General features: G+C 42.0%; 1 protein-coding gene across 1 annotated transcript; it reads left to right on the top strand.

Moving 5' to 3' along the window:
* Window positions 1-23287: 23287 nt before the first annotated feature.
* On the top strand, window positions 23288-53973 carry wnt9b (wingless-type MMTV integration site family, member 9B). The gene is made up of 4 exons (XM_068013168.1): window positions 23288-23435; window positions 23799-24052; window positions 40461-40726; window positions 47291-53973. Exons 1-4 carry the CDS (start codon window positions 23350-23352, stop codon window positions 47762-47764), a joined length of 1080 nt encoding a protein of 359 aa, XP_067869269.1. The 5' UTR covers window positions 23288-23349; the 3' UTR covers window positions 47765-53973.
* Window positions 53974-72089: the final 18116 nt, after the last annotated feature.

Here is a 72089-nt window from a genome sequence, read left to right as displayed (position 1 = left end):
CAGCCATCCTGGGAATAAGTCTGGTGAACCTCCATTGCATTCCCTCTATAGGAATAATATCCTTCCTAAGGTAAGTGGACCAATACTGCACACAGTACTCCAGGTGCAGTCTAACTAAGGCTATATACAATTGAAGCAAGACTTCACTATTCCTATACTCAAATCCTCTTGTGATGAAGGCTAACATACCATTAGGCTTCTTAATTGCTTGCTGCACCTGCATGTTAGCTTTCAGTGAGCTTGCTGCACCTGCATGTTAGCTTTCAGTGCCTTATTGACAAGGAACCTTTGTACATCTACACTTTCTAATCTCTTACCATTTAAGAACTACTCTGCACATCTATTCCTCCTACCAAAGTAGATAACTTCACATTTTCCACATTATATTCCATCTGCCATGTTCTTGCCCACTCACTAAGTCTACTCAAATCCCCTTGAAGCCGCTCACAACACACATTCCCATCTAGTTTTGTGTCATCCGCAAACTTGGAAATACTACATTTGGTCCCCACATCCAAATCATTGATATATATTGTGAACAGCTGGGGCCCAAGCACTGATCCCTGCGGTACCCCACTAGTCACAGCCTGCCAATGCGAGAATGACCTGTTTATTCCTATTCTCTGCTTTCTGCCTGTTAACCAGTCCTTAATCCATGCCAGTATATTACCTCCTATCCCATGTGCTTTAATTTTGCTAACCAACCTCCTGCGGGGGACTTTATCAAAAGCCTTCTGAAAATCCAAGTATACTATGCCCACCAACTCCCCTTTGTCAATTCTGTTAGTAGTATCCTCAAAAAACTCCAACACATTCGTCAAACATGATTTCCCATGCATAAATCCATGTTGACTGTGCCCAATCAGATCATTATTATCCAAGTGTCCATTTATCACATCCTTTAGACTAGATTCTGGCATTTTCCCAATAACTGATGTAAGGCTAACAGGTCTGTAATTCCCTGTTTTCTCTCTCCCTATCTTCTTAAATAGTTAACATTTACGACCTTCCAATCTGCAGGAACTGCTCCAGAATTTATAGAATTTTGGAAGTTGATCACCAATGCAACCACTATCTCCGTAGCTATCTTTTTCAACACTCTGGGATGTAGAATATCAGGTCCTGGGACTTATCAACCTTCAGCCCCATTGCAAAGGAAGATGGTTGTGGTTGTTGGAGGTCAATCATCTCAGCTCCAGGACATCACTGCAGGAGTTCCTCAGGGTAGTGTCCTAGGCCCAACCATCTTCAGCTGCTTCATCAATGAGCTTCCTTCAATCATAAGGTCAGAAGTGGGGATGTTCACTGATGATTGCACAATGTTCAGCACCATTCGTGACTCCTCAGATACTGAAGCAGTCCGTGTAGAAATTCAACAAGACCTGGACAATATTCCGGCTTGGGCTGATAAGTGGCAAGTAACATTTGCGCCACACAAGTACCAGGCAATGACCAAATCCAACAAGAGAGAATCTAACCATCTCCCCTTGACATTCAATGGCATTACCATTGCTGAATCACCCACTATCAACATCCTAGGGGCTACCCTTGACCAGTGCGGTTAGCACCGCAGCCTCACAGCTCCAGCGACCCAGGTTCAGTTCTGGGTACTGCCTGTGTGGAGTTTGCAAGTTCTCCCTGTGTCTGCGTGGGTTTTCTCCGGGTGCTCCGGTTTCCTCCCACAAGCCAAAAGACTTGCAGGTTGGTAGGTAAATTGGCCATTATAAATTGCCCCTAGTACAGGTAGGTGGTAGGGAAATATAGGAACAGGTGGGGATGTGGTAAGAATATGGGATTAGTGAAGGATTAGTATAAATGGGTGGTTGGTGGTCGGCACAGACTCGGTGGGCCGAAGGGCCTGTTTCAGTGCTGTAACTCTAAACTAAACTAAGAAACTGAACTGGAGTAGCCATGTAAATACCGTGGCTACAAGAGCAGGTCAAAGGCTAGGAATCCTGCACCTCCTGACTCCCCAAAGCCTGTCCACCAGCTACAAGGCACAAGTCAGGAGTGTGATGGAATACTCTCCACTTGCCTGGATGGGTGCAGCTCCAGCAACACTCAAGAAGCTCGACACCATCCAGGACAAAGCAGCCCGCTTGATTGGCACCCCATTCACAAATATTCACTCCCTCCACCACTGACGCACAGTGGCAGCAGTGTGTACCATCTACAAGATGCACTGCAGCAACGCACCAAGGGTCCTTAGACAGCACCTTCCAAACCCGCGACCTCTACCAACTAGAAGGACAAGGGCAGCAAATGCATGGGAACACCATCACCTGCAAGTTCCCCTCCAAGTCTCACCATCCTGACTTGAAACTATGTCGCCGTTCCTTCACTGTCGCTGGGTCAAAATCCTGGAACTCCCTTCCTAACAGCACTGTGGGTGTACCTACCTCACATGGACTGCAATGGTTCATGAAGGCAGTTCACCACCACCTGCTCAAGGGCGATTAGGGATGAGCAATAAATGCTGGCTTAGCCAGCGACGCCCACATCCCATGAATAAAGAAAAAAAAATTCTCCAATGCAACAGCACAGTGGTGCCGTGGTTAGCACCGCAGCCTCACAGCTCCAGTAACCTGGGTTCGATTCTGGGTACTGCCTGTGTGGAGTTTGCAAGTTCTCCCTGTGACCATGTGGGTTTTCGTTGGGTGCTCTGGTTTCCTCCCACAGCCAAAGGTTTGCAGGTTGATAGGTAAATTGGCCATTGTAAATTGCCCCTAGTGTGCGGATGTGGTAGGAATATGGGATTAATGTAGGATTAGTATAAATGGGTGGTTGATGGTTGGCACAGACTTTGTGAGCTGAAGGGCCTGTTTTAGTGCTGTATCTCTAAAATGAAAATAAATAAACCTTCTTACTAATTTCTTTCAATTCCTCATTCCCCCTAGTCCCTTGGATCTCTAATTCTGGGAGATTTCATGTATCTTTCTCAGTGAAGACAGACACAAACGAATTATTTAGCTACTCTGCCATTTCTCTATTCCCCATTATAAATTTTCCTGATTTGTCTTAGCCAAACGTTTCCTTTTTACATACCAATAGAAGCTTTTACAGTCAGTTTTTATATTTTTTGCTAGCTTACAGTATCTCGCCCTCTTCTGGCTTCCTGGACCAGGATTGAAGGTGAGTGGGGAAGCCTGCTTAGATTGATCAGGTAAGTAATTAAGAAGTGGTTGAGACAGTTACTAAAGCAATTAAGACCTGTTTTAAGCCTGAATCCCAGATTTTCCAGCCAGGAGCCCAGTTTCCTGACCTGTCAGCAAATCACCAGGGTTACTGAGGTGAGTGCACAGCAGGAACAAGTGCTTCAGTGAAACTGTGGAGCTGGGAAGGCTTTGATCAGTTACGCTGAGGTGCTCTAGTCATGGCCATTGAGAGACCTCAAGGCTGCACATGTCAGCAGTGACCTGCCATGAGAGTCTGAGCCACCTGAGGCACTGGTGCTCAGACATATTGAGAGAGCTGATCCTGTAGGCCCTATGTTGGCACCCCCTTCCAGCTGGATCTCAGTGTCCATCTCATCTTCCCTGTGGAGGTGCATGCAGGTGAGGAGAAGGCATCTGGTGCTGCTGCTGGTGTTGCTCCTGCTGCTGCTGGAGAAATTACATGTGGTGTGGCCCTTGCTTTTGTCCCTCATCAGAGGTGCAAGGTGGAGCTGCATAAGCTGTTCCCATGCCATGGTGAAGGCTGGCAGCAGGGAAGTGCAACTGAAAGTGAGTCAAGTATCAGACAGGTGAAGTGTTGCAAGAAGCTGGCACTCACCTGTCAAGCAGTGAAAGCACTCTCTGAGAGAAGAGGTACTTTGAACAGCAGTGTCTCAACATGGCCTTCCCAGCATGTCAGTTTCACTGAAGAAGTTCTTCCTGCTGTGCACTCACCTTGATGAGCCTGGCAATTTGCTGGCAGGTCAGGAAACAAATCCCCTGGCTGGGAAATCCAGGATTCAGGCTTAAAACAGCTTTTAAATTGCTTTCTTAACTGCCTCAGCCACGTCTTAATTACTTATTCGACAGATCCAATCCTGGCCTTCAATCCTGGCCCCAGAAAAGCCGGAAGAGGATGGGGTGACATTTGGATCCCAACCCAACCCCCATTTCTGGGATTTTTCCACCCCACACACACTGGAACCTGCCTCCACCAGGCTGGGAAAATTCTGCCCGTTGTCCCTCCTAAGTATTATAGAAAAGCAGAGAGGTGGAAGGTAAACACATTTTAACAAGCACAGCACAATGCAACATACTTTAGCTCACAAATCCAAAACAATCAGTGCAAACCCAATGCCAGTACATACAGTCCTTCTCCCTTATTTCAATAATTTTGAAGAATCACTTGTTAGTATTCTTACAACTCTTGGGCTGGAGTTACTTCTTTATGAGAGACAGGTGTGTGTTTTGATTCCAGTTACCAGTGTACAGAAATGACTGTTGTGGTTTCCTTGTGTAAATTAAAAGTTTGGCACAAGTCCCAAGTCAGTAAGTCAAGCGCACATAATCTGAAAATAGAACTCTCCGCATCTCTTGACAATCACTGATTTGTTCTAATAAGGGAAGGGAAATGTTTAAATTTGAAGTGCTTATGACATCATGCATCCGTTTGTGGGGCCAAATTATAACTTGCATTAGATTGTGGAAACTGAATGGGCCAGATAGCAGAAGCGCAGAAAAGCATCTGAAAGCCTCCCAGATAAGGACTGTCGAGAACATTTTAATTACCATATCTCAATTATTTCTGACAGAACACTTATAAAAACCTTGTTGAATGATCTTTGATTTTGATCAGTTTACCAATCGTAACAATAAAATCTTCCTTGATTCACATATCACCCCTGTGCTCGCTGACCTACATTGGCTCCTGGTTAAGCAATGTCTCCATTCTAAAATTCTAATCCTTGTTTTCAAATCCTTCCATGGGATCACCTTCCCCCCTCCAAACACCCCCCCCCCCCCACCACACCCCTTCTCTTTAATCTTCTCCTGCCACATAACCCTCTGAAATATCTGTGCCCCTCCAATTCTGGCCTCCTGAGCATCCCCAATTTTAATCACGCCATCATTGGCTGATATGCATCCAGCTTCCTAAACTCTCCCTAAACCTTTCTGCCTCTCTATCTCTTTTCTCATCCTTTAAGACACTCCTTAAAACCTATCTTTTTGACCAAGGCTTTGGTCATCTGCCCTAACATCTCCTTATGTGGCTCGGTGTCAAATTTTGCTTTATGGTACTCCTGTGAAGGGCCTTGGGATGTTTTATTGTGTTAAATGTATTATATAAATACAAGTTGTTGTTGTTGGTGAGTTAATTACTTTGACCAGTTGAAATGAAATGGGGTTGAATTGTCGACAACAGTGTAAAAATATGAACAGTGGAATGGACAGTGAAGAGGAAGAATTGTTCTGGTCAGTCGGACAAAGGACAAAAATTGCTGCAATTTCGCTTCAGCCCATTTTGTTTGGCTGCTCAAGACCAACTTATACACCAATATGTTCAGACATTTTGCAAGATTTCCTCTGGTCAGTGTTTCTAGCCAAACCATAAGCACCTTTATTTGGGACACAGTTGGGGGCAATTTTAACTTTGGGCCATGATGTAAAATAAGCCGTATTGAATTAGTCGCCCATTATACAACCCGCCTGATTTTCCTTCCATTGAACTCAATTGAAGGGACGATTGGGCAGCGTGTATAATGGGCAGCCAATTCCATGTCACTCATTTTACACCACTGGCCACAGTTAAAGTTATTCCCAATATGGGGGTTAATTTTCCTCTTGGTACACCTATCGGATTGCTTGGTCGCAGTGAATATGGGAAATTCCGATGGGGATCAATGCATGCAGCAAGGCAGCCCATCTGATTTTCCAACCATTCATTTAAATAGATGGGAAAAAAAATATCCCAGGTGTGGTCCCTTATGAGTCTGTGCTTCTCTGTGCCTGATTTTCCTGTAGGCATTCACCCAGGTGTCCAATAACCCATGGAAAGTCCAACCCCATGCCACCATATATAGATCTACAATTGATGTTATAAATATATAAATAAATAGTCGTTTGGTAGTATAGAACTTGAGTATTGCTGAAAATAGAGACATTTTGTCAAAGCTTTTGGTCTTGCACACATCAGGCCAATTCGCAAGAATACCAATGTAAGGGAAACAACAAATTTATACTGTATGAGAAGAGAGTGCTGATTGGTTGTCAAGTGGACTCTGATTAGTAGAGTCATTGCCATGGAGAATGCAGCAGTTTATGGTGATGGACAGTTAACTGCCAAGCTTTGTTTGAAATTTAAACCAGGCAGCTTGACTCTGATTAGTCAAGGCATCACCCTGAGGAATGAACCAGCGAATGGCTGTCACTTATTTTGTTTAGTTGAAATTGGCACAATATGTATACATGTTCTTTTTGTCTGCAAAGAACAGGGCCCTGTGTATTAATATATGTAGCTTCCAGTACGCGCAAATGTGCCACACTGCGAGCCCGACTGACAATCTTAAATTGGTTGCCAGCATAATTCTTAGCACAGTGAGGATTATTTAGCAAGTGTTGTCCAATCGCGAAATCACATCAAATGTTGGACACTGTGTTTTGAGTTTTGCAAGCACGGGCTGGTTGGGTACGGCCTGTAGAGGCCTGCTACCCAACCCGAACCCAACGGGACCCGACGACATGTGTCGGGTTCGGGTCGGGTCGGGTCGGGCCCACCTTCAGGGTAAGGCTTTCGGGCTGGGGTTGGGTCGGGCCGAGTCCAGGTCGAGTCGGGTCGGGTTGGGCCGGTAAGTGCTCTGCTGGTAAGTATTGAAATGAAAAAACTCACCTGAGCTGGGAGTCCGGGATGAAACTGAGTCTGCGCAGTGAGCGAGTGACGTCACTATGACGTCATCGTGCATGGGCTGCAGTTTCTTGCAGGTTCGGTGTCAGAAAGGTAAGTAAACAGATGGTCGGGTCAGGTTCGGCTCGGTTCGGGTTGGGTCGAGTCGGGTCGGTTCGGGTCGGTTCGGGCTCGAGGCAAAATCGGAGGGACTTGGGCCAGGTCGGGCTCGGGTCCGCTGTGGTTCGGTTGGGTTCAAGTCAGGTTCTTTTTTCCCGACCTGAGCAGGCCTCTAACGGCCTGTATGTTGCCCATTGTGTACAGCAGAAGGGACATGTTGTTTGATACAATCCGCCAGTCTTTGGGACATACAACCTATATATCTAGCATCACACTGGCATTGAAATTCATATATCACATTACTCATTTGTGTGATAGGCAGGATGTCTTTTTGGCTTGACAGTAGCATCCTGTTAGTGGCGAACATCATACATGTTTCTACTGCATAGTAGTAGCATGAAACAGCTAGCTTCACCTGTTACTCAAGTTTCTGGGATGCATTTATTTTATATATGTTGTAGGTACTTTTCCATATATATAAACACAAATTAGTTATCTATCCATACGTACAAATGACGCACATTCACAGATGAATACTTACACGAAAAGATGAATTTTCAGACAGGCTTCTCCACTTATTCACTATAACTTGTGTGCAAGAGCTGTGGAAAGCCCAGAAAATTACAGAAACTTGTTTTTCTAGAGTTTTCACAGCTCTTCCACGGAGGTTATAGTGGATAATAAGGAGAATGTCTGCCGACCACCCCATTCCCAATAAAGCACTACTCCACAATGTATTTGCCATGCCACAGTGAAGAGGTCCATTGAAACAAGGCAGTAGCACTCATTGAGATCCCTTTTCTGCAGTATCAATTTCTCTAAAACCCTGCCTTTGAAAGCTGTACAAAAAACAGGAAAGACAAAGCACTATCATGAGGGGCCCAATGTATTATGATAAATGAAATAACTCAGCTTTAAGGAAATGCGTGTTTATTTAACTTGAAGCCCAGTCAAAACGATGGCCGGCAGCAGCTCTAGGATGAGATTGATATGCTGTGTATCAAACTACTCTTTGACAAATGTCTTTGATTTCTGTTACCATGTGCTATGAAAGAAAGAAACTTAACGAACACATTATCAATTAAGAGACACACAGCAAGTTAAACATTACTAGAGTCACTCAGCATTGGAGGATGAGCCCATTACGTGAGATTGACTGACCTAAGACATCCGTTGGACTGATTCCAGTTACTTCCTGATGTGGAAAGAGACTAGACAGGTAGTGAGCAGAACTGGTGTGCACCGGCTGAGCTTTGAGACATCTGGGTGGGAATGAAACATACTAAAGCTGAGATATTTTAAAAGCATTAAAAATGTTTTGAATTAATTTTAGTACCTACAAAACAACAACGTATTTATATAGTGCCTTTAACGTAGTAAAATGTCCCAAAGCGTCAAGGGACCATTATCAAACCACAAGGCAAGAATTGATCTGGTCACAATGCATATCAACAAGTGCATCTTATTTCAGCTTTTTGTTGTAAAGCTTAAATACATTGTTTTGGAAAATGATTACAATTTCATTACACATACAGAAAAGAGGAAATACTCACAAATGCATTTACTATGTTGCTACATACAGTGATCAGAGCACTCCCCCTGGGCTCCTCACAATTATGAAACACATGTGCCAATGTAGAAAACTGACCAGCAGCTTAAAAAAACTGTGACCTACTGAACATAATTGATGCACAAGAATCAAGTGAAACATATCTGCATGGACCCAGGCAATTTATCAACACCAGTCATTTGATGCAAGATCTACTAATCAAAAGCTGAGGTTTCCACAGGCAATTGAAGAGGAGCAGACAGCAGGAGACCTTCCACCCACAACCTCAAGACTTTTCTAAAACCTAGCTCAGTGGTTGCACTCACTTCTAAGTCAGAACGTTGTGAGTTCAAGCATCCAATCCAAAGACTTGAGCACATAATCTAGAGCGATACTCCAGTGCAAAACTGAGAAAGTACTGGAGCCAGTCCCATAAAACAGATTATTTGGTCATTTATCTCATTGCTGTTTCTGGGATCTTGTGTGCAAATTGGCTGCTGTGTTTCTCTATATTTCAGAATGACCTCAATTCAAAACTACTTAAATGGCTGTAAAAGTGCCTTGAGGTGTACTGAAGCTGTGAAAAGCACTTTGTAAATGCAATTTCTTTCTTTCTTTCCTGAAGTCTCCTCCATTATCTTAGAACCTGTTATGAATATTGGACAGACCAGGGTGTCTACACAGTTTTCTAACTGCATGAGACACCATGCCTTGGATTGTTTTCCTTCCAATGAATTGCATTCCAAAGTTTCTCTCAGGGAATTCTGTTACTTGTTCTAGATTAATATTAGTGATGTGGAAAATTCATTCATAATTATTTCATTTGCAAGATGGAGTGGCAAATGACTAATTCAGCTCAGTCACCATACATGCCTTTCATTAGTATTTGAAGATATTGTTCTCTTACAATTGGACATTTGTTCATTTTTCTTGTGAAAATAATAAAACTATTCAAATTTGCTGCACATATAATGATCATCTTTTCCATTTAAAATGGAGCTTTATTGTGCAGTCATTGTTCATTTCCAACATTGAAATTGAAATATTTTATCTATTGAGCTGGATTTTATAGAGGCCTTGATGTCGGGTTCTGTGGTGGGGGGCATGAAGATTGCCCCGGATGAGGTCTGCCATGGACCTCGACACCCACAGGGCCCATTCCAATATTGCCAGCGGCAGCGAGGCCTCATGGCGGCAATCCCACCCCCCCCAACCCCGCCACTTGACGATGGGGCACCCATTAACATATTTAAATCAATTAAAATAAATGAATTAATCAGATTTGCACGTCCGCCTTCCGATCTGCTGCGATCGTTGTGCCGCTGGCCGGCATTCCTGTGCCTTTGGATTCCCATCCGGTGAACTGAGGCGGAACACTGGTGGGGAGGGAGGAGCAGGTAAGTTTCTCAGTGCAGGATGGGTGGGGGAGGAGGGCCCAAGTAATACCATTGGTGCAGGGGATGGTGGGAAGGGTTATAGTGAAAAATATATGCACTTTGTGGGGGGAGGGGTGGGGGGGGGGAAGGTCAGGTGGATAAGCTAAGAGGGGAGAGGGCAAGTAATTAATTCAATGGTTATTGGGGAGGTGGGAGAGGGGCAAAATAAATTTACTTAATTTTTTAAAATCAATGTATCTTTAAATGTTGAAATTGAATAATAGAGTTCACTGCCCTTGAAAATGGCATCAGCACCTCTGCACAGGTAGCTGATGCCATTGCCGGGGATGGACAGCCCGCCTCCTCCATGTCATCAGAGGGCGTGGTCTGCCTCGGCTATTTAAATGATCGGTAATAAGGCAGCGTGCAGCCCGTGCGGGCGGGCTGCCATTGTTTTCGCCCACCACCAATTTCAGCGGCAGGAGTATAAATTTCAGTCCATTGTATTTTTTGCATTTGGGTAGAAAAATATAAATTGGCATTCCATATAAGGCAATTCTCTCCATATCTGTTAGTTGTTGCTCCTGTTACCCCAATGGCCTACCTTGGTGTTTTTCTTGAGGTCAAGGATTCTTTTCCAGATCTACACACAGACCGCGACTGTTAATATGTCCCAGTTTGTGTGGTCCCTGACCTCTTGGCCTGGGCCAATTCAACAAGCTATGATAATTATTACCTTTGTGGGTCCAAAACAATCACGTCTTTCTGTTCCCTGCAGAATCCCGCACCATTCTAAGGTTTGGTTAGCGAGCTGGGCTTTGTGCATTCCACAGCTGCCTTAACTGCCTTAGTCATTGTTTATACATCAACAACAACTACTTGTATTTATATAGCACCTTTGAGGTAATAAAACATCCCAAAGCACTTCACAGAGGCATCATAAACAAAATATGACACTAAGCCACATAAATAGATAATAGGACTGAAGATAGTAAGAAATGTTTTCCCTTAGTGGAGGCATCAATAACCAAGGGGCATAGATTTAAGGTAAGCGGCAGGGGGTTTAGAGGGGATTTGAGGAAAAAAATTTTCACCCAGAGGGTGGTTGGAATCTGGAACACACTGCCTGAAGGGGTGGTAGAGGCAGGAACCCTCACAACATTTAAGAAGTATTTAGATGAGCACTTGGAGCTACGGGCCAAGTGTTGGAAAATGGGATTAGAACAGATAGGCTTGATGGCCGACACGGACACAATGGGCCAAAGGGCCTGTTTGTTTCTGTGCTGTATAACTCTATGACTCTAAGATCAAAAGATTGGTCCAGGAGGTAAGTTTTAGGGAGTGTTGTAAAAGAGGAAAGCATGGGACAGAGGTGGAGAGGTTTAGAAAGGGAATTCCAAAGCTTAGGACTCAGGAAACTGAAGGCACAGCCACCAATGGTGGAGCAACTAAAATCAGGGATGCACAAGAGGCTGGAATTAGAGGCTCACAGATATGTCAGAGGGTTGTGGGGCTGGAGGACATTACAGAGGTGGGGAGGGGTGAGGCTGTGGAGAGATTTAAAAACAAGGATGAGAATTTTAAAATTGAGGTGTTGTTTAACTGGGAGCCAGTGTAGGTCAGCAAGGACTGGGCTGATGGGTGAACTACACTTGATGCGAGTTTTCGATTATCTTAAGTTTATGGAGAGTAGAATTAAGGAAGCCAGTTAGGAGTGTGTTAGAATAGTCCTCAGGAGGTAACAAAGGCATGGATCAGGGTATCAGCAGCAGAAGTGCTGAGGCAGGATAAAGGCCGGCTTGGGTCCGCAAATGAAACCCGACCCGAGCCCAACAGAACCACATCTGACCCCGACCCAGCCTGAGTCCTTCATATTTTCCCCGCCCAACCTGACCTCACTATCAGTTAACCTACCTTCCATTGTTCACTTTGTTGTTTATCTGCACAAGCTTAAAATCACTGTAACAAAACCACCTTTCAAGTCCAAAAAGTACATTAACATTGGAGCCACTTACTGGAGGTGGTGATAAAGGGTGTCCGACCTGACCTGACCCGACCTGAGCCTGAATGCTGGACCCGGAAGTCCGACCCGACCTGAACCCGACACACGTTGTCGGGTCCCGTTGGGTTTGGGTCGGGTAGCTGGCCTTGAAGGCAGTGGTGGAGACGGGCAATGTTATGAAGGTGGAAATAGGTGGTCTTAGTGCTGTTGCGGATATGTGGTTGAAAGCTCATCTCGAGGTCAAATATGACACTGAAGTTGCAAATAGTCTGGTTCAGCCTCAGACAGTTGCCCAAGTGAGGGATGGAATTGATGGCTAGGGAGAGGACATTGTGCCAGGGGCTGAAGGCTTCTGTCATCCCAGTATTTAATTGGAGGAAATTTCTGCTCATCCAGTACTGGATGTCGGTTAAGCAGTCTGACAATTTAGAGACAATGGAGGGATCACCGAATTAACATTGGGTGCTGGAGTTTCGAAAACGAATGTGACAATTTAAAGTTGTTGTCCATTTAAATGAAGGGTAGTGAGATGAGGGGGTGCACATTCATTTCGCGAAGTGGATCACACGCCCCCTTATTACCGATCATAGTTCTATTTTACTAAGTGGACCACTCCAGATTCATGGCATTCTGCTGAAGCAGGAGCTTTCGAGGAGTTCAGAGCATTGTCTCGACGAGCTGAGGTTTTTTTTGTAACTGTCCTGTACCATCAGGATACTCCCAGATATGGAACACGGACTGCTAACAGGTTTCCATGTACACTTAGTCTTCAGTACCTCGTCACTGGTCACACCACATTCAAAATACATGCTAAATATTACTTTTAAGGCTTACAGGAACTCATAAGTCGACATAAAGGTAGTTGTTTTCATAAAGGTTGTTGGTTGTTCCCTATGATCTTCTCGTGGCAGGTACTGAAATATACCTGTGTCGATTTCAGTGTAACGTTTCGTCAGTTACTTGGAGCTTTGTTGCAGTTGCGTTATCACCAGTAGATTGGAGCCAAGACAAAAGAATTCGAGTCCGGTATAGAGCTCCCGTACCCCAGCTCACCTGACACGATCCGCCTTTATTTCATCAATTGTCGTCAAGCCTGAAAGCATGAGATGGGATAAGATAAAGTGGAGGCGGCCGTATTCTGTGACCGCACAAGTTGTTGACTTGTTATGACTCACAGAGTAATTATTTAGTCGTTCTTATCTACTCCCTCATAACTATCCAATCATTTCTAATCTGTATTGCAATAAGGATTACTTGGAGTAAACTGAAACTTGAATTGTCTGCTTTCTACACGTCATGAGTCCGTGGGATTTGTACCTTTTATTGAACAAACTGCTGGGCATTGACGTGGTCTCGACCACTAGTTAAATAATCCAAGTGGATGGAGCTTGATCCTGTTTCTAACTAGTTATTGCAGTTGGGTGCAGTAAGTCTCACCTGCATTGATTTAGATTTATCCCCCAGTCCCCCTCAGAATCAGGACAGTCTTCCAATGCTTCTATTTTATATGCGAACATCCTGTGCCATTCGGGAGGATGTCCTTTCCAGTGGCTGTAGCAGCCAGTTACTTGTCCGTTTGGCCAATCGGATATCCTGATGGAGTATCATCACAGAGGGTAACAGATGGATTTATAGCGCAATAACGGAAATAGGTGTTTATATTTACACCGTGGCTTGATAAGAATGGCCTCCCCTCAACGCAATCGTCAGCCAAGGGTTGGCTGCCATACACTGGAATACATGTAATAGTGTATTTAACTGTGTTTACAGATGTACAATAAGCTAGTTAACACATTTTGCATTTTAACCATGTTAACATTTTTGGTTGAACACTGGTTGCTGATTAATTCGGCCTTTTTGCAGGACTATTTATCCTCCAATTTCCCCTTTCATCGAGAAGATGGCTCTCACTGGCTTCCCCTATCACAGGGATGTGAGCTCGCCCATCTGGCCTGTCAGAAGGATGGGTTTTAGGCAAAAGTAGGGCCCAGCCACGTGTGCAACAAGAGTCATTGGATAGCGATCAGGAGTGAGGTCCCTAATTGATTTTGATGCTGCGACCAATTACTATTGCCCGTATTGAGATCATGTACCTCAGGAAGACAACTGGGGAACATCCTGGTCTGGCTCGGTTACACATTATCAACTCAGCTATCGAAGAAGTATCTTAGGCATTGAGACGAACACAGTCCTTTATACAATAGCCACCCATTGTGAGCATCTTGCACACTCAGGCACGGCCCAAACAGATAAATAGCAAAGTTCTCTCTCATCACCCGCATCTCAATCTGTGAAGAGCATTCCCTACTGTCCCAGGGACGCTCCAAATATCGGCTAGCCGATCTGACAGTGTTACTTGCGGCCTAGCTAGGAGCAGTTTTATGCTGCAGCCTATGACAACTAAGATTTAATATGTATGCATAAAAATGTCACCCTCTATAAACTTGAGCTCATCCAAAACTCTTTGTTGCCTGTATCCTAACTCACCCCAAGTCTTATTCACACATCACCCCCTGTTGTCACTGACCTACATTGTCTCTCAGGCTGGCAACATTTCGATTTTAAAATTCTCATCTTTATTTTCAAATCGCTCCATTTTCACGCATCCCTAACTCTGTAACTTCCTTCAATCCTACAACCCTCTGAGGTCTCTTCTCTCCTCTATTTCTGGACTCTTGTGCATCCCTGATTTTCATTGGTCTCCCATTGGTGACTGTGCTTTCAGCTGTCTCGGGCCTAAACTCTGGAATTCCCCCTTTAAACATCTTCCTCTCTTTTAAGATTCTCCTTAAAGTCTACCTCTTTGATCAAGCTTTTGGCCACCTGTTCTAGTATCTCCTTATGTGGCTCAGTGTCAAATGTTGCTTGATAATCGCCCCTGTGAAACACCTTGAGACACTTTGCTACATTAATTAAGCTATATAAATGCAATTGTTGTTAGACATACACAATACGTATGCATCTCAATATATGATATTATAGTAACAGATACAAATAAGGAGTGCTTATTGTTTAAATAAAATGAAGTCACAGCCAGACACCTGTAACTTAATGTGACTGTATTGATATCCATCTTAAATCAAAAAATCTTACAGCTAATGTTACAGGCCTAATAGATCTGTAAATTTATACTGGTGGATAGAGCACTAAAATTGATTAAGTGAGGCACTATCACATGTGATTAAATAGTTGTTTGCTGTCGACAGTAGAGACTGGACAATAGAACAGTAGACTAACCTGTTCAGGTCATAAACTTAATATGAAAGCAAAATACTGCAGATGCTGGAAATCAGAAATAATGACACAAAATACTGGACATACTCAGCAGGTTAGGCAGCATTTGTGGAGAAAGAAACAGAATTAACATTTCAGGTTGACGACCTTTCATTGGAACTAGAAAAAGTTAGAGATGTAACAGGTTTAAAGCAAATACAGAGGCAGGGAAATAGGGAGGGAAGAATAAAAGAGAACGTCTGCGATAGGGTGGAAGGCAAAAGAGATTAAATGACAAAAGGGAAGACAGTGCAAGGTAAAAGAAGTGATTAGGGAGAAGTAAAGACACAATAGATGGGTCCAGCACAGCTGTAAATGCCGACAACAGAACCGTTACCAATATTTGCTGACCATAAAAATTGCAGCAGCTGTATGATTTGAAATTGTTGAACTCAATATTGTCTGAAAGTTTGTAAAGTGCCTAACCAAAAGATCAGGTGCTGTCTCTCAAGCTTCCATTGAACTTCCTTAGAACTGTATAGGAGTCCAAGGACAGATAAGTCCCTTTGGGGATGGGATGGAGAATTGAAATGGCTGGTGACCAGAAATGCTGAGTCATACTTGTGAACTGAATTGAAATATACAGCAAACCAATCACTCAACTGCATTTGGTCTCCCCAGTGTGCAGCAGACCACGTGAGCAGCGAATAGCGTATGCTAAATTGAAAGTAGGACAAGCAAATCGCTGTTTCATCAGAAAGGAATGTTTGGAGCTCTAAAGTGTGGGAAGGAGAGACGTGAAAGGGCAGATGTTGCATCTCCAACTCTAGCAATAGAAGGTGCCATGGGCAAGGGAGTAGATGTAGGGGATGATTGAAGAGTGGACCAAAGTGTCGCTGAGGGAATTGCCCTTTCAGAATGTTGAAAGGAGAAGGGAGGGGAGAGGATGATCTGCTTGGTTGTGGCTTCATGCTGGAGGAAGCGGAAATGGCTGAGGATGATCTATTGAATGTGGAGGCTGGTGGGGTCGAAGATGATAAAACTGTGATTCTGGGAGGGAGAAGAGGTGAGAGCAGAAATGTGGGAAATGGGACTGACACAGTCAGGGGCCCAGTCAACCACAGTGGAAGGGAATCCTCATTGAGGTCATAAACCCGTACAGTATATGTTCTAAATGCAGAGGAACAGATTTAGTCAAAGAGCATAATGATAGGAATGTTAAACACAATAGTTTGACTATAACTGGTAGCTATCGTCTTCGGAATAGCAAAGGCTATCCGGAATATGAAATAATCAGTTTAACGCATCGAGAAGCCTGTGGGGTATCATTGTAAAATTTTATACTTTTAGCTGTCGACTACAGTTCACAGTTTGTGTTATAGCCATATGAAGGAACCGCAGGAACGGGGTCAAATGTCTGGTTCGAATGGATTGCCGCAAAACTTTCGATTTATTTAAGGATAGTAAATTAGGAAAGGAGCTTTGCAAAAAGAAATATAATAGCTGGATGAACATTTTGCGTCACCAGCTACAATCATCTTCTGATTTATAAATACATTTCTGTTTTGTCCGGGAACCGCATCAGCCAACTCTATTTCAGGCAAATAACACAATTTCCTGTCAGTCCAATTGCTCTCTTTCGCACACTGTGCATCTTTCACTGTATCCTGCCCACATACAGTGCACGGTCCACCTTGCATTACCTGCTCTCGCCTACGTTATTCGTGTCCCAATGCTCAAGTTTAAAGCCAGACATTGAAAAATATGCTGTGAATGCAACTTCTCGCAAGAATAGCACGGATCCCAATATTAACTGAGATAGTTTTAGTGTGAAAGGAATTGAGGGAGCAGAATTCTTGAGGTCCATTCAGGAGAACTTTCTTGCCCAGTATTTAGCAAGTCCAACAATAGGGAGCACAGTTTCAGACTTCGTTTTAGGAAATGAAGATTCGCAGGTGGAAAGAGTGGCAGTGGGAGAGCATTTTGGCGGTAGTGATCATAATTCAGTCAGTTTTAACATAATTGTGGATAAGGACAGAGATAGACAGGAGTTTGGGTTCTCAATTGGGTCAAGGCCAATTTTACTAAACTGAGGAGTGATTTAGCAAAAGTGGACTGGAAACAGCTACTTGAAAGTAAATCAGTGTCAGAATAGTGGGAGGCATTCAAAGAGGAGATTCAAGGGGTTCAGAGTAAACATGTTCCCACAAAGAAAAAGGGTGAGGCAGCCAAATCTATAGCCCCATGGATGTCAAGGAGCTTACAGGTTAAAATAAGGCAGAAAAGAAATGCTTATGTCCAACACCGAGAACTCAATACTACAGAAAGTCAAGAAGAGTATAGAAAGGAGGGTGAAACCAAAAAGGAAATTAAGAAAGCAAAGAGAGGGCATGAAAGAATATTGGCAAGCAAAATCAAGGTGAACCCAAAGATGTTTTACCAATGCATTAAGAGTAAGAGGATAACTAAGGAGAGAGTAGGGCCCATAAAAGAACAAAAAGGTAACCTATGCATAGGAGCAGAAGATATTGGTACTGCTCTTAATGAATACTTTGTGTTTGTCTTCACAAAAAAGATGCAAATATTGTAGTTAAGGAGGAAGAATGTGAAGTATTGGATGTGATAAACATAGGCAGAGAGGAAGTATTAATGGGATTAACATCCTTGAAAGCTGATAAATCACCAGAGTCAGATGAAATGTATCCTAGGCTGTTAAAAGAAGCAAGAGAGGAAATAGCAGAGGGTCTGACCATCATTTTCCAGTCCTCACTGGATACAGGTGGGAGGATTGGAGAATTGCAAATGTTGTATCCCTGTTTAAAAAGGGAGCAAAGGATAGATCGAATACTTACAGGCCAGTCAGTCTAACCTGAGTAGTAAGCAAATTATTGGAATCTATTCTGACGGGCAAGATAAACTGTCACTTAGAAAGGCACAGGTGAATCAAAGATAGTCAGCAAGGATTTGTTAAGGGAAGATCTTGTTTGACCAACGTGATCGATTTTTATGAAGAAGTAACAAGGAAGATAGATGAGGGTAGTGCAATTGATGTGGTCTACATGGATTTTAATGAGGCTTTTGACAAGGTCCCATATGGCAGACTGGTTAAAAAAATAAAATCCCATGGGATCCAGGGAAATGCAGCAAGGTGGATACAAAATTGGCTCGGTGCCAGGAAACAAGGTGTAATTGTTGACAGCTGTTTTAGCGACTGGAGGGCTGTTTCCAGTGGCATTCTGCAGGGCTCAGTACTGGGTCCCCTGCTTTTTGTGGTGTATTTTAATGATTTGGACATAAATCTAGGGGGCATGATCAAGAAGTCTGCGGATGACACAAAGATTGGCCGTGTGGTAGATAGTGAGGAGGATAGTTGTAGGCTGCAGCAAGATATTGATGGTCTGGTCAAATGGGCAGAAAAGTGGCAAATGGAATTCAACCTGGAGAAGTGTGAGGCGATGCAATTGGGGAGGTTAAATGAGGCAAAGGAATATATGATTAATGGGAAAATACTGATAAGTGTAGAGGAAGTGAGGGACCTTGGAGTGAATGTGCACAGATCCCTGAAGGTAGCAGGACAGGTCAATAAGGTGATTAAGAAGGTATATGGAATCCTTTCCTTTATTAGCTGAGGTATAGAATATAAGAGCAGGGAGATTATGCTGGAACTGTATAACTCATTGGTTAGGCCACAACTTGAGTACTGTGTGCAATTCTGGTCACTTCATTACAGAAAGGATGTAATTGCACTAGAGAGGGTACAGAGGAGATTTGCGAGGATGTTGCCAGGACTGGAAAAAATCAACTATGAGGAAATATTGGAAAGGCTGGGGTTGTTCTGCTTGGAACAGAGAAGGCTGAGGGGAGATCTGATTGAAATGTACAAAATGTTGAGGGGCCTGGATAGAGTGGAGGTGAAGGATCTATTCACCTTAGCAGAGAGGTCAGTGAGGAGGAGGCATAGATTTAAAGTGATTGGTAGAAAAAATAAAAGGGAGATGAGGAAAAACTTTTTCACCCAGAGAGTGGTGATGGTCTGGAACTCACTGTCTGAAAGGGTAGTTGAGGCAGAGACCCTCAACTCATTCAAAAGGAGTCTGGATATGTAAGCTGCAGGGCTACGGACCAAATGATGGAAGGTGGGATTAGACTGGGTGGATCGTTTTTCGGCTGGCAATAGACACGATGAGCCAAGTGGTCTCCTTCTGTGCCTTAAACTTTCTATGATTCTATATGTCAAGAGCTCATTAATATGTTACCGTCATACGCTAATCGACTCGGGATCGCTTTGTATAATGCTACACATTTTGACGAATTGTTAGCAGTGAACATTCCTATTAATAACCTTGAGAGGATTGATTTTGATATTTCTTGAGAATGTTCGGTGAATTCACTTTGTCAGTTGAATTTCCCTCCGTGAATACGAAGAAATAGAAACTGGTGGGAGACCGGGTTAAATGACAAGTCGCGATATCGTATATCCGTTCAAAAAGTGTTTGCGATTTCGCTGCATAAAACTCGAGAGCAATTGTTCCCCTCACAGGTTAAAAGATGTACTAAGAGTTAACATATGTGTTTGTAGATGTGTGTTTTCCTATATTGTGTCTCCCAGCTGTACTGCAGAGATACTCCAATGTTCTAACCAACTTTATTCATCCGCTGCTCAAATGTCCTAAATTATGCTAATTGTTTATAAATAATAGCAATCAGGACATTAAATTAAGGGGAGAATTTCAGCTTCTGCGTCAAATGGGTGACGGTGGATCGGTCGCCGTTATATTCCACGCTTGACTTTTTTTCTTGAATGGGCGGATGATTCATTTTCCGCCTGTTTTCCGCCACCGCAAAATGAAGTGTTCCGCTCTTTCGGCGGACTGTATTAAACCCCTTGTCCAATTGTCCCGCACACTCTAACCCACTTCAATAGCAATATTGACATCCCCATGAAAGCACCGGATATAAAACAACTCAAAGCTTCAAATAACATCCAGAAACTGACTTATAAATGTTCAGTAATTGTCCAATTTTCAACATGCAGCATTCAAATCAGACGGGTCTTGCACGAATCCCAGCGCGAGAAAAAACTGCGTCTATGGAATAAAATCTACTTAATATAACAGGTTATTCAAAATAAAATGAAATAGTGTGTAAGTTATAATGTCTCAAATTGCATCCGCATGACAACATTATGTTATGCGGATTGGAAGGTTATGTTAGAACCAGTGGAAAGATTTTTGAAAAAAGGGTCCTTTCCTGTGCATTAACATTTCCATTTATATCATGGGATGCAGATTACAGTCTGACAGACACCATAGAGCATAAACTTTCTGAATAAAACTGTTTAACATTCCCACCATCATAACGCTGTAAAAACACAAAAGTAGGAAATATTTACTCAAAAAGCGATTCTTGAACCACCCCGCGTCCAAACTCCACACAATTCCTACCCGTGAGCAATTCCACTCGGTAACTTTTAGCTTCGCTAACCTGTGATTCGAGCGCACTAACGCAGACTAACCTCGCCAGTAGCAGAATCTCCTGGGTCACTGTGCTTTAGTGGGAATACTGGTCTGTCTTGGTTTAAAATATAACCAGTGGGGGAGATGTCTGCGAGCACACACGGTTCGGATTTAACTTGGTACCTGCGCTGATCCGCATTCGCCTCCTTTGTGGGATGTTGCTCTCGTTTAATTAATGCCCGCCGAATGCTTACTATATTCATGAAAGATTTTAACGATTTTCAACTTTTTGTCAATTCCGACGCACCATCGCTGAAATAAAATTTACAATTGAAGGTAGGATAGTTAGTTCCTTGTAAAGACTGAAGGATTTACTGCGGAACATTAATCTTCATGGAGAGGAGTTAACCGGGCAGAATATCCCGACCCTTAGCTCATTCCTCATGAATTCCATTTCCTATTAGTGGGAACAATGGGCACTGGCGCTACTGACATCCATCATTATATTTACAATATCATTCTACATCAGAGAATTTCATTATTTCACTTGCATAGACTGTATATTTATTTTTGGTGCACAAACGCCAATCATCATTTTCTAAATTAGCTAATGTAACTGGGAACGAATGCTTTGGGAACAGCGGGACATTGGAGAGATTCCCATTTTAATCTGGTTAATCGTTTTGCTCAATCAATCCGCGCTTCAAAATACTCCCGGAGTGCGAAAAGCGACGAGTTTCTGTCAGATGTGACGAGGCAGTATATAAATAAATGCAGATCGTTCTTTTCATTAGGGTTCTTAACTGAATGGGACACCAGAAAATTACCAGGAAAATGCTGGTATTGAAAATTGAATTTAGAGTGACTTAAATTTAGATTGCAATTTAAAAGCGATCAGTTAATATTCCCAGTTCGGGTCCTTTATTTTTTTTTGCCGGATCGGGTAAAGTGTGGGAAATGTAATCCAAAGAAGTTAATTCAGAAAAGATGTGATAATTCTATATTGTATTTCAATTGATTCTTTGGAATGTGCTAATGATTAAGCCTGCCTGTAGAACAAGTTCCCCTCCAAGTCACACACCATCCTTGGAACTATATCGTCATCCTGCACTGTCACTGGGTCAAAATCCTGGAACTCCCTTCCTAACAGCACTGTGGGTGTAACTACACCCCAAGGACTGCAGGTTCAAGAAGGCAGCTCACCACCACCTTCTCAAGGGCAATTGGGGATGGGCAATAAATGCTGGCTTTCCAAACAACGCTCACATCTCATGCAATAAAAAAAATATTTAATGGGACAGTAAATCGGCTTCTCTTGTGAGGGACACCAAGTTTGCGGTACAATTAGGTGATCCGAGTGGGAGGGAGGTGATAAGAAAGCCAGCAGACTGGTTCAGCTTCATGCTGCTGTAACTTACTGCAATATCACAATCTGTTACAAAAGTGCCTAAGGGGGTCCATTGGATTTCCTGAATACTCCCGAATCTTGAGTAACAGGATGCTGGATTCAAGCCTCATCTTGAGAAGGTGATCTAGGCTGACACATAAGTGCCCTGCCGAGGGAGTGCTGCTCTGATGTAGGTGCGGGTGCTGTTTCTTTTTGGGATAAGATGTTAAACGCCTGTGGATCTGCTCAGCTAGATCTCAGAGATCTAATGACACTCTGGAGAGTGACCCCCGAGTGTTCTGGTCAACGTTTACATCGCAACCAAATCACTAAAGCAGATGATCTGATCATTTATTTCACATTTATTGTGAATCCTTGCTGTGTGCACATTTGCCTACATCACAACAGTGACTACACTTCAAAAATAACCAGTGAAGCGCTTTGGGACATCCACAGGACGTAACAGATTGCCATATTAATGCAAGTTCTTTTTCAACCAATCTGGAGTTTAAATATTTAGACATTTAAAACATAGGAAGAGGTGCGGTACTGACATGTGGTTATTCAGTCCTGGGTAGGTGAATTAGAGTTCCAGCTAGCGAGTACTAACAAGGTATTGGTGGGGACCACATACTGGATCTGGGACTGATCGCTACGGTATAAGTGCAGTATAAACCTATCGATATCGGTTGCTGCATTCAATCGCTAAATATTGAGATTGCTGGGAACAAGCTTGAGTCGCAGATTTTTTTCCATTCACATAACGGCTTATCAGCTCGAAATGTCTTAGTGTTTCGCCGAGTAGTTACTGATGGAGTGCAGCGTTTAATCTGCAAACCTGAGAACCATTTTGCACCAGCGCGGTCCAACAAGCAGCAGAGACAAATAGCCAATTCATCTGCTTTTTTGGTGTGTGTTGAAACATTGACCGCGACCACCGGTGAACTCCCCTGCTCGTCTTCAAACCGAGTTAAAGAGGCAGAAAGACGGGTTTTAGGGTCTCAGCCAAGGAAGGACAGCCCCAGGCGTGCAGCGCTCCCTCAGCACCTGGGGATCTACATTTCTAATATCCTGGGGAGGGTCAGTGTAACCGACCGAGCTACAATATTGACCACGAGTTGGACGTTAGAGGGAGTGGGAATTGCTGTGTTGCCATTATCCCGGTGAATTCCGGAAAGCTTTCACTCTCAGCTCTCTCCAGGTGTTCCAGAGCAACACGCACCTGAGCCCGAAACCCCGCCTTCCTCCGGCTCCTATCCAGCCAATTGGACAGCTGGGTGGGCAGGAGGCAGTCCAATAGGAAGAGCCCTGTGTACGGTGGCTGGGGTGTGCCGGGCCGGCCCGGACCTTTAGTGCAGCGAGCGCCCGATGCGTTGATCAGAGGCACCCAAGGCACCGCCAAACGAGATGAGGAGCGGCAGAGAAGCGACAAAATGCGCTGCCGGGTTCCGAGCACCGGCTGTCTGACCATCCTGCTCACGGCAGCGAGCATCATCGCTCCCGGATCGGCTTACTTCGGGTCGGTTCTACTGACAATATTCAATCTTAAATCTATATATCTCATTCAAACAACTTGTAACTCAGTTGAATGAACCTTTCCTGTTTGACGGAGGAGCAAATATTGCTTTAATATATGTATAACATTTTAAGAGATAAATGAATTGGGAATTATTTTGATTGAAATATTACACATTGTAGAATGTTAAAGAAGCCACACACGTGCCAATCTGTATAAAGTTGTATATATTGTGGAGATGTGCCTGTCAGTTTTATCCAGTCCGTTAACTCAGGTCTAATGCAGTGGCTGGCAGGTGTCCTTTGTTGTTTCTATTTGTATTTCTTCCTCCCTCCCCTGTTTGATCTCTTTCTTTCCCTTAAGCAGATTGACCGGGAAGGAACCTCTCGCCGTGCTTTCGACGCCGATCCTGGAAGATTCAGGTCCCGGGAAGGTTCACCTGAAGCAGTGCGACAGCTTGAAGCTGTTCCGCAGGCAGAAGCGGCTGTGCCGAAGGGAACCCGGGTTAGCGGAGGGTCTGCGGGACGCGATCCGCCTCAGCGCACTCGAGTGCCGTTACCAGTTCAGGACCGAGCGCTGGAACTGCAGCTTGGAGGGCAGAGGGAGCCTCATCAAGCGGGGTAAGTGCAGGTGGAAACCGGGAAAACAACCCTAATGATATCGGGGGGGGGGTACAGAAATACAGCAAGATATGAAACTTTACTGCGGGGATGCGACTTTAATTGGTACGGATCTGCGATACTAACTTTAAACAGAACCACTAATAACTACTGAATTGCTGTTACAGAGATTTAATCTAGCGAATAATCCGCTTCAGCTTCAGAAAGATGTAACCTTATTCACTTTAACACGAGAAGCGATGCGTAGGAGATTCTCCAAATGCCGGTGGAGCTTGCTCACGAATGTGTTTGTGTGTGTGTGTGTGAGAGTCTGTGACTGTGTGTCTGTGTCTCTGTGTGTCTGTCCATGTCTTTTTGTGTGTGTGTGTTCTTTAAGGTCAAATTGGATTGGACTGTTTAGTATTCGGATTTGTATGTGTTCCAAGTGTCCTTTCTTCCAATCTCTGGTCTCTCTGACCGATTTTACTCGCTAGCGGTGTGTCTGCTCGCTGCAACTTTCGCCACTGGTTGTGGATAGATGTCGAGTTGAACGCAATTACCAACAGGTCTAATTATATTCACAAGTGGCCCTTAAATGAGCGGATAACAGGTCGATACAGTGTTTCAATCTCGTTCAACAAATCTGCCAAACAAATCCTTGCTGGCAATGCATGTCACAGAAACAGTGGAGTTTGAAAAATCGTAGTTGCGAAGTGTTGTCCATTGTCTTTTGAGACTGAAGATGTGTGAGTGGGAGAAGGAGCGGGCGGCGAATAAGATTAAAAGAGCCTCGATATCAGGAAGCAGTTTCTGCGAATAAAAACCTGATAATAACAAGGAACTTTCCGGGTTTATTTCAGATGGCGGTCGGAAACGAATGTGACACAGTATATTAATTGCACTTACTATAGAATATTGGCTACGATTACAGAGTGTTATATTATTGTGCATTACGAGATAATAATGCATTCCGGGGTATTAGATAATATTACAGAGTATTATTGCGTGTTACATATGATACACTGTGGGATCTTAGTGAATTACAGAAGATTAATTAACGACTGTGATGTTAGCGAATATTACGGAATATGGTGCGATACAGAATGTTAGATGTTACAGCGTTTTACAGGATGTAGTGTACTCTACGATAATCTAGTACAGGGAATCAACATATCAGAGGCTGTTGAATATGACAGGTCTTAATGTGTAATTAGGGATATCAGACAATATTTTAGGATGTTATAAGGGATTATAGAATGTTAGGTAATATTTCAGGTTGTTAAAGAACATTGCAGGATATTTCAGTGCACTGTAGAATATTACAGATAGGATGCAACCCGACAGAATATTACAGCGTATCACGTGACATTTTGAAGCCGATACAGTCGGGTGCTAGAGAATTTTATCACATACTATAGTATATAACTCGATGTCATATAATGTATGCCACAAAAGCACGTTAAAAATATTGCGGATACAGCAATAGATTTTATTTTAGATTATTGCAATTAGACCACGTTATGAATCTATATATACGAATTTGGAAACTGAATGTGAAATGTTAACGTAACATTTGACAATCTCATGCAGCAGAGCTGCAAGTAACTCCTGCAATGGTTAGTGCGACGATTAGAAAGTTTCTTCCCTGAAACAAGGCTGGTTTCTGTGGAGGGAACTGTCCCACCGACTAGAGGGGAAAAGCCACAGATCCAGATCACGGCTTTTACTTCTGTGAAAGATTATGAAGCGGGTATCATTCAGATTCGTCCCCGTTCTGCCAAGAAGCCATCCTTTCCACACAAAAAAAATCCCAAAACAGAATAAAACGAGTCCCAGGGAGAAATTGCAATCCCGGTTTTTGGACCTGAATGTGAAGTTGTAATTGGTGCAATGTTTTATCCAGTCGGGTAGCTGGCAGAGCAGACTGAACTGGTCTATATTGCCTATTTGTGTATCACCTCTTGGCCCGGCTCGCCCTATTGTTACATTATAGGGGACAGAAGCCAAGCCGCTCTTTGCAGCCTCTCTCAACCGGACCGAGTGCCCTTCACTCGGCTGTCCTTTCACCTCCAGTTTTGTCCCCCGTCTCTCCGATGAATCAGTGTGGCGACTCACTGTCCCTGGGCTGTAATCTGCCGCCGCTGTTACTCTCCAGCGGATATTAATGTCAGCTATCATTCTAAGGCTAGACCTGGTATGGCACAGTTCTTACTGCTTCTAGAATTTACTGAACGAAAATACTTCTGAATTTAGAGGGTTTGACAATCTGTGTGTGTGTGTGAAAGAGAGAGAGAGAGAGAGTAATTTGCTCTTTGGGTGTTAGCGGGTTTAAACGTGTTGTATTTCGCTTGTAGAACTATTGTGTGAATATATCCATGTTAGTTTGTGTAGCTCGGTGGAGCGTGTATGTACATCTATGTATCTAGAAAGCAAAGCGTGTGTACAAAATGATACATTAGAGGTACAATGTGTATACCATCTTAGTTGAGTGACCTTTGGAGCCGTGTATGTGACTACAGTGTATGAATTAACGCTTAAGCGAATATACTTTTGTCTGTTTAACATTATATCCCACCCCTCCCTCTCTCTTCGCCCCCCCCCCCCACATACTCTCAGACATGTACAGAGCTGTACTGTCAGCAATGTAGTTCTCTTAATGCCCAATTTACTATTCATTTACACTATTAATAATTAATAAAAGTCAACAGGCCGGATCATTCTATAATGTGTTATCTATTAAACTCCATCAGTAAATGTTTGCAAACAGAGCGGATACAGGCGATTCCACTCCAGCGAATACCAGATAACGGAGTTTCAAAGTAATGCACTGGGTGTGAAGCGCTCGGGGACCTTTCGGAGACCCCAGAAGATGCTATTTAAATACAAAGTTCTGCTTCCTCCTTGATATTTACGAGCGGGGGGGGGGGGGGGTAGCGTTTCCCATTTCTGTAACCACTGGCGGTGGCAGATAGTTCAGGGCTGAATGGATGGCTGTCAGAGAGCTGATTTCACATTTGACTATTTGTAGTTCTGATACCAGAAGTAGTCTGTTTGTAGTGGCTTCTACACATCCACTTCTTACCCAGTTTAATCTTCCAGCCAGACTGCAGATACACAGCAGGTCAACATCTGAAAAACCTCTGTGTGAGGGTCCTCATATGCGAACTAACCTGCGTTGTTTGTCTATTTTCATTTCCGATTTTATAGTCCTTTTATCGTGCACACGGGACTGAGAAACAACAGACAGCCACAAGTGACATATTCACTTCCTGGGCTAAGCTTGCTTTGAGTTTTAGGGGCGAGGACGGAGTGAGGGGTAGAATCGGAAAGAAATCGATTCGACATCAGGTCGATTCTGACGGAATCTCTCTCACTCCGGGAGCTCTCTCTTGTTTGTCCGCTCATCCTTGGCCTGACTTCTGGGAATCTTTCTAATTACTGGGATATTTTTAGATCGGAAAGGCGTTCGGTTCCCAGAGGAAAAGGGCGTTCGGATGTGAGCCCCAGCACGCAACGATCGCCTTTAATCTTGGCGAAATTTCACAGTCAAAATAAAATAAACTGACTGGGATGGGCTTGATGCCGATTCAATAACACGATTTAATCACTAGCTTTCAGTTTAATATTTCCTTCAACTGGATTACAGACCACCCTTAACCAGGACAGAGATCAAACCCAGAGTCTGAGCATCAGCCTATTTTAGGGAGTGAGTTTGATTGTAATCCTGTCCCTCCCGACGATGCTAACACCAATTCAAAATGCAACTAAAAAAGCACAATAAATTGATTTCTTTTGGTCCATTAATTTTAATTTATTAAAAATCCCGAACTCAACTCATTGCACAATAATACGCTAACTACTAAATACATAAGAATCATAGAATGGTTACAGCACGGAAGGATTCCATTCGGCTCGTCTTGGCCGTGCTATATCTCTGCAAGAGCAATTCAACTAGTCCCACTCCCCCGCCCTTTCCCCTCCCCAAAGCCCTGCAATTTATTTTCTCTTCAGGTGCTTGTCCACTTCCCTTTTGAAAGCCCCCTTTGAATCTATCGCTACCAGACTCTCAGGCAGTACATTCCAGGTCATAACCACTCGCTGCATAATAAGCGTTTTCCTCATGTCCCCGTTGGTTCTTTTGCCAATCATCTTAAATCGGTGTCCACTGGTTCTTGACCATTTCACCAATGGGAACAGTTTCTCTCTATCTGCTCTGTCCAGACCGCTCAGGATTTTGAACACGTCTATCAAATCTTCTCTAGAACAACCTCCAATGTCTCTAATCTATCCACATAACTGAAGCCCCTTATCCCTGGAACCATTCCGGTAAATATTTTCTGCACCCTCTCTAAAGCCCTCACCTCCTTCCTAAAGTGCAGTGCCCAGAATTGGACACAATACTCCAGTTGAGGCTGAACCAGAGTTTTATAAATGTTCACCATAACGTCCTGCTGTTTTACTCTATGCCTCTATTTATAAAGCCCAGGATCTTGTATGCCTTTTAAACAAATTTCTGAACCTGCCCTGTCACCTTCAATGATTTGTGCACACAGACCCCAGGTCCCTCTGGTCCTGCACCCCCTTTAGAATTGCATCCTTTATTTTATATTGCCTCTCCTCCTTCTTCCTACCAAAACGTTTCACGTCACACTTCTCGGCATTAAATTTTATCGGCCATGTGTCCAACCATTCCACCAGGCTGTCTATGTTATCTTGAAGTCTATCACTATCCTCCTTACAGTTCACAATACTTCCAAGCTTTGTGTCATCTGTAAATGTTGAAATTGTGCCCTGCACACCCAAGTCTAGTTCATTATATATCAAGGAAAACAGTTGAAGAACTAGGAACTTAGAACTGTTGGTGTTTTGGTGTGACCCTTAAATAGACATTAATCACAGATATTAGATAGCATTAACTACAACCGTCTAAGGGCCAATATGATTTATCAAACAAAATTTGACACCGAATCACATTAAGATATAGTAGGACAGGTGACCAAAAGCTTGGTCAAAGAGGTAGGTTTTAAGGGGTGTCTTAAAGGGGGAGAGTTAGTTAAAGAGGTCCAGGAAGAGAATTCCAGACCTTAGGCCCTCGGCAGCTTCACATATCCTGCTTCTCTTTTTTTCCTCATATACTCATCTACCTTCCCTTATTTGAAATAAAAACGGGAAATGCTGGAAATGCTCAGCAGGTCAGGCAACATCTGTGGAAAGAAAGTTAACCTTCCATCAGAATTAGCATACCCAGTATTTCACTTTTAGCTCTGATTTGAAGGTTGTCCTATTAACTATTGTTTTGCCACTAACTGATCACGGGGTTTTCTGGTTCAAGTCTCGGCAAGTAGGAAACAACCCTCCCCGCCTCTGGCATTGTACCAGACGGGCGATTTGGGAACTTTCACTTGCTCAGTTCCCTCGACACCTGGGGAAGGGGAAGGATTTGATATTAGTTGAAGTAATTAACTTGAGATGACAATTTGACCGGAGCTCACTCCCCGCATGCTTTAAAGGGTGCAGTACTGTAACTGGGAGGAGATGTAATTGCGCAGTTCCGATACAAACCGTTGATAGTTTCCTTAGGCACTTTCCATTGACATTACCGAGCCCTTAGTGTTATAACATTTTACAAACTGTTGCTCACAATGATATGCTCTTCAAGCTTTCCCAATGTCGAAGTATTTGGTGTTTTTGAAATAGGAGTGGATCAGAGGCATTCAGAGTGGGCACCTCAAAATGTATCTAACTGACACCAATAATATACAATTTGTACAGGATTCCTCCTTCATTCCCCATTTCCCCTTCCATTCCCCCAGTCCCTATGCCCTCTCCATTTCCCACCCAATTCTTTCATTCCCCTCCCCACCTCGACGCACCCAAACACACATTCCCCTCTATTTCCGGACTCTTTCATAATCCTCGCTGATAGCTTCATTTGAATAAATCTTAGATTCTAGTAAACAGTTTGCGTAATGATCTTTAAAAATATTAAAACTTGCGCCATACTGCTCCGCGAGCTGCTTTTAGGCAAGGGGTAACTGGTTTATTTTAAGTGGGTTAATCCCATAGACAAAACCCCCTTAAGCAATCAGGCGAGTTGATGATTTTCCACTCGTTTTCCAGCCCTGCTTTGCCTCAGTTGAAATTATTCACTTTCCCCCAAGTTGATTTCTATCTAGTCTCTAGCTTATTCCTGCCGCTCATTTTTCTCAGCTTAGCTCTATCTTTAATGCCTCTTATGTGCTGCTAATGCCTTCATTAAAGTAGTGCAGGAGAACTATGCACATGGGACAGAGTGATACCTCGGTTGAACCTTGTTCTCTTCTTCGCGCTGCTTTCAAACCTAATTGTATGTTGTGAAACTGCACACAGCGAAGAGGAGATCCCATAATTACTGTTGGAACAGTGACCGTCTTTGACCTCAGCTCAATATCCAAGCACGTCATCTCCAGAAAACAATCACTTAAAAAACATAAAGCAATGAGTGTATTTGTGTTTAAAACAAAGACCCCAGGAGTGCATAGAATAAACAAAACACAAATTAGAAAAAAAACTCTCATTTGATATGTTTCTAAATCCGTCCAAATTATCTAACTCCTGCAACGGGATTTAGGTTAAACAACCCATTGCTTCTTAAACGTATAAATCCCCTATCACCAAGGATTATATTATTTTAGCAAGAATTTCGAGAGTAATATTACTAAGAATTAGCCGCTGCAGCAGTTCCTAATGTGCTATTCATTATACCGGACGGTTTCCTAGACTGTAAAGGGCTTCACGCTATATCTTTGCTGGTTTAGCAGATTATTGAAACAGCAGCACTAATGTAACAGCTATAGAAAGTAACCATGCATGCCCTTACATGCATATCATCCTGGCAGCAATTATGATAAAGTCTGTACACTTAGCAAAGAAGTATTTAGCTAACAGCTATAATGATTAATGTCAATGTACTTTATGGGCAGAGATAGAAAGTGGCTTTGCATTTCATCTTCTCTAGTCTGAAGAGGTCAGCCTAGTTCTACAAGAAGCAGGTCGCCAATACCTTGACTGTGTGCCCATTCCTCATGTTTGAGCCTATGCTATTCAACCAGATGAACATCATGGCTAAGCCCAGCACCCACACATTGTAGTGGTCCTACCACTGCTCAGACTGTCAGTTAATTCGGCACAGAACAGAGTTCTGTTTGGCTTAGGTCTGCATACTGTTGTGGATAGCTTTGGGATATAATTATGGCCAGAATAACCACACGTTCAGTGTAGAAGGAAACGAGTTGCTAGGAAAAGTGCAGATATCAAAAAATGGGCCAACTTGCAAAGCAGGAAATATTATGGCCCAGAATTTGTTGCCAAAATACATTGAATCTAATGCTCACCATTATTAATGGATCAATTGTGCAGCAACTTTAGAGATACAGCACTGAAACAGGCCCTTCGGCCCACCGAGTCTGTGCCGACCATTAACCACCCATTTATTTATACTAATCCTACACTAATCCCATATTCCTACCACATCTTCACCTGTCCCTATATTGCCCTGCCACCTACCGATACTAGTGACAATTTATAATGTCCAATTCACCTATCAATCTGCAAGTCTTTTGGCTGTGGGAGGAAACCGGAGCACCCGGAGGAAACCCACGCAGACACAGGGAGAACTTGCAAACTCCACACAGGCAATACCCAGAATTGAACCCGGGTCGCTGGAGCTGTGAGGCTGCGGTGCTAACCACTGTGCCACTGTGCCGCCCTATCTTGCAGGGTAAAAACTTTTTGAGCTGAAGGATGAGGGAAAGAGCCTAATCTAACAGGATGCCCTGCTCCAGCAAATTCTAGCCCAATGTTTAAAGTGCCTCCCCTATTAGGAAAGAAATCAACTTATGAAAAAATCTAACAGTAGACATTGTGAGCTCTTTGAAATAAAATTTTCTCCTGGTTGCACATATTGCTTGTATCCTAAAGCTGTATTGTTACGCCTTTTAATTCAATATGATATTGACCATTACTGGAAATCTTGCAGCCGATTATCAGGATCTTTTTGATTTCAGATTGTAAAAAGGTACGTGGACATGCACCTGAAGTGCTGTAACCTGCAAGGTTATGGACCAGGTGCTGGAAGGTGGGATGAGATTGGGCAGTTAGATTTTTCGGCCGGCGCAGACACGATGGGCTGAATGGCCTCCTTCTGTGCCGTAATTTTTCTATGGCTCTATGGTAATCATTTGATCTGTGGCACTGAATCTACATTGGTGCATTGCAGCCAATTGAAGTGGTGACTGGGCATTGAATATGCTGTTGTGTGTGGTGCAGACGCAGCATATTTGGTTTAAGTTGTTATTATATTTAATTATGACATGTACAGCCAACATATGAGTATGAAGAGCAAGCTAGTAATGGAGCTTGAGAGTGTTGAGGTACAAAATAAGTTCAGAAACATGACTGAACAGCAAAAGGACAAGGAAGGCACAAAACTTAACACACAATGTTCAGCACTAAAGAAGGAGACACAGCTCTTATCCCACAGCCAAGTGCTTCCAACATGGTGACATTTATATCCTAATCAATATAGCTCAATTTTGTAAATCTTGAAAGAAAACAGGGCAAACTAAAGTAAGTCAACAGGGTCCACTCAATAACTTAGAGGCATGCTGAGGGCAATGGGGCATGTCACTGAATAGCAAAAGGAGATGTTTAGTGAACCATCCCTGAGTAAAGGGGACAAACTCTCTGGTATTCCAGCTATTTTTGAGCAAAATGGCTACTATATCCAGAGTAGCTTTATCTCCCTGAAACTCTTCCATCCATGCATCCAGTTGGGACCAGCCATCATAGTCTTCCAGTTTCAATCAATGGTCCTCCTGGACATGAACATCTTTTTACATGTAACATTATCCTTACATTAGAGTTCACTTCAATATAATTTATATAACATAAAATCATAGTTTTGGATAGAAGGGCAAACATAAGATTCTTAGAATTCAAGTCTAGAAAGTACTTCATGCCCTAGTAATGTATGACTAGAGGCATAAACCTAGTTGAAATAGTGGACAACTAATTGGCATACAAGCTGTTAAATATTTGTCAGGCAATATCACACACTAATTTCATAGTATTTATTTGTTCAATTTCTAGTCTTTTCCTATCTACTCAACAAGCTTAAATTGTCCTGCAATGCAACCACATAACTTTGGATCTAATGTGCCAGGACTCATTGGATCTACTGTAATGTGTATCATTGAGATGTTGTTCAAGACGTTGAGGAAGAAGTTGTACCTAATTATATATTTTTTGTACTTTCTACAATTTTCTTTATGTTCATCAAGGTGGTCTTCTGGAGTAATTTACATGAGTAAACGCTATTAAAATGATGCACAGAGGAATGTCGTACAAATGTGATAAGTATGCATGAACTATTATCACCAGCAGTAATTTCTGGGCTTAGAAATGGTACAGCTGCTATGTTAGTATATCAGGTTTGGTGCCATGGAATGCAGTCTTGCAGGGCAGAGATGACTGCATGCAAGATCAGGGCTAAGGTGGTCTCCTGGACTAATTTTGATTGCCGTAAGGGGTTGGAGAGGAATGTTCCAGATTTTTCCCCCTCTAAAAATAATTAGTGGGCGGCACAGTGGTTAGCACCGCAGCCTCACAGCTCCAGCTACCCGGGTTCAATTCTGGGTACTGCCTGTGTGGAGTTTGCAAGTTCTCCCTGTGTCTGCGTGGGTTTCCTCCGGGTGCTCCGGCTTCCTCCCACAGCCAAAAAAGACTTGCAGGTTGATAGGTAAATTGGCCATTATAAATTGCCCCAAGTATAGGTAGGTGGTAGGGGAATTTAGGGACAGGTGAGGATGTGGAAGGAATATGGGATTAGTGTAGGATTAGTATAAATGGGTGGCTAATGGTCGGCACAGACTCGGTGGGCCGAAGGGCCTGTTTCAGTGCTGTATCTCTAAATAAATAATTGGTCTGGGTTTCTATCTCTTTTATTCATGCACTCCCATGAAACTACATGGCTCCAGGTAGGGTGGAGTGTGTCTGCATTATGGTCTATAAGTCTTCACAACTGTATGGATCAGGCTGGATGGATTGGTAGGTCTTTCCTATCCATCATTTTTCGTATCGTATATAATGCAATAAAAATGGCACTGAAGTTGTAAATAAATAAATATTAGTGTTTGGATCTCTCTAATCGTGAGAGCAGAGAGCCAGGCATTGTGAGGTGCACTGAAGCTGAGATATACTTTTAGTCTTTATGGCGGTATTATGTGCAACAGTCACAAAACAGAAGATCAATGGGTTGAAATTCATCTCAGACAATGGCACAAAATGAGCAGTATTGGATCGGCCTCTCATTATATGCTGCACCTGATATTCAGTTCCACTGTCGTCAATAGAATTAAATACCAGGCACTGCATATAATGGTTGCCTGATATTGCCTGTTCTGTGCCATAGCCTGAGGAATTTCTATCCCCTAATGTCTTATCAAACTGAAAGAAATTAGCTTTTTGTGCATAATCAATTATCCCACAAACTCCATTCTAGGGCTATAATAAATACTTAAAATAGCTCTGATGGCTATTTGGATGAATGTACCACTGTGGGAGTAAACCATACTGACTAGAAGGTCCCATGTTCAACTTCTAATTTGCATTGAGTTAGGAGATGTCACGCTGGGGCAGTCATTGGTGTTTTAGAGTTGATTTCAGCAACCCTGGGATAGGAGTAGTAGTGGTGAGGCCTGGAACCCTGCTCATGATCACTGTTGAATGCCCCCTGCTGAAAGGCACATTGGCATGGATATCAGGTGAGGATAGGATTGGGTTCGGCTGCAGCAGTCATTCCAGTTCAAACCTACCTGCCCTTTTAAGGTAGAGTAGAGTGCCCCTGAGGCCCAAATGGGCTGAAGCATTTTATAAAAAATACTTCAGGTCCCACAGGAGCCACTCCAACTAATGAGGGTTATTGATCCCCTCCAGCAGTCAGGATCCAACATATTCCAGGCACCACCCACCTTCCCATGGTCCAGCCATCAATTAACATTCAGGATAATGGACCCTTGGACGAGGTACTAGCAGACAATGGTTGTCAGTGAAATTGTAGCCTAGCAAGTGTCAGAGGGGAAGGAGAACATTTGAGAAGAAAAACAGAAGAGAAGTTAATGTTTAAAACACCTCAAATTGTTATCGGCGCCTGAACAATATTATTATTTTGTAATCTGAATAGAGACAGTTCCAAATTTCTAGTTTGGAATGGTTCCAAAGCATAATATGATGATGATTTTGGATGAAAATTAGTTTTAGGAATGTAATTTTTATGATCTCTTTTGTTTTATTAACATAAAGAAAATAAAAACACTCAACATATTATTTATTTGAAAACTCCCTCATTCTTTCTCCTTGGGATCATTCACTAACTGTGGCTGAAAGGATGGACAAAGAATTTGTTCTCAAACCTTTGCCAAGGTCGTTCTGTGCCTGACCAGAGTGGTAGGTGACCTGGAAGGGATGGTATCTCCAACTGCCCTCCCAGTGCGTGAAATCGAGCACTCAGTGGATTGGGGGTTAAATATTTGCTGCTATGTCCCCCACCACTGCTCCAACACATCACATTCTTCTTGGGCTTCCAAAAGTTCACAAAGTTACCTGAACTAGGGTAAACTGAGACCCATGCTCCTCATTCTTGACTACAGCAAGAAAGCAGAATTAAAATGCCACAGTGACATTCTTGTTGAAAGTCTGTGCCATGATTCTGTCAAAGGTGAATGTGTATTTACCCCCAAGCACTGTTAGTCACTTCAGGAAACAGCATGAGATCTTCCACAGAAATAAGATAAATCCTTACAAGCTCAGCCACTGTGATGAAGTTGGGCCACTTTTATCATTCCTCTCCCACTCTTCTCATTAGGGATTACAGTTCTACTGGAGCCAACAGCCCTACAGTCCTGCCTTGCTAGAATGATTATTCTTTCCATGTGATTTTGGTCACAGAGCATCCACAATTTCTGTGGCTGGATAGAATACGCCCCGTTGATACCTGGGCCATGGGAAAGTGGGTGGTGTCCGGAATATGAGTTGGATCCTGACTGCTGGAGGGGATCAATAACCTTCACTAGTTGGAGTGGCTCCTGTGGGACCTGAAGTGTTTTTAAAAAATGCTTCCGCTCATTTGGGCCTCAGGGGTACTCTACTCTACCTTAAAAGGGCAGGTAGGTTTGAGCTGGAATGACTGCTGCTGATATGTCCTTGCAGGCACTGGCAGACAGGCCGGGCTATGGAAATCAACGCACCCCAGGATCTGGGATGGGGTCTCTGGCCTTGGGCCATGATGCGTGGGGGTTCCACTAGTGCTGGCAGAGTGGGACCACAGTAACTTCCAGGGAAGAATGTCTGCAGGCTATTTCAGCATGTGAGCATCACCGAACCTGTCAATCCTTACACAGGTGTGCTTTCCATCAGGGTCAGGGGTCACTGGATAGTGATCAGGAACCCTGTAGTTTTTGTTTTGTCCGCTGCATAGCCTCGGGACACTGAGGTCAACTGTTACATTCCCACACACCTGGCTGAGATCTGCTGCAACTAAGGATGCAATCTGGAACTTCTCCAGTCTGGAAGATAGAGTGCTGTGACAGTCAAAGTATTTACATAAAACAAGTCCCCCAGTACAGAGTGAAGCTGACGAAAACTCCAGTAAGTGCAAGTCATTACGGTAAAAAGATTAGTACACTTTTACATTGCCATGTTTGGAGAAGGAGCACAGAGCTACTGATCCATAACTGTTCCTCAATCTCCATTCTTTGGGCACAGTTAAGTATAAGAGTAATAGTCTTAAATGGACTTTGTCTTCAATGGCTTTAATGAAGAGTGAGCAGAGGCAAAATAATTCTTTGCTTTTTTCCTCATGGTGGTGTCATGCACAAGTGACAAGTTGAAAGGATTTGATGTGGCCAATAAGTAAACTAGAAAGAATTTGTTGAACAATTTTTCGTGAATACAATGCCATTTAAGATATAAAAAAGTAAAATTGAACATCAACTCCCAGGTTTCCACTTACATAAATGATAATGAGTTCAATATTTGGGTGTCAACTGTGGTTCAGTTGGTAGCACTCACGCATCTGGGTTCGAGTTCCACTATAGGACTTGAGCGCAAAAATCAAGGCTGACATTCCACTGCAGAACTGAGAGAATGCTGCACTGTCAGAGGTGCTGTCTTTTGGATGAGACATTAAACTGAGACTCTATCTGCATTCTCAGGTGGATGCAAAAGATCCCATGACACTATTTTGAAGAGGCGCAGGAAGTTCTCCCTGATGTTCCGGCCAATATTTATCCTTCCATTAACATCACTAAAACAGATTATCTGGTCATTATCACATTGTTGTTTGTGGGAACTTGCTGTGTGCAAATTGGATGTTGTGTTTCCTAAATTACAACACTAACTACACGTCAAAGTGCTTCAGTGGCTGAAAAGCACTTTGAGGTGTATGGTGGTCATGAAAGGCTCTACATAAATGCAAGTCTTTTTAGGATATTGTAATTGTTGTGCATGCATAACTCCCATACTTTGATGTAAATCAGATGATTATTTAAAGACTTGGTGACCATTTAAATGACATCGTAGATCTCTTTAAGGCTATGTAAACAACTATTGTAGTAAATATTTGCGCAAATGTGTGTTCATCTATGCAAATTCTATGTGATTTAACAGCCCAAAAGGATGATATTGAGAATAAGCTGGCAGGAGCCCAGCAACATACTGTGACAAACTGATTAATTTTCTTTTAGTGACTATTCTCACACCTCCTTGTTCTCAAGAGTCTGGGTTGTGCTGTTTTTATCTCTTTCAATTTTGTCCCCTGCTCTCTTGAAAATCCTGACCTGAGCTGGGTGTAGTTCTACCGGTGATAGTCATACAACTGGCCAGTCTTCATTTGTGAGCCTATTGCAGCCATGTCCAATTCTGTACTCACCTAATGCTCATGAATACAGACCTTTGACTTACAACTGGAACCTGGAAGCAGGATTGTACAGGGCAGTTTAGCATCATCAGCTCATGCCATGCCTGGGATCATTAGCACAGACTAGGGGTCAAACCTGGGACAGTTGCAATAAACTGGCCACGGGAGGGTGAAAGTCAAGATTATGAAAATATCAATTTAGCTGCAAAAAATGTGACCATAAGAGAGAAAGACTCTTGTTTTTCTCTAAAAAAATGAACATTAACTCTTTGAAGCTGCTGATTTTTTAATGGGGATAGCTGAATTGGAGTAGTTTACCTGTAGAAAAATAAATGAATCAAGTTGCACTTTTTTGGGAAGCTGGGGCCAAAAACAAATATTTATCTTCAGAAAATAAGTTTCGCAATACGACTTGATAGAGATTATGAAGCAATGGAACCTGTAAAAGAAAGCCAATGCTACAAGAGTTAAAATAAGTTGTAAATTAATTCACTGATCAGGAATGGTGGAAAATGCTTTGCAGTCAAATTAAATAGTGGGTAACTACTGCCTCGGAATTATTATAGGCTGTAATGTATTGGAGATGGTCAAATGGTCCAGACAAGGTATAATGGATACCCAGGGGTGATTACAAGACAATTATCCAATCAAGGGATTCATAGAGTTAATATGTAGAATAATAGACAGGGAGCTACAGGCAATTTTTAAATTAATGATTTCCAATATAAAGGCAAATACCATGACTGAAAAACTCAAGGGATAGATTTAAAGACATTGCAGGCTGGGACTGTTTTCTCTAGGAGAGGGAAGGCTGAAGGATGACCTAATAGTGCCCTCTGCTCTTTCAACTTATGAAAGAATTTGATAGAGAAGATGTTTTCACTTGTGTGGGAGTCCAGAACTAGGGGCCATAAATATCAGATAGTCACTACTAAATCCAATAAGGATTTCAGGAGAAACTTGTTTACTCTGATAGTGATTACACAACATGGAGTAGTTGAGATGAATAGCATAGATGCATTTAAGGGGAAGCTGGATATGTACATGAAGGAGAAAGGAATAGAAAGGAATGGTGATAAGGTAGGAGGAGGCTGGTGTGGAGCCTAAACTCTGGCATCAGCCTATTGGGCCAAAAGGCCTGCTTCTGTGCCATAAATTCTATGGAGTTTTAACTATTGGACAGCAATTGACAGAGTGTTCCATCTGGTAGTGCTGCTGGAAGGCCTGGTCCATTCTGAGGGCTGGGCCTTGTTACCAGGCAGCCAATGGGCACTGAAACATCTACATAGTAAAATATCCTAATATAAAAATGGAAAATGCTGGAAATACTCAATGAGTCAGGCAGCATCTGTAGAGAGAGAAACAGAGGTAACATTTCAGGATGATGACAGTTTGTCAGAAAAGTCCATAAGGTCCGAAAAGCCAAAGGATGTTATCTCTGTTATAAGACATAACTTGTCAGCGATATGATGGATTTTAAATGAACTATGATTGCACATTTTTTATGAACTTGCATCTTTAATTATTGTAGTGCTACCATTGCAAGTCCATTGAGTGATAGTTAACAGTTTATATCAAATAATCGTTCTTTTTGTTCTTCCTAATATCTTCCAAATATTAGTGTAACTGTACTACTGCTAGACATCTCTCTCAAAAGCCCTTTGCTCCTACATTTTTCACTTTATATCTATTTACCCAAGAGCAGTCTGGCAGTGAATATTTTAACTCAATGACACCATGAAGGTTCACTCTAAAACTTCGAATGGCAAGTACCGTCCACAGTCTATTATTGATGAGAGTATGGAATGGAATTTCGGTGTTACTCAACAAGAACAACTACTTGCATTTATATAGTGCCTTCAAAGTAGCAAAATGCCCCAAGGCATTTCACAGGAGTGTTTTCAGACAAAATGAGACACCGAGCCATATAATAGGACAGGTGACCAATAACTTGGTCAAAGTAGTAGGATTAATGGAACATCTTGAAAGACAGAAGTAGTGAGGTGGAGAGGTTTATGGAGGGAATTCCTGAGCTTAGGGTCTAGACAGCTGGAGACAGGGCTGCCAATGGTGGGGCAAAGGTAATCAGGAGTGAACAAGAGACTAGAACCGGAGGGTTGCAGAGTTGTCGGAGGGTTGGAGGGCCGGAAGAGATGCAAAGATAGGGCAGGGCGAGGCCATGGAGGAATTTTAACACCAGCGTTGCTGGATCAGGAGCAAGTGTAGATCAGTGAGCAAGGAGTGGTGAGCTCCTGATAAAATAGTTGTTTTCAGAGTTCCTCTGACTAGCAGTTTTACTTAACTGCGCAGTAAATGCCCTCTTTAAAGAATTAGGAATTTGCGACAAATAAGATGATCACAGTTCCTGTTTAAACTGTCAGAAAATGAGCTGAAATATGATTCCATCCTTGTGCAGCCAGCTTGACTGCCATTTAATATAAATTTGTGTGAATCATTTTGTTCCTTCACTTGCAGGGTTTAAGGAGACTGCCTTCCTGTTTGCTATCTCTTCAGCTGGACTCACACATTCATTGGCCAAGGCTTGCAGCTCAGGTCGCATGGAGCGCTGCACCTGTGACGAGTCCCCAGACCTGGAGAACAGAGAGGCATGGCAATGGGGCGGCTGTGGGGACAACCTGAAATACAGCATTAAATTCATCAAGCACTTCCTGGGACAGAGGAAAGCCAGCAAGGACCTGAGAGCCAGGGTTGATATGCACAATACCAATGTGGGCATCAAGGTGAGGCATTCCAGCTTTTCTGTAGAGACTGTGGACACAATTATACAACTGGTTTGAGACTGCTCCTCCCTTTATAAGCTATAATGTAAAGAGTAACTCTTTCTGGTCAAGGAAATCGGCTCTGTTTTTATATGCTTATAAATATTCACAAAGCTCTTCAATCCTTTCTGGAAAGTTGGGTCCAAAGTTAAGTTTAGCAAATTATAAGTGAAGAATAAAATGTATAAACTTCCTGGACATTAGTTGGGAAACACCTGGGAACATCATAAATCTTGTGCTGCTTCTTTACTGTCCTTCTGTCTTTCTGAGTGATCTTGGTGAGAATTTTCATACCACTTGCCTAAATCCAATCTGGGCAAATTTGCAGTGGTATTTTACGACACCTGTTGTGTTGATTCTCATGCATGTAAGTTTGTCTTGTGATCTTTCAACAGTCTATAAAATGGGACATAGGAATGTATAACACAGGAAATGACCATTGCGTTCCATCTGGTCAGTCGCAATGTCTTACCATTTCTTTCTTTACTATACTGTACCTCTTGGGTCCCTCAATCAATTCTTTTTGACAAGAAACTATCAACTCCATTTTGAGTGTGCTGATAGTATATAGCCAGTGACACCATTTCCCTGGCCAGTCTGCTTTGTGCATTCACCGCTCTTTGTGTAAAGTAGTTAAATATATCTATTCACCTTCCCTTTTCCTACTCTCGCACACACATATACATGCAAAAACACAATTTTGATTTTTACTATTTGTGATAATGTGAAACCGGCTGACCTGCACTCGGTTCTGGGGCATTTGTCCTCTTTTCCGCTCCTTCCATCTTTCATTGACTGTGCTCATTATAGGGCAGATTTTACAAATTTGCTGGTGCAGAGCTTTGCAGATCAAGAGATCGTATTGAGAAGTTGGGCATTTGAGTTAACAGATAACACGTTTTCCCATTAGAATGAATGAACAGAACATTGTGTTGAACCTGTTGACATCTGTGATTGAATCCCTGATCTGTGTTCCTGTTACTTGAAGTTCCATTTCAGGAGTATGCGTTCATAAAATCTTCACTTCTAACTTCAGACAGGCTGTACTTTAAGGATGAAACAAAGTATAGCTTATAAACAAGGTTTTTGATCATTGTAACTTTTTGAACTTGAGGAATCGCTGCTATATGAGGAGGTGGTGTTTGGAAATTATTTTCCTGCCCTTCCTTCAAAGTCTCTCTGTGCACAAATGCTTGCACTCAGCTTGCTGTTACCCCCAGGCTGAGATCATGAATTCATCTGTTGGGGAATTGCAAGTGTGAGCCTGCACAAGCTTACTTAATTCTACATGCCACAACTTTACCCATAGCACACAGTATTAAAAAACAAAACTGCAAAAGAATTGAAAAAAAAGTCAGTAAGTCGTACAGAATTCCTAGGGTCCTTGCTTGATATTTGAGGCAAGTTGAATTATTTGTGGTTGATGTGCACAGCACTCCAAGAAAGCTATTGTTTCATCAGTCATTACAGCATCATAGTCAATCTAAGCCTCTACAATTTCCAAATAGTTTTGTTTTACAAAGGAAAATAATTAAAAGAAGTGACAAGCACCAAGTTCTTTTAACTGTCAAGTGTTACCAGTAGCAGCAATCTCTCCTTTGGTGATATAATGCTGTGCTATATTAGTAGCATTGAGTAAATGTGTCAAAATACAGGCCACAGGAATTTCATCTGGGAAAATATTAAAATTTTGTATTCTAATAGTACCAAAAGTAACTTCTAGCCTAGGTTCATTGTGCCTTAATTGCAGCTACCAGGTAGCCAAGTACTAAAATAGTAGGAGGCAGGGAGCAGAGGTTAGCAGGTTAGCTGTCAGTCTGATAAGGAACATTGCCTGAAGTGTATTTACTGACTGAGTGCAAAGGACTGCAAATAAGGAATTAGTCAGGATAAAGCATGTTTATGGAAAGAGAGTAAAGCATTGCAATGCTTTTAGGAAACTAGAGATGGTCACTTAGGGATTTGAAGCTCCTCTAATCCACCATTGACTGGGATAAGCTTTGAGCACTGACTTATCAAAGCTATACCTGTTCAAAGTGAGCTTACCTAAAATAAAAAGAGAGTAAACCTTTTGGAATCTCATGTAAATTACAACTTAGAATCTTGACAGTATCGCTTTGCAGCGTTCCATTCAATGGGGTGCAAACAGATTAAAGCCTCTGTTAAAATAGTGCAGAATGACATAAGCAATTTGTATGCTAAAATTCAAACAGCTTAATTTCCAGATGTATGTAATTTTGGAAATCGCAATGTTAATTTCTTTGTGGGTGTTCATTTTGTGTTTAACGGGATGAGGTATATTAATATGAAAGCAAAATACTGCGGATGCTGGAAATGTGAAATAAAAACAGTGCTGGAAATATTCAGCAGGTATGGCAGCATCTGTGGAGAGAGAAACCGTTAACATTTCAGGTTGATGATCTTTCATCTGAGTTCTGATGAAAGGTTATTGACCTGAAACGTTAACTCTGAGGCATATTAATGTTGCAATGGAAGAATTTCCATTTCTGTTGTCATCACCATGGCCTTTGAGATCAGATAAAGCACAGGTTAGATGTAGGGTAGGACACCATGTACACTACTTTATATGCATTTCGTGTAACCCTTCACCATGTTCTAAAAGCACCTCCCCATTGCTACACTGCCTCTTTTCCATCTTCTTTACCAATCATGAGAGGGTATATATGGACATGATTCCCACTTTAATGCATGTTGATTCAAATAAAGGGTCACTTCATACTGTGTTGGCTTAAACAGGGTTGGAAGTGCCCTCAACCAATTTAATTGATGACCCTTACAGACAGGAGTGAGAGTAATTTCATCTGTCCATGTGGGCTGGATTCAAACACAGGCCCCAAGGTGAAAGGACAAGAGAATTCAAACTGATTGCATCAATTGAGGCAAATAGCTTTAGGGCTAGCCCAATAGAATTTGAATTCTTTGCAGAATCAAAGTTTTGGTATTTTAATTAACCCTAGAAAAAAAAAGAAAACTGCCTCAAAAATAACAAGCAATCACATGTGCTGTGCTTCAGCACTGTTCATTGTGTGGCAAGGTTATATTCACCTACAATTAAATCTACCTGCCATTACTTAGCTCAGTTGAATCACTGATCCAGATCCTTCTCAATGCCTCTGAGTGATCAGCCTTTATTTGAACTTATTGAATTATATGAAATGGGTTGAGAGCACAAATCATCGTCTGAATGACAGTCACTTCCTGATTTTCATCTAGAATACAAAACCTGATTAAATGTGAATTTTCCAATTATGATCTTGCTGAAATTCAAACAAAATTACATCCAGAACCATTTGTCCTATGGATTAATGATCTACATGATCTAGAAAAGCAACATGAAGACAAGGGGCAATTTTGACTTTATGCTTTAGTGTAGAATGGGTGATAATGCAGCGACATCCCATTTTACATCTCTCCTGATCTTTATCTCCATAAATGGGAGAAATACGAAACAAGCTGCTTACTTGCTATCACCGTTCTACACTTATGCACAAAATCAACATGATGTTCAAGGTGTGCATAGTTCTGAAATGTCACGTTACAAGAAGACCAATTGTCATATTGTCATGATATAGTACTGAGAGTTCTCTAAATATTATATAATGTGGACACAAGAAAGAATGGAATAAGGGAAGCCCATGTGGTCGATTGAATTTACTCTTTCAAACAGGCCATGGACAGTCTATACTGTCATGGACTCATCTGATTTAATCTGAAGGAGGTGAATAAAATCCAATATCACTTCCAAGAACTGGAATTTGGTGAGATTCCTCCCTGGCCCCAAAGACAATTTAGTGAAAAATTCCATGATATCAATCTGACAGGACTTAATCCAACCCTTTTGAGTTCCCATGGTCCCATCACAACTGGAGCTATACTGCTGTATAAGATATTTGATCATCTCTTCCTGTACTAATCCGTACAGCAATCAATCCCACTCTTAATCAGACATCATCCACTCAGAGGCATTGAGATGAGTTAGAAGGATCTGGATCAGTGATTCAACTGAGCTAAGTAATGGCAGGTAGATTTTATTGTAGGTGACTGTAAGGTAATGTATATTGGAAAAGCATACATGAGATGTGCAAAGGAAAAATGTTTTCATTTGCAAAGATGTTTATTTGACTTTATACAGTTAATTGGTGAGGTTGCAGGGTTTTGGGCATTCTACTTTCAGAAGAACAGTGATGCATTTTTTGATGCTGCGACAAGAGAATATTTTTTATTTGGTTAGAGCTAAGAAACAATAGAGGTGCTATTACACTATTGGGTGTGTTCTAGAGGACATCAGCTAGCGGGAAAGATATATCGGAACAAATTTGCAAGAAAATTACAAAGAGGTACATGAATTATAGAGTAGTTATAATGGGGGACTTTAATTATCCTAATATCGACTGGGATAGTAATAGTGTAAAAGGTAGAGAGGGGCAAGAGTTTCGAAAGTGTGTTCAGGTGAATTTTTGACATCAGAATGTTTCAAGTCCAATGATAAATGAGGTGCAACAAGCGGATCAAGTGTCAGTAGGGGAATATTTAGGGGACAGTGATCAGAGTGTCATAACATTTAGGTTGGCGATAGAAAAGGACAAAGAGCAATCCAGAGTAAAAATAATTAATTGGGGGAGGCGAATGGGTCTGCCCAGGTAAATTGGAATCAAAGATTGGCAGGTAAAACTGTAACATAACAATGAGCTGCCTTTAAAAAGGAGATAGTTCAGCTACAGTCGAGGTACATCCCCATGAGGGGGAAAGGTAGGGCAAACAAATCCAGAATCCCCTGGATGCCAGAAGAGATAGAAAGTAAGATGAAGCAGAGAAAGGGTACATATGACAGATATCAGGTTGATAAAACAATTGAGAACCAGGCTGCATATAAAAGGTTTGGAGGGCAAGTGAAAAAACAAATAAGAGCAAAGAGAGAGTATGAGAAGAGACTGGCAACTAACACAAAAGGGAATCCAAAAGTCTTCTATAGGCTTATAAATAGTACAAAGGTGGTAAAAGGAGGATTGAGGCCAATTCAGGGCCTAAAAGGGGATATATGCATGGAAGCAGGGAGCATGGCTGAGGTACAAAATGAGTACTTTGTATCTGTCTTTAACAAGAAAGAAGATGCTGCCAAAGACATAGTGAAAGAGGAGGCAGTTGATACACTGGAAGGGCTAAAAATTGATAAAGTGGAGGTATAAAGATAGGCTGGCTATACTTAAAGTTATTAAGTCACCACGACCAGTTGAGATGCATTCAAGGATACTTAGGGAAACAAGGGTGGAAATTGTGGAGGCACTGGTCATGATCTTGCAATCCTCCTTAGATACAGGGATTGTGCCAGAGGACTGGAGAATTGCAAATGTTACACCTTTTGTCAAAAAAGGGTGTAAAGATAAGCCCAGGAACTACAGGCCAGTCAGTCTAATATCGGTGGCGGCAAAGCTTTTAGAAATGATAATTCTGTCCCGAATTAACAGTCACTTGGACAAATGTGGATTAATTAAGGAAAGCCAGCATGGATTTGTTATGGGCAAATCATATTTAACTAACTTGCCTGAGTTTTTTGATGAGGTAACAGAAAGAGTTGATAAGGGTAGTGCAGTTGATGTGGTGTACATAGAATTCTAAACGGCATTTGATAAAGTGCCACACAGCATGTTTGTCAGCAAAGTTAGAGACAATGAAATAAAATGGACATTGACAGCATGGATACAAAGTTGGTTGAGTGACAGGCAACAGAGAGTAGTGGTGAACAGTTCTTTTCAGACCAGAAAAAAGTATTTAGTGGGGTTTCACAGGGGTCGATGTTAGGATCCCTGCTTTTTTTGATAGCTATTAATGACTTGGGGCTGAATTTTCCCAGCTCTTTGGAGACAGGCTGGGAGGAGAGAGGGCTGGCAATATGGTAGGGGAAGGTGTCAGGAGGGGAGCCTGATGTCTTTAAGCCGCCATGACATATTGCCAGCAGCAGGAAAAATGGTGGCATGGCCACCTGTCTGGTGGCCAGTTGAGCCCCACAAGTGGCCAATTAAGGGCCACGTCCCACCTCAGCAGACAATTTGCCCACGTCAGTGGGTTCCAGGGAGGACTCTCTTTAAAGGCTCTCCATGGCCCACTGAGGGGCCCCCCAGCAGCAATGTCATTGCCATATGACCCCACCCCCACAATCGCCAAGGCCTGTCTGCTTAGCCCTGCAATCACCCAACCAAATTCACCTGCCTTTGAGGGTGCCCTTTTTCATTCCAGCTTTACAGAATTTAAATTCCCAGCTGCCATGGTGAGATTTGAACTATTACCTCTAGATCATTAGTGGAGGCTTCTGGATTATGAGTCCAGTAATATAACCACTGTGCTACCATTCCCTTAATTCTTGAGCCCCTTAGAAAGTAATGAGCTCTGGAGCTCCTCATACGTACAAATATGAAGCACACAATAGAACAGGCCACTAATGGCTGACATGTAAGATAGTGGTATATATAAATATTGTCTACTTACTTGTATTTCTCCCTCTTTTAGGCTGTGAAAAGTGGTTTGAAGACCACATGTAAATGCCACGGTGTATCTGGGTCCTGTGCAGTTAGAACCTGTTGGAAGCAACTGTCATCCTTTCATGAAACAGGCAAACTTCTCAAGCTCAAATATGAAACTGCTGTTCGAGTCCACAGCATCACCAATGATGCCACAGGCGAGACTGAGCTCATCAGCCCCAAAAAGCACAGTTATACCTTAAAGAATCACATCCCAAGGACTACAGATCTGGTTTACATAGAGGACTCCCCGAGTTTCTGTCGACCAAGTAAATACTCTCCTGGGACTGCGGGCAGGGTCTGCTCAAAGGAGACAAACTGTGAAAGTATGTGCTGTGGGCAGGGTTACAACACCCAGAGTCTCCTGGTGCATAGACCCTGCCACTGTCAAGTGCAGTGGTGCTGCTACGTGGAGTGTCAGCAGTGTTCTCAAAGAGAGGAGATTTACACTTGCAAACACTAACAATAAGAAAATAAGGCAATGGGACAAAGACAGCGAAGGAAAGAACAAGAAGATAAAGTTGTAACTTCAGCTGTGGTTCGTGGTCCATTATAATAATGAGACAAAGTCATATAAGCCCAGGAAAGACATATGTGAGATTTTAGAGCTAAGTCTGGTTGAACTTATTATGGAAAATGCATGTGTCTTCAGTTTAAAGAATCTTATTTCAGAAGTCTTTTACATAGGTAACTTCATCTGGGAAATCCAGATCTATCCAAGCTTTCGAGCAGTCTAAAGTGAATACTGGGATTTCAAGTTAGCTGGTAGAGCTGGCCAAATTGAAGGGAGCCACAGAAGATCGCTTTACAATGCACTCCTTCATTTCATTTAAGTTAAAGAGTGACCAGTAAATAAATAATGACCCACAAAGGTAATCTGACTGATTAAACATGTTCTCTTTGAAAGTGTGGGTGCAGTGCTGGGGAACGGATGAAACTACTTGTGATCTTTGGGACAATTCTATAAAGAGTGCAAACAAAACTTCTGATGGTACAGGGTGTGAGAGGGACTGTGCAACTTCCTCTACCCATCATTGTTCAAAGGAGCCTTCATCTTTCAGTCAGATTGATGGAGGTTTGTTATTTAACCTCTGTACAAGTTTTGAACCAACATGCCCCCAGGACAGCATTAACCTTTATCTAGGGTTGTCCCTGTGTTTCTTCCCCTGTTCTGCCACTCAATTGTCTGCATAGCTTTCAGTGACTGAAATACACAATGGGCAATGTTCTCTGAAGCTTCAGATTCCTGGGTAGTGTCACTAATTCATGAGGGTGAAATGATTGCGCATTAACAGACCCTCACAAGTCTTTAGAAAAATAATCAATAGTTAACAAAATGTAGAACAAGATAAGGTAACTTCTGGAGAAAAAAATCACAAATCTTAACTGTCACAAAAAAATAAAGCCTGCCTATAAAACAAATTTGATCCAAATTCCGTTCTCATGGCTGTGGTGCATGAATGGGTTGTTCTGTTTGTAGAAGAGGGACGTCAAGCCTGGATTTTGAGGTTAACAGGGAAGTGACAGCCCTTGCCATTGACCTTGAAGAAAGCTGCCAACAAAGATCTAACGATCTCTGTGGTGTGGATTGCATCATTCCTGACATTAATTTGATTTTGGTACCAACTATAGGGGATCTTCTGCATTCAGCAACAATGGTGCCATCAAGCAGGCTCAGCAGCCAATCACGTTAAAGTTTTCTCATAGACAACAAACCAGGAAGTAAAATGCACTGAATATCCTTCACTTTTTAATCATTTTACAGAGAATGAAATAAAGATTGAAATATACATGTGATTAAAGTAGAAGCTGTTATATTATGAACAAACTTTAAAACAAAAATTAATTTTTATTATATTAAAACATATGGAATTTTTATCATAATGGAGAAATTTAACATTCCACAGATAGAAGATTTATTTTTCAGGGCCAGAGAGGTTGTTCGGCAGTAATTATGATTTAGTACAGCATTAAAAACCCAGTTACATCTCATTCAACAAGGCATAACTTCTTCTTGGGTTTTCTACAGTGAGATTAGAGTGTAAAAAGTGGAAGCTTGCATCAATTCAAGTGATTTCTAAAGATTTCCATCCTTAGGACTTCAATGGGGAACCCTGTGGAGGAACAAGGAATCACTGACAGCAACCTCTGGATTTCCACATTTGACAAGGCATGTGTGGATGCCAGAAATTGCAGTTGGTCTCATAGTTGTAACTACAGTGAACGTTAACACTTTTGTCCCCATTAGAACCACAAAATCCGGGCTATTGTCTCACACATAGAACGTCTAGTAATGACCTGGTAAATGCAATAAGCCTGCCCTTTTCTTGATCAATCAACTCTACCAGCCATCTTCTCACTTTATTTCCCAATCTAAATTGCATCTAAATGCCTTTTATTTCACAAATATGTTACCCTCTTGGAGATAAGGTTCCTCATTTTTAATTTTCTGCCCGCTGGTATTCAGATTGATCACTGCATTGAGCAATTTGCTTGGCTCAACTTTATCAATTCTCTCCTTAGTCTTGAAAAAGTAAGGCACCATTGAAGTCTCCTTTTTTCCCCAAGAAACCAAGCTGAGCTTTGTGAATCTTTCCTTGCCAATTCATATCATGATTATCAAAGACACAGACAAGCTGACAAAACAAGTGACGTGTACCTGAAATGGAGAGATACTAGCCTTTTTGGAAATTAAGATATATTATTTAAAATATGATAATTGGTGCATTCTATAATGTAAATATTGATGTTTATTTTACGAGTTTTTACAGACTTATAGCATGAAGCTTAAAGTTTATTTTTTAATCTAAACTGGAATAGATGCATTTCTACTAACAGACCTAGTTTAGGAAATTACGTTGCCCTGAATACTAATGGTAACATTGAAGAAAATCTGCTTTGAAGTTTGCTTTTACTTAAATATGTACCCAGTATGTGGTGGAGATACATAGAAAGTAAAAATATTCCATGAGGGCTTCTTCATACATCAGGCTGGTGACAAGTGCAGTATTAGTTGTGTTCTGCACCTACCCATTGCACATTCGGTTCTGTTAATGAGCAATCTAAGATACATCAGCTCATTTGCAGTTGCTAACTGTTGAGTTTTGTACACGAATGTCAGTTCTGCGAGACAAACTTGGACCCAACACTCTCCAACAAACCAGAGAAATGAAAATAATGGTTGCTATGGAGTTTTTTTTTAGATTTCAAGCAACCTGGAGATAGATCACAGTTAATGGATGTTCTTCAGTGGATCTCAGGATTTCCAATGTTGTAAATTTACCAGTGAGTTATATCATTGAAAAATAACTACAAATCCATTGTCCGAATTCATTTCTTTACACAAAGGAAAACTGGAACTCACTTCCCTGAAATGCTGTTGAGACACTTAAAACTGAGACTGATAGAGGTTTTCTTTTAGGTATGAACAGGTACAGAACCAACGTGGGTAGATGGAGTTAAGATACAAATTAGCCACATTCTAACTGAATGGTGGAACATGTTGGAGGGCCTGAATGAACTACTCCTGTTCCTATGTTCCTAAATAAACATTGTTTCAGGGAAGGGAAGAGCCTGGAAAATCCATTCATTGTAACAATGGGCTGAATTTTATGAGCCCGCCGCCGAAAAAAAGAGCGCCACAATTCCAAGCTCATTTAAATGGAGGGGTGGGGGGTGGGGTGCGCACCCCCCCATCACATGGAGGAGGCGGGCTGTCCGTCCCTGGCAATGGTGTCAGTAGCCTGTGCGCAAGCGCTGACGCCATTTTTGAAGGGCTGTTGGCCCTACCGGCATATTTAAAGAAAGATTTAATAAAATTAAATAAATACATCTCTTTTGCCCCTCTTACACCCCCCAATAACAATTAAATTAATTATTTGCCCTTGTCCCCCCCAACCTGCACAAACTTTAAACTAAACCCTTCCCACATCCCCCATACTCATGACGTTAATTTAACCCCATCCCCCCAACCCCCGCACTGAGAAACATACCTCCTACCCTCTCACCACCAGTGGGGCGCCTCGTTTCCCCGGACGGGGATCCAAAGGTGTGGGAGTGCTGGCCTCCGGGCCGAAGATTGCAGCAGGACTTCAGGAGGCGACGTAAGTTTATTTAAATTAACCATTTTAATTGATTTAAATATTCAAATTATGGTCCTGTCGCCCAGTGGCGGGGGAGGCCGCCACCAGGAGGATCAGGCCGGGGCCTGCTGGCGTCAAGGCCTGTGGCGGGTCTCATCTTGGGCCATCTTCAGGCCCCCTCCCCCCGCCACGGATTCCGACGTTGAGAGCTCCTTAAAATCCAGCCCAACATTATTCACAAGTGATGCCATAATGTTTTCACAGATTAAAAGACAGAAGGTTCATTTGATCTCAAATGAAACTTTCAACTGCCAGTCACCCGTTTCTCACCTGTAAAATGGACTACCAACAGGTGACAACCTGGTGGGGTCTTTGTGCATCCATTTGCCTCCCTATTGAGTCTGTCAATTAGAGCCCATTGCAGATGAATACCTATTTAATATTCAAATATGAACCCACCATTCTGACTGGCTTTTGATCTGCATAAAAAACTCCAGATCTAATCATAATGTTTTAGTGATCCATTTATTAGGAAATAATAGCACTTTATAGCTTAGTGGGGCCAAAGAGCCTTGGTTAAAAATAATGAAAGGACAATTCAGGGGGATGCCAGGAAGAACTTATTCACACAAACGGTGCTCAATGCTTTCTGGCGAGGGTAGTGTAAGCAAAAACCTTAGACTTATTAAGAATCATTTAGTCAACGTGATGGGGAGAATGTAAGTTTCTTATTCTGGATGGATAAGGTAAGCGGGGCCGAATGGCCTCCCATATTGGTGTTGATCTTATGATTTATGCCACTCCTTGATCAGTACAGTGTTAAGGAGTTTAAATAAGCATAATTCCATTTTATTGTGAGCAATTCTGGGAATGAGAGATATAAAAATATACTTTGAAGTTTCATTTGCTGTATGTTGGCAATTGTAGTCAACAAACTGATCCACAAGAGGATTGATTAATGAATCCAAAAGCATTTTAGCTACAAATAGGTTTTTATTCTCCCAAAATTGCCATAAAAATCATTGCATATTGGTCCCATCATTGCCTGTGCTGGCGTTGACTCCTCAAATTCTAATTCCATTTCCTGATTCATTCCCCATATCCTTTCATGTTTTTCCTTATCAAATAATTCTCAAATTCCCCTTTATATGATGTTACGGTCTTTGGCTCAGCAGCTCATTGCAAAGTGTTCCATGCTATAACAACCCGCTAACTTCCAACTCCATTCCAAGTAATGTTCCTTTACATAAGATGAACATGAGCAGATCTTTAGTCAGATGGGACTATCATTGTTCAAAGTCCTTGTAATATGCTGAAGAATGATAGAGACAAGTATGTGAGTAGGACACAGCAGACCAGCTTTGAGTCTGGTCAGAGTTGGTAGATTTGAATAATGAAGAGAGATATTCAGGGTTTGTTATATTTGCCTCCTGACCTATTGGTTGAATTATGACATTCAAAGTACTACATAAAACACGGCTACGGCACACAGGGCTGATGGTATTGCCAAATACTGGTCCTCACCGTTTTACAGTGGAACAGAATGCTTCTAAAGTGGTATTCATGCTTCAATTTTTGTTCTGTGCAGGGGAAATTTCTACACTTTGCTCAGCAAAGCTCTTTATGGTTAGCAGTGCTTGGGTTTAATGTCCTCTGTGTGCTATTTTTAGCTTTCTGGTTAATAAATTTGTGTAAAATTCCTGTCCGTTAATTTAATGCAGCATTCAACCTATTTAAAAAATCATATTTTTTGAAATAAATTGGTTGCAATTACTACAATAATAATGTGCATTTTTTGGGTGCCTTTATCATATTAAATGTCCCAGGACTATGTTATAATAATGCAAATGGAAATTTATTGCAAACATATTAACCAGTGTGCTTGAAGCAGTGCAGATAAGAAAGTCACCCCTTGATGCTTAAAACACAGTTGATTTATTTCCCATTGAAATAAACAGTAAATGGAATATGGTAGGTCACAGTGGATCACTGGCAGTGCGTCATGCCAAGCATGATATTGTAAGAGTGAGAGATTCCATGCAGTAAAACACACGACCTAGAACCATGAGGACAGGCAATGAGATATTGGGGTTAACTTGCTGTGGGCCTCCGTCACTAAAAGGTTATGAAATGTAACACACTTTATAACAAAGCTCTTTGTAATTGTGGGTCCTTTGAAAAGGAGTCTCATAGTGCACCATGACATGTCTGATAAGCTCAATAGATACAAAAAAAAGTACCATTAAAGATTCTAGGGCAGAACCCATTATTAATTTATCTGTTGATGCTCTAAGGGAAAGTAAAATTATTTTTCTACCTCACGTGTACAGCTTGTAGGTAAATAAAATCTTAAAATGTATTTAAGTTATTTATCATCTTTATATATCCGAAAGAGAAAATCCTTTTGGATCATTTTGGGCAATGAAAGCATATTTTTCATGGCTGTGGTTAATGTGCATCCTTTCTGCTTTTTCTATGTTATTTATACCTTGTTTCATGATGGTTGAAAAGCAGGTTTCATACATTTATAGAACAAGTTGCACTAATGTTTCTCCGCTTTCTGGTGGCATTGATATCAATAAATGGTGTTTTGATGACTACTTTGGAAGACGCCTGTTTCGTTGTCTCTTAGCTCTCAGCACACGTACAAATTTGGTGTACATAACTTAAACGCAGGGAGTGAGCAGTTTCCGAAAATGTAGAGTCTAACTGTGGGACTAATGTTTTCTTATGTGATTATTGTGATGCAAGAAAGAATTTTCATTTGCATAGCACCTTTTATGACTTCAGAACAGTCAAAGTGCTTTATAGCCATCCACTTGTGAGGGCAGATTGGTACCAGCTTAACATCTCATCAGAAAGACAGCATCTCCCACACAGTGCTGTCTCAGTACTGCACCAAAGTTAAGGGGCAGATTATGTGCTCACATCGCTGACGTGGGACTTAAACCCATAACCTTGTGACTCAAAAGCGTTCCCATCTGAGCCACGATTAACCAGCTCTGGCACAGAACTGAATCTTGAACACTCCTAACAAGACCATATTTCCACCTTGCATTGCTTTACAAAGTCATAGTTTTGATACTTCATTACCTGAAGGGAAGGCAATGGACCATTTGAATTGAATAAACAGATCCAGTAGTACTAATATGCAAATCCCATAAAGAACACTGAAATGGGTCTGACATGAGTATTGATGTTACCAGTTCCAATTCAGATCCAGATTTACTTCTCATACAAGTACCCATGGCATAAATGCTGAAACAGATCGAGAGGCAGTAACCATGATACAAACACTGGATCAGATGCTGTTCCGGTGATACCAGCTCTGGTACAGACCCAATCACAGGATCTGTGTTGCCAGTGTCAATACAAGCCCAATTTCAATCTCTGTAACATCATCATTTTCAGGAACAAGAAAAAAAAACACATTAAGTCCAACATACCTGTCTCTTTCTCATTGATTCCAAACCCACCATATCTTTAATGTGTCCTTTCTGCAGTTGGCTCTTGAATTCATTTAAACTGTTTGCTTTAATGGTCTTCCCCAATAACATACTTTATAAATCTATTTTGCTTTGCATAAAAGCTCCACCTGACTTTCCTTCATCTTTCCTAATTTCCAAACATTGAATCCATGGTCCCCCACATTTGAACTCTCCACTATAGTGAGAAATTTGCCAAGATCAACTTTTCAATGTCCTTCATAACCTCTGAAATTTCAAGTAGGTCACTTTGAAGTTTCACCAACACATGCCCAAAGTCAGTACAATGACACCAGCACCAACATGGGTCCAATCCTCATTCCTCTGATACCTGTCCTAATACAGGTCCAATGCCTTGTGATAACTTGTGATACCAGGAACCAATACAGGTCAATACAGGTCCATTGTTGTTATCTGTGATTCCCAGCACTATAAAAGGTCATTGCAGGTCCATTACTGGTCCGGCATGGACCCGAAGGGCCGAGCAGCCTTCGTCGGTGCTGTAATGTCTCTGTGGTTCTATGTTGTTAACTGTGATATTGAGAAACAATACAGGTCCATTACAGGTTCAATGCCATTATCAATGATATAAAGCACCAATATGGGTCAATACAGGTCCAACACCAATACAGTGTAAGTAGCGCTATAACAGGTCCAATACCAATACCTGTGATTCTCAGCAGTGCTGCAAATCAATACAGGTCAAATACCAATACCTATAATATCAGCATCAATGTTGCTCTAATACCAATGCAGTGATAGCAGTGCTATTACAGTTCCAATGCCAGTACCTATTATGCCAATACCATACAGATCTAAAATGAGCCACTGTGGTATGCTGTAGAAAGGTCAGAACACAGTAGGCCATTCAGCTGCTTGTGCCTATTCCACCAGTCAATTAGATCATGACTGATATGTATCTTAACTCCGTTTACCCACTTTTGTTCAATATCTCTTGCGACCCTTGCTTAATAAAAACGAATGATCAATTTTGGTCTTGAATATTTAAATTGACTTACCATCTGCAGCCTTTGGGCCTATATGTATTCAATGCAAATATCTGTAATCCTAGTGCCAGTGCAGTACTGTCCTGATATCAATGATGTTGGTGCTATTATAAGTTATGTTTGAATGGTTGGATGATATCTGTGGAGACAATTGGATAATACACAGATCTAAGTGAAACATTGCCTCTCAAGTGATATCAAGCTACCTCCAAATCAGTGGTGGCTATCTCTTTTATAAAAGCAGTTAAATAATTGGACCTGGGCAAATTAGATTTAGCAATGATTACCATGCAGTGAGTAATGATACATTTTACATGGCTGGATGGATAGACCCAATTTAGACAGGTTTTTACAGAAGATTCAATGGGGAATATTTTACAATATTCAGCTAGACTGGAGGACCCCAATGGTAACACCACTTTGGAGTGTGTGCTAATGATTCTTTTGTGTCAACCTTGGCTCAGTGTTAGCACTCTTGACTCTGAGTCAGATGACTGTAGGTTCATGCTCCACTCCAGAGTCATGCGTATATTGTCTAGGCTAACACTTCACTTTTGTAAGGGAATAGTGTTGCACTGTTGGAGATTCCATCTTTCGGATGTTAAACTGAAGCCTCATCTGCCCTCTCAGGTAGCCATAAAAAATCCCAAAGTAGCATTCAAAGAAGAGCAAGGGAGTTCTCTATGGCGTCTTGGCCAATAACATCAGTAAAAACAGATTATCTGATCATTTAACTGTTTGTAGAACCTTGCTGTGCACAAATTGCAGTGTTTTGCTACATTTCAATAGTGACTGCACTACAAAAGTATTTCTTTAGATCAGAAGCACTTTGGAAAGTCCTGAGGTCATAATGGTACTATATAAATAAAAGTTTTTCTTTCTTTCACATTACGTACACTATGACCCAATTTCACACAATAATGCTTTTTTAAAATCAATTAAATTCTCTCAACCAAAGCAAATCCAGTTAATAAATATGTGCTACTTCCATTATAGCTGGTAGTTTCATTTGTGTTTTGCGATCCACATAAACACACTCATATACAACCCAATACGTTCATTCACTTGTCAAGTACATGCCAAAAATAGCGTTCATCCTTTTATGGGTTCTCTGTGTAGCTGGAAGAGAGGAAAGAAGAAATAATTTGTATTTGAACAGCACCTTTTACATTCTCGGGACGTCCTACAGTTCCTCATAGCCAATAAGTTCCTTTTTTTGGAAACACAGTCATTATTGTTCTTGTAGGTAAACATGGCAGCAATTAGATGAATGTATAATTAGTCTGTTTAGGTGAAGGATGAATGTTGGGAAAGGCAATGGAAGAACTCCAACTTTGTGAAAGAAACTTGTCAGTTTAAGTGAGATGTTAAGTCAAAGTCTCATCTTGCTGTTCTGGTGTTTCAGGTCAATGTTAGCATCCTGACCAACATTCTTCCTTGAACCAATATGACTTAAAACCAGCTTAACTAGCCACTCATCTTTATTAGTATCATTATTAATAGTGATATTCATCAGTGATGGTCTTTTACTGGGCCAAATATATAGAAATAAATACACGAGTCCAGGAGCAACAGCTGGATTTTTTCTTCTCCGTAACTTATAAAACAGAGAAAATATATTCAATAATAAAAACAGAAAATGCTGGAAATACTCAACAAGTCAGGTAGCATCTGTGGAGAGAGAAACAGATTGATGACCTGATAGAATCATTCAATGGCCATTTGGCCCTTCATGTCTGTGCCGGTTCTTAGCAACAGCAACTCCGCTAGTCCCACTTCTCCGGCCTTTGTAGCCCTGCAAATTTTTTCTTTTCAGATAATTATCCAATTCCCTTTTGAAAGCCACGATTGAATCTGCCTCCACCACACACTCAGGCAGTGCATTCCAGATCCTATCTACTCGCTGCGTAACTTTTTTTTCCTTATATTGCCTTTGGTTCTTTTGCTACTCACCTTAAATCAGTGTCCTCTAATTCTCAACCCTGCCACCAATGGGAACAATTTCTCCCTCTCTACTCTGTCCAGACCCCTCATGATTTTGAACACCTCTATTAAATCTCCTCTCAACCTTCTCTTCTCTAAGGAGAACAGCCCCAGCTGCTCCAATCTTTTCACATAACTGAAGTCCCTCAACTCTGGAACCATTCTTGTAAATCTTTTCTGCACCCCTTCTAATGCCTTCACGTCCTTTCCAAAGTGTGGTGCTGAGAATTGGACACAATACTCCAGTTGGGGCTGAACCAATGATTTATAAAGGTTCATCATAACTTCCTTGCTTTTGTGCTCCATGCCTTTATTTTTAAAGCCCAGGATCTCGTATGCCTTGTTAATCACTTCCTCTATGATGCTATGTTGAATATTGTCAGCCTACCCTGACATCTTCAACAATTTGTGCAGATATACCCCCAGGTCCCTTTGCTCCTGCACCCCTTTTAGAATTGTATCCTTTATTTTACATTGCCTGTCCTCATTCTTCTTACCAAAATGTATCACTTCACACTTCTCTGCATTAAATTTCATCGGTCACGTGTCTGCCCACTTCAACCAGCCTGTCTATGTCCTCTTGAAGTTTATCACTATCTTCCTCACAGTTGACAATACTTCCAGGTTTTGTGTCATCAGCAAATTTTAAAATTGCGCCCTATACATCCAAATCTAGGTCATTATTATATATCAAGAAAAGTGGTCCTAGGACTGACCCCTGGGGAACCTCACTGTATATCTTCCTCCAGTTTGACCTTTTATCAGATCAATAATATATTGTAATATGTTTTATTACTGACTGGATACACCTTGTGGTATCTTGAAATTAACTGTCAGAAGTAGGAATCCATATTGTCAGAATCCCTACCAGCTTTCCCAGCTGGCTTCCCACTTACTTGTCCCAAAACAGGCTGGATGTAACTACTTTTCTATTAAAACTGAGGAACTTGGAAGAGAGGTAGATGAGTAAATCCACATGAAGCTTTTGAGAAGTAACTTAGTTGTATTACAGTTGAAGACCATTAGTGTCAGTGAAACAAAAAAGCTCGTTTTCAACATTGTTGCTCCTCACCCCTGCAAAAGAAAATAAATTTTACTAAATGAGTAAGGGAAAAAATCTAAGTATCTGCAGTAACTAAAGCTAACATGCACGAAGAAATGAATACCGTAACTGTTACAATTAGACTGTCTTACTAATATACGCTATAGTGAATGAACCTTGACCAGCCATTGACCTCCTTCCCTTTTTCTGGTGATTAACTAATGATGAAGACAGCGTACTGCAGTTAATTGTGTTTACAATCTGGTCGCTATGGCAAGTAACAGAAGTGTACATTTAAAGAGAAGTCAACCATCTCTAGCTGTCGGTGACCAATTTACTTCAAACGCCAAGCAGACAGCTGATGCTGAAAAGCAGAGACTGAATAACTAACTGTACCACACATCAAAAGGTCCAGCTAATGCCTCCAGGTCACTATATATTAAATAAATCAATTAAGATGAGAACTGTTTCAAACTTAATAGCAGTGCAGTGATCTCCAACATATTGTAAGAAACAATAGTGACTTGCGTTTATATTTCCATTGATTTCAGTGGAAATGAAAAACGTGAGAGATGTATAATGGGCAGTTGATCCCATGTTGCCTGTTTTACACCATGGCCCTAAGTCAAAAGTACAAACATAGATATCAACATGAAACTGCCAGGGATCGTACAATACTTTTTCCTTAGGGGTGACAGATCTACAGAGGTTGCATGTGTTAATAGCACTTCCACCTCTCTTAGGCGATGGGGGACGGTTTTAACTGGTGGCACATCATGGGTGGTTGGAGTGTGCCAGCTGTCTGCCACCTGTCCACAGGTGCTGCTGTGAAGCCTGGGCCTCATTTGCATTGAGTCGTTGAGCTGCGCACACTAAACTGGAGCTCCAGTGAAACTCACTGGTTGGGGAGGGTGAGAAACAGGCTTGCTCCTAGGTGGACAATCTGGGCCACTTTTCACCAGATTGATATCAGGACTAAAAAGGGCAAATTATGAGGACAGGTTGCATGGACTAGGGTTGCATTCCCTTGAGTATAGAAGATTTAGGGATGATCTAATTGAGTTGTTTAAGATGATTAAAGGATTTGATAGGATAGATAAAGAGAATCTATTTCCTATGGTGTGGGAGTCCAGAACAAGGGGGCGTAAATTAAAATGAGAGCTAGGCTGTTCAGAGATGATGTCCGGAACACCGCTTCACACAATGGCAGTGGAAATCAGGAACTATCTCCCCAAAAAAGTTGTTGAAGCTGGGGGTCAATTTAAAATTTAAAAACTGAGATTGTTAGGTTTTTGTTAGGTAAGAGCATTAAGGGTTAGAACATAAGAAATAGGAGCAGGAGTAGGCCGTTCAGCCCCTCGAGTCTGCTCCACCATTCAATAAGATCATGACTGATCTTCTACCTCAGCTGCACCTTCCAACCCTTGAATATGCTCAATGGATGAGCATCTACAGCGCTCTGCAGTAGAGAATTCCAATGATTCACTACCCTTTGAGTAAATGGCATTATCCCATATTTTGACAGCAATTGGCTTTAAACCCATGTTCCAAAGCAGCTAGCATCTCAAGCAATCACCTTAGACCACTTGGCCGCAATACCAACCATTAGTAAATCAAGACATGTAGATGGAGTTAAAATACAGGTCAGCCCTTATCTAACTGAATGGTGAAACAGGCTCAAATGGCAGAATAGCCTACACCTGTTCCTTTGTTCCTAGAGGGAAGGGGGAGACAATCCTGTGGGTAGGGACCACGCATGGCTGGAGTATTTTGGCTGGGGTGTCAGGAGAAGGAGTCTATATGCTACATCTATCTTTTTCTCTTTACTATCTTGACCCTGATAGCGTCCTGCACCACGGATGGGTCCTTCACCTCAAATTCTCTTCTCTCACTGGACTCCACAGGATTTGGATGCTGCTTCCCTCCTATTAGACTTACTGAGCAAGGGCATTGTAGCCTAGTAGTTATTGCACTGGACTCACAACCCACAGGGCATAATGCCACCATGGTAAACTGCAAAATTGAATGAACAATAACGCTTCTAGAAATTTGCAAATGCCCAGCTGGGTCAATAATGCTACATTTACTCAAGTCATACACTGATTCACTAATGTTTTACCTAGTCCAGTCCTCCACTGGTTCCCTAATGGGACACCTGCTTCGTCCCTCACTAGTGCCACATTTACCCCAGTCCTACACTGGTTCACAAATTCCACACATACTTCAGTCCAACATTTGTGGTTGACAATTAACACTCAATGTTTGAGTATGCATGTGTGATCTGTGTGTTGACACTTAAAACTCAGTGTTTGAGTGTGTATGTGCGAACGGGGTGTGTGAATGGGTGTGTGGGTGAGTGAGTGTTTGGGTGTGTGAGTGAGTGAGTGTGTGAGTGAATGGGTGTGTGAGTGAATGGGTATGTGGGTGAGTGAGTGTGTGAGTGAGTGAGTGTGTGAGTGAGTGAGAGTGATCCGGGGTCACTTTTACTTTCATTGTTAATGAATTGTCACCTGTTATACACCTTGCTTAATTTCACTTCATGACCTTAATAGTTCAGTAACATAACTGTAGCTGTGGAGTCAGTGGTAACCCTCTCACTCCTAAGTCAGAAGGTTGTGAGTTCAAGTCGTACTCTGGAGATGTGAGCACAAAATCTAGGCCAACAGTCCAGCGCAGTAGAGAGGGAATGCTGCACTGTTGGAGGTGCTGTCTTCCAGATGAGATGTTAAACAGAAGCCCTCTCTGGTGGATATAAAAGTGCATATGGCACTATTCATAGGAGTGGTGTCCTGGCCAATATTTAGTCCTTAACCAACATAACATAAAACAGATTATCTGATCATTATCTCATTGCTGCACAAACTGGCTGCCATGTTTCCTACACCACAACAGTGACTATGGGCCTGATTTTAACTCACTCAATACACAAGCACATACACCGTGTTAAAATCGGACCTGTATGCTTCAAGAAAGTAGATAATTGGCTGTGAAATGCTTTGGGACATCCTAAGGTCATGGAAGGTGATATATAAATGCAGATTTTTTTCTTCCTATCTTTCCACTAGATTACCGTACCCAAGGCATAAGGCCCACAGCATAAAATTGCTCCCTACATCCTGCATCATATTTGCAATGACGCTCGAGGGTGACAGGATGAATGGTCGAGAGATAACATGCTGGTTTTCTTCTGAGGGTTGAGTGAAGACACATTGTTAGAGCGAAGTATCACCATCCAATTTTTACAAACTTACACAATGGGGACCTGAAATAGGTTAAGAACCCTTACATTAAGGAGCACAAGATTCACGAGTTAAAGAAAAGCTGTTTATACTGGATTACAAATGACTGGGAGCCTGTTACAAGCTACTTTCATACCTTATCAGATCAAAATCTCTTGTAACTCCCCATCAACTTTAATCCTCTATTAGTTTATGTGATATCATTACTTTATCACATGAATTTTCTAAATACAAGGGAAGCTACATCCTTCAGTATGATAGAAAAGAAAAGAAACTCATGCTGGTTTGTGCTGGCTGATAGAACACATGCTTTGTGTGTTTGTGAAACTCAAAACCAAAGGTAGCTATAGGTCTGTCATCACCACTGGATTCTAGAATAAAAGTGCTCTCTCCAACAGCCACCACCCATTGCAAAGCTGATCGGTGGGAACAAAGGAAACCTGCTCCTAGTTTATCCAATAATTCCACCTGGATCTCACCCAGAGAATCTCTGCTGTTCTAACACTTACAGAGTGAGTCACTGCTTTGCACAGTCGGAATGAAAATAAGTAGCTATTAATATCATTTTAAACACTATTCACGATAGCACCTTTACCAATACTATGGTGTCCCTTGTTAGAATTGTTATATTAAATGGGAGAACCATTCAGAATGAGAACTGAGGATAGAGTACAGTGGACCAATGTGCAGAATTTTCATTCCTGGGTCCCAATCCTGCCATTAGGATGAAATGCAGGACGGGAACCCGGAAATGCTGGCAGCCCGACCCCCAGAGAGATTCTGAAAGAGGTAGCCTCTGGAAGCTCCATCCAATTAAGAACAGCGGGCAGGCTCCCGAGTCTGGAGGACCAATAGGACGCCATCCAGCACTGAAAGATCGGCAGCCCCTCATCAGAGGTGGGCACTGCTAAATAATGTAGAGAAGTGCAAGTGCGCCTCCATTCCCGATCGCTGGCTACTAATGGGGGATATAAGAAGGGACAAAAGCATTAGGGGACCGTCAGACAGGAGACAGAGAGCCCACCAAAGTAACAGGCACTGCTGCAGTTGCAGCTGCTTATTAGTGTGATGCCTTCCCCACTGACTGGAGCCTCCAGCTCCAATGGCTACCCGGTCTGCCGCTGGGAGCCCAGTACCATCTCACGGACGGCCTCCTGACACAATGGGTACCCCGTACGCTGACTGGAAAATCCAGATGGTGTCAGGAGAGCCTTTAATTAAGCCTTCTAGGGACTTAATTGTCTACCAGCCTTGGTCAGTCAATCAACCAGCCCCACTGTCACCCCGACTCCTACATAATCCCATGAAGGTGTAAACGTGTCGTGGAGCTGGCCCGACATGATTTTCCTCCCATTTTCGGGCCCTCCTCCACCTCCAGACCTGCCTCCATGGGCCCTTGAAAATTCTGCTCAATGTATCTTCACTTAGCACCAAAACAGATCACCTATTTTAAAAAAAATTGTTTTATATGCATGGGAGAAGGCACAGGGGAGAACATCAAGACTGATGCAAATATAAAAGGACGAGCTATGCAGAAAGATTAGAGGCACTCAACTGCACAGCAAGAGAGAAGAAAGGAAGGAAGAATGAAAGAAAGATAAAGAGAAAGTGCATTTATATAGTGCCTTATTATGCCCTCAGGACATCCCATAGCATTTCACATCCAACAAAACATTGTTTAAGTCTATTCACTGTTGTTGTTTAGTTTCATGTGGTGATCAAATTGTTCTCACCAAGATCCCACAAATAGCACATATGATGCATGAACAATAATTCTGGTTGTGGTAGGTATTAGTTGAGAGAGAACCTTACCACACCAAGTGAACTCCTGTTTTTTTTAATATAAATTCTGCCACTGGATATTTTGCATCCATCCAAACATGCAAAAAAAGCTTCAGTTTAACGTCTAATCATTGAGGTAGTTAAAGATAAATTTTACAAGACTCCAAGCTGTCAGGGCATTTTGGATAATTGGGGATGCACTGCCTGCAATTTTCCATCTATTACATTCACCTGCAACTGTACAATATGCTGCGGCTGTGTGTGAGGCACTGTTAGCCATCTAGACCCTCCTAAAATTGATCCTGTAAAGTATTGATAAGATAAGCTCAGATTATGAAATCAAAGTCAGTCAATGTAGTGGGAGCAGAGGACCAGACCCTTCGTAAACTTGAAGTCATTCAAAGATCTGCTGCTTGTATCCCAATTCACATCACTCAGACCAAATCCCATTCACCCATTACTCCAATGTTCGCTGACCTACATTGCTTCCCAGTCCTCAATTTTGAAATTCTCATCCTTGTTTTCAAATCCCTCTGTGGCCTCTCTGTAACCTCCTCTGTTACTACAACCCATTGAGGTCTCTGTGCTCCTCCAATTCTGGCCTCGTGTATCCCTGGTTTTCATTGCTCCATGAGTAGCGGCCGTGCCTTCAGCTGTCTAGCTCCAAAGTTCTGGAATGCCCTTCCTAAGCATCTTCACCAGTCTACCTTGCTTTCCTCCTTAAAAGCTGCTTAAAACCTACTTCCTTGACCAAGCTGGTTCTGTGCCAGATTTTGTCTGATAATACTCCTGTGAAGTGCCTTGAGATGTTTCACTACAGTGCATTGCTTATATAAATTCAAGTTTTTGTTGCTCATATAAACATTTCAAATTCATGTTAACTCTTTACACTTCAGATATATTACTCGTCAGTGATGCAGAAGGTAAATACAGCATGCAGTGCTGGTGAACCATACAGATCAGTGAGGTCCCAGGTTCAATCCCTGGTCTGTGCGAAGTTAGCCAATCTTCTTCTTGTGCTACCAATGGACTTGGTGTCTCTGGGACAAAGGTGGTAAGATTCAGTCAGTCTGCAATTGGCAAGCATGTGAGGGTAATTTTAACTTCGGGAGATACTGTAAAATGGTCGTTATTGAATTGAAGGCATCGCAACTACAATACAGTACACTTTACCCTAAAGAACTGTTCCAGGATGATAAGAAGTGTGTATTGTCTGTAGGTCCCTACATGTTGAGTTCCCTATCTCAGCAGTGCTGCCAGGAGGACATGCTGAGCAGGTTCTAGGACCTTCGAGAGATGAAGGGATAACTATCCTCAGGCCTACCATCATGCACTACCTAGCAGCTGGTTCCAGAGCAGCAATGGCAGAGTTCTGGGACTGGCTAGGGAACAAAGCTTGTCTTGGTTAAGGGAAACAAAAAGCAGGTAACTTTCAAAGGAGAATTGGATATATACTTAAAAATGAAACATTTGCATGACTATGGGGAAGGAGCTGGGTAGCGGGACGAATTGGACAGTTCTGTCAAAGAGCCTGTAAAGGCATGATGGGCCGAATGGTCCCTTTATGTACTGTATGGTTTTATGTCCCCATCAAATGGAAGTCATAGTAGCAAAATAAAATAGAGAAAACAGAGGATAAAGGCAAAGTGCAGTGATGTCCATAGGCACTGTCACTTATTCATTAATTTCCATCAAGAAAATGAACCTGCCACCTCTACCCAGCGGCGTACACATGACTCCACTGTGTAGTTGACTCTTAATGGCCTCTGAAATAGTCCACCATAAATATAATTACTAGGAGGCCCATCATTATCGTCTCAAGGTAACTAGGCAAGAAGGTGCAGCCTGGTCAGCGTTGTCTACATCCCAAGAGAAAGTTATTTAAACAAAGTTGACAGAATTCCCGGCACAAAAAGCAAGGTTAACTACAGTCCAGTATTCAAAGAAATTAAGAACTTTTTTTATGAAGATGCTTCTATATTTTTTGTTAAGTATTTTTTTGAGGACTCATATTTAAATTGTGGAGATGGATTCATTGGAAGGCTGAAGATTTCATAAATTCTGGGATTTGCTTTGTTGTTGACAGTTCACTGAAACGACAGCAAGATGTTGAAAACAACCTGTGCTGGAAATCATGTCCTTTAAGCTCAATAAACAACAGAAACCTTGGTGACCTGGGAGAGGTGTTTACAGAAAAGCCGCATGCCAATGCTTATCGAGGCCAAGAGGTTGACTTTCTGTTTGGGGGTTGGATATTATTTTCAGTTATGTTGGGGTGTGAACTGTTTTGAAGACAGTTGGTGTTTTGCCTGCCAAGGAAAAAGAAACACCCAGCTCAGCTCTTTCTCTACCTCTTTGAAGAAATCCTGCAAAGATCCAGTGTGAGAGATCTAAAATCCCTGGTGCTGCATAGCTCCTGAGAAGCTGGAAAAACCTGCCAGAGTAATTCTCAATGCTGCCTGAAAAAAACTGCTTTAGAACAGATCCCAGTGACTCGTTTCCGTCTACCCGGACGCCAGACCAAAAGGGACAATTGACTTCCCTCCATATCTTCTCTTTTTATCTTCAAGAGTTAGCAAGTATTTGGCCAAAGAATTATTATATTGTTTTTTTTTCTGTAACAGACATCTGCAGAGAGAATTTCTGCATTTTTTTCAGTGTGTGATTGAGTGTGTGTGGGGCGAATTTTAAAAGGGAACTTTCATATTTCAATCTGTGTGTTAATGCTTTGCTTCGTTACTGGTTATGTCTTGCTTTATAACTAACTGATAATTTTGTTGTTTATTTTGTGGTCTATTTTATTCTAGGATAAAGAGTAGAACATATGATTGACCAAATTGGTAACTCAGTAAACATTTAAATATATGTTGTGACCAGTGGAGAAGTGGAACTAGAAAAGACAGTGCACTCCTCCCATCTTGGTCTTAACACTTTCAGTTGGAGACAGTGATGACTTTTAGGAACATGGATGAAAACATTGTGAAATGTGAGTGGGTTAACAGGTAGCCATTGCTCAGTAGTTGCACTCTCACCTCTAAGTTAGAAGGTCTTAGGTTCAAAGTCCTAGTCTAGATACCTGAATGCACAATCTAGGCTGATGCTACAGTGCAGTACTGACAGAGCTGTCTTTTGGATGAGATGTTAAACTGAGGCCCTGCCTTCCTTGTGAGGTAGTTGCAAACAATCCCATGGTACTGTCTTGAAGAAGAGTAGAGGAGTTCTCCACTGGAAAAGAAGCAGTGCTTGCATTATCATCTTTTACTCCTTGTCCTTTTATAACATTCTACAACGTGCAAATCCTCCAATCTCCTATGTAATTTTTTGCTTGATCTATGTGACTTTCCTTTGTACTATATTCTTCAGCACACATATTTCCACACCACGGCAGGCTATGCACAAGGACAGGAGGGCAAAAGAGGAAATAAAGTGAAAGATTAGCATCAAAATATGGAGTAAGATGTTTCGTTCAGTTTGTGGTTTCATGAATATCAGATGTCTCTCCTGAAACTCAAACTAACTCAGAGTTGAACTGAAAGCAGACAGCAGGCTGTGTGACTCTGCAATCTTTTTTGTTTTTTTTTGTCACTTTTGCTGACTTTCCTTTAGGTCACTGCAGATCTTAACTTGTGATGTGAGATCAATGTCACGCGAAGGTGACCAAATAGGAAACTCCATATAGGAAGGAAGGAAATGCAGACTTCACTGAAGTGCTCAGGCGCTCATTACAGTGTCCACTCTCACTATAGTATTCGCTCTCACTATAGTGTTCAGAACTTTACTTTGGTATTTAGAATTTCACTGTATTTTTCAAAACCCCCATAGTATTCAGAGTCTCACTGCAGTATTTGAAGTCTCACTATGGTGTTCCGAGTTTCCCTGTAGTGCTCACCCTCACTGCAATGTTCAGACTCACTGGGCTAAATTTTATTGGGCCCCCTTGGGATGGGAATGGGGTGGGCGGCCCATAAAATTGTGTCAGAAGGCAGGTGGGTGTAGAGTGCCTGTCGCCTTCCTGACGCCTTCTAATTTAGTCCATGGGCGGGGAAACCCGAGGACAGCATTCCCGCCGCAAGCCAATTGAGGCCTTTAAGTGGCCAATTAATGGCCACTCAAGGGCCTCTTCCTGCCTCTGCCTCAATTTAATGGAAGACGGAAGAGCCCGCCGCAACAGGGAGATACCACCAATTAAATTCTGGCGGCCTCCTAGCCAGGTCGGGGGTCCCTCCTTTGGTAGCAATACAAGGCCCCCGGAGGGCCACCCTGGCAGTCATTGCTGCACCCCACCACCCCTGCCCCCATCCCCAAGGAAGAATCCCCCACCATCACCAACTCCATCCTCCACCCCATTTCCAGGGCTGCCTGGATGGGCCCAGCAATCCTGAGCCCACTCACCTGTCCTGGGTCTTCTCTCTCCTCGATGCTGCAGGGCTTCCTACAGTACCACTTGCCACTTCACCCGGTGCCACTTCCAAATGGCGAACAGATCTTGGAGGAGGGAGCTGATCCCTTAAAGAGACAGCATCCCTGATGGCTGGCAGGTAATTGCCTGCCCGTCTTGTAATTGCAATGGGGATCCGATGGAAGCCCAAGGTAGTGTCTCCACCCACCTTCCAGCCCGCTGCCAGGACTCCCGTTTCCATAACAAAATTCAGCCCACTGTGGTGTTTAGTCCTGTAATGTTTTGAGAGCTAGTGCTATCTTTGTTGTCAGTTGATTCAAATGATAACAATCTAACCTCTGGCTGATGGCTATGGGTTTATACCCCACTTCAGGATTAATTATAACACATTAATTGTTGATCTGCTTAAGATGAGACAACACAACAACAGCCTATGAGTTGAACCAGTAAATATCTAGTCTGTGTGGCTTGCTACCACAATGGGGCCTCGATGATGCTCCCCTTAAGTTAAACTGGGCTGCACCAGATCTAGCTTTATTTGGCCCAGTATTAGTATTAGAAGTATGACAACACAGAGTACAACTGCCTACAGGTTCACTTCGAAGTGGGACCGCTGTCTTATAATGTATTTCCCTTGATTCTGGCAGAGGAGCTCAAACTTTTTTTTCTCATAGGAAATGGACAATGCTAGTATAAAGGAACATAGTGAACATTCAGCCCCTTGAACCTGCTCTGTTATTTAATGAGATCATGGCTGATATGCAACCGAACTCCAAATACCTGTCTTTTCCCCTAATTCCTTAATACCTTTGCTGTAAATCTAACAGGTGAGGCTGCACTTAGTACCTATCCCTAGTTGACCTGAGAAGGTGGTAATGGACCTTCTTGCAGAACAGTTGCAGTCCTTGTGGTGCTGGTGCTCCCATGATGGTATTGGGTCAGGAATGCCAGGATTTTGAGCCAGCGATGATGAAGGAATGATCATTAATGCTCAGGTCAGCATGGCGTATGACTTGAAGAGGAACGTGGAGCTGACTGTACTCCCATGACATTGCTGCTTTTGCTCTTCTTGGTCATAAAGATTGCACAGCTTCAAAGTGAGCTTGGTGAGATAGTGTATTGTATCTTGTAGATAGTCTTTACTGCAGCCACAGTGTGCTGGTAGTGGAGGTATTAGGAACATAGGAGCAGGAGTAGGCCATCGAGCCTGCTCCACCATTCAATATGATCATGGTTGATCATCCACTTAAATGCCTTTTTCCCACACTATCCTCATATCCCCTTATGTCATTTGTATTTCAAAATCTGTCAATCTCTGCTTTACACGTACCCAATCACTGAGCTTCCACAGCCCTCTGGGATAGAGAATTCCAAAGATTCACAACCCTCTGAGTAAAGAAATCTCACCTCCTCTTTGCCCTAAGTGGCTTCCCCCTTATTTTAAAATTGTGTCCCCTGGTTCTAGACTCCACAACCAGGGGAAACATCTTACCTGCATCTACCCTGTCTATTCCTTTAAGTATTTTGTAGGTTTCAATGAGATCACCTCTCATTCTTCGAAACACTAGAGAATACAGGCCCAGTTTCCTCCATCTCTCTTCATAGGACAGTCCCACCATCCTGGGAACAAGTCTGGTGAACCTTTGTTGCGCTCCCTCTATGGCAATAATATCCTTCCTAAGGTAAGGGGACTAAAACTGCACACAGTACTCCAGGTGTGGTCTAACCAAATTTCCATACAATTGAAGCAAGACTTCACTACTCCTGTCCTCAAATCCTCTTGCAATAAAGGCTAACATACCATTAGCCTTCTTAATTGCTTGCTGCATCTGCATGTTAGCTTTCAGTGACTTATTGACAAGGACACCCAGGTCCCTTTGTACATCTACACTTTCTAATCTCTTACCATTTAAGAAATACTCTGCACATCTATTCCTCCTACCAAAGTGGATAACCTCACATTTTTCCACATTCTATTGCATCTGCCATGTTCTTGCCCACTCACTAAGTCTGCCCAAATCCCCTTGAAGCTGCTTTGCAACTTCCTCACGACACACATTCCCACCTAATTTTCTGTCATCTGCAAACTTGGCAATACTATATTTGGTCCACACATCAAAATCATTGATATATATTGTGAGCAGCTGGGGCCCAAGCACTGATTCCTGCAGTACCCCACTAGTCACAGCCCGCCAACATGAGAATGACTTGTTTATTCCCACTCTCTGCTTTCTGCCTGTTAACCAATCCTTAATCCATGTCAGTATATTACCTCCTATCCCATGTGCTTTAATTTTGCTAACCAACCTCCTGTGGGGGACTTTACCAAAAGCCTTCTGAAAATCCAAGTGTATCACGTCCACCGACTCCCCTTTATCAATTCTGTTAATAACATCCTCAAAAAACTCCAACAGGTTTGTCAAACTTGATTTTCCATTCACAAATCCATGTTGACTATGCCCAATCAGATCATTATCATCCAAGTCTCCGTTTATCAGATCCTTTAGAATTGATTCTAGCATTTTCCCAACGACTGATGTAAGGCTAACAGGTCTGTAATTCCCTGTTTTCTCTCTCCCTCCCTTCTTAAATAGTGGGGTGACATTTGCAATCTTCCAATCTATAGGCACCACTCCAGAATCTATAGAATTTTGGAAGATGATCACCAATGCATCCACTATCTCCATAGTAACCTCTTTCAACACTCTGGGATATGGAATATCAGATACTGGGGACTTATCAACCTTTAGCCCCATTAATTTCTCCAATACAACCTTCTTACTAATACTAATTTCCTTCAATTCCTCATTCCCCTAATCCCTTGGATCTCTAATTCTGGGAGATTTCTTGTATCTTCCTCAGTGAAGACAGACACAAAGTAATCATTTAGCTTCTCTGCCATTTCTCTATTCCCCATTATAAATTCCCCTGACTCTGCCTGTAATGGACCCACATTTGTCATAGCCGAACCTTTCCTTTTTACGTACCTATAGAAGCTTATACAGTCCGCTTTTATATTTTTTGCTATCTTACATTCATATTCTATTCCCTCTTTCTTTATCAGTTTCTTCATCCTCCTTTGCTGTATTCTAAAATCCTCCCAATCCTCAGGTTTACTACTATTTATGGCAACTTTATAGGCCTTTTCTTTGAATCTTACACCATCCTTCACTTCCTTTGTTATCCACGGTTGACTGTCTTTATTTTTGGGGTTTTTGTGCCTTGAGTTCTATAGAATGATGGGGTATAGATTAAATTGTCCTTGACAGAGGACAAAGGATCGGCACAACATCGTGGGCCGAAGGGCCTGTTCTGTGCTGTATTTTCTATGTTCTATGTTCTATGAAGGGACGTATAGTTGCTGTAAACTATGTAATATTTCTTGAAAGACTATCAATTGCCTATGTACTTTTAATGTATTTTCCCAACCCACCTCAGCCAATTTGCCCCTCATACCTTTATAATTTCCTTTGTCCAAATTTAACACCCTGGCTTCAGATTGAACTACCACACTTTCAAACATAATGTGAAATTCTTTCATATTATGGTCACTCATCCCTAAAGGTTCTTTTACAACAAGATTATCAATTAGCCCTTTCTCATTACATAAAACTAGATCTAAAATAGCCTGTTCGCTAGTTGGTTCCTCAACATACTGCTCTAGAAAACCATCCCTTACACACTCCAGAAACTCGTCCACCCCAGCATTAGTGCTCATTAGGTTTATCTAGTCTGTATGCAGATTGAAGTCACCCATGATTTCTGTATT

Source organism: Heterodontus francisci, chromosome 33, assembly GCF_036365525.1.
Source record: "Heterodontus francisci isolate sHetFra1 chromosome 33, sHetFra1.hap1, whole genome shotgun sequence".
NCBI lineage: Eukaryota > Metazoa > Chordata > Chondrichthyes > Heterodontiformes > Heterodontidae > Heterodontus > Heterodontus francisci.
The sequence above is the reverse complement of the archived record's forward strand: the minus strand, read 5'-3'. Positions and strand labels throughout refer to the sequence as shown.

Coding starts and splice junctions, on each gene's coding strand:
- wnt9b (XM_068013168.1), top strand. CDS start 23,350: ATGCGCTGCCGGGTTCCGAGCACCGGCTGTCTGACCATCCTGCTCACG. Junction 24,053..40,460: donor AGGGAGCCTCATCAAGCGGG/GTAAGTGCAGGT, acceptor CTTCACTTGCAG/GGTTTAAGGAGACTGCCTTC. Junction 40,727..47,290: donor ATACCAATGTGGGCATCAAG/GTGAGGCATTCC, acceptor TCCCTCTTTTAG/GCTGTGAAAAGTGGTTTGAA.